This window comes from Capra hircus, chromosome 3 (assembly GCF_001704415.2).
Source record: "Capra hircus breed San Clemente chromosome 3, ASM170441v1, whole genome shotgun sequence".
Taxonomy (NCBI): Eukaryota; Metazoa; Chordata; class Mammalia; order Artiodactyla; family Bovidae; genus Capra; species Capra hircus.
The window spans coordinates 21,952,565-22,022,821 of NC_030810.1; the positions used below are offsets into that span (position 1 = coordinate 21,952,565).

General features: G+C 50.8%; 3 protein-coding genes and 1 long non-coding RNA gene across 4 annotated transcripts; 2 read left to right on the forward strand and 2 right to left on the reverse strand.

Annotated features, from left to right (window-relative positions):
- On the reverse strand, window positions 14,843-38,011 carry LOC102172959. Its single transcript, XR_001295527.2, has 4 exons — window positions 37,624-38,011; window positions 24,055-24,272; window positions 22,092-22,255; window positions 14,843-15,911 (listed from the first exon to the last, which is right to left on the reverse strand). It is a non-coding gene; the product is annotated as an uncharacterized LOC102172959 (long non-coding RNA).
- On the forward strand, window positions 19,822-23,445 carry FOXE3 (forkhead box E3). The gene has a single exon (XM_018043918.1). It carries the CDS (start codon window positions 20,605-20,607, stop codon window positions 21,550-21,552), a length of 948 nt encoding a protein of 315 aa, XP_017899407.1. The 5' UTR covers window positions 19,822-20,604; the 3' UTR covers window positions 21,553-23,445.
- On the reverse strand, window positions 30,436-37,633 carry LOC108634342. The gene is made up of 2 exons (XM_018043909.1): window positions 32,963-37,633; window positions 30,436-30,959 (listed from the first exon to the last, which is right to left on the reverse strand). Exon 1 carries the CDS (start codon window positions 34,482-34,484, stop codon window positions 33,408-33,410), a length of 1,077 nt encoding a protein of 358 aa, XP_017899398.1. The 5' UTR covers window positions 34,485-37,633; the 3' UTR covers window positions 30,436-30,959; window positions 32,963-33,407.
- FOXD2 (forkhead box D2) lies at window positions 38,448-40,987 on the forward strand. The gene has a single exon (XM_018043928.1). The coding sequence runs from the start codon at window positions 38,471-38,473 to the stop codon at window positions 39,929-39,931; it is 1,461 nt and encodes a 486-aa protein (XP_017899417.1). The 5' UTR covers window positions 38,448-38,470; the 3' UTR covers window positions 39,932-40,987.

Here is a 70,257-nt window from a genome sequence, read left to right on the forward strand (position 1 = left end):
CATTGGTTGGGACCTAATGCTGGGGGACGTCCCTAGCAGTCCAGTGGTTAGGGTTTCATGCTTGTGCTGCGAGGGGCAACGGGTTCAATTCCTGGTTGGGGAACTAAAATCCTACGTGCCTTGTGGTGTGGCCAGAAAAAGAAAAAAAGGCAAGGACATGGTGGGATCTCAGTTCTAGGACTTAGCTTAGGGAAGCTGTATCTCAGGCATAAGTGTGTATCTTCCATGCTTTGAGGTGCTAAAATGATCCCACTGGTGATAATAGCACAGATGTATCTCTCCCGGAGAACTGAGGGCTTCCCACCATTGGTAAAGAATCTGCCTGTCGATGCAGGCGACATAAGAGATGTGGTTCGATCGTAAGTCGGGAAGATCCTCTGGAGGAAGAAATGACAACCCACTCTAGTGTTCTTGCCTGGGGAATCCCACTGACAGAAAAATGCGGTGGGCTACAGTCCATTGGTTTGCAAAGTCGGACGCGCCTGAGTGCATGTGTGCGCATGCGCACACAGAGGACTGAGACCAGCCAACTATGGCTGGAGAACGGCTGCTACTTCTCTGCAGTATACCCCCTGCCCCCAGGCCTGGATGCACAGCCTGTGATGGCCGAGGGGCTGTTGTTGTCCCTGGCTTAGAGACTGTAAAGCCAGGTTGCCCCGGAAGTGGCTTTGCATCTCAGGCCTCCCCAAGGAGGACTCCCTAAGTCCTGGTGTGCTCCAGCCGGAGGACCCCCTGCAGAAGGAGCTGACCAGCCAGCCTGGTTTGCACTGTACTGGGTGGCTCTCCAGATGATTTTCAGTGCTAAGACAGGAAGGACATGCACAAACTGGAACAAATTGGTCACCACACCTGCAGAGGACGGCTCCCTGTCCCAACTTGGGCCGGTTTCCATAGAGGAAGGCCTCACCAACTACTCTAAAGCTGATTGCCCAGGGTCCCACCCAGGCCCCTCCCATCAGCTCCTCTTCCTCCTTACTGAGCTCTAAGGGGCAGTCCCTCTTCTCCCAAGGCAGAAGCCCTTCTGCAGCCTCCCTCACAGGGCCCCTCAGCTCTGCCTGTGCCCCCAAAGGTGGAAGATGGGCACTCCCAGAGGCAGCTATGTCCCTCACAAAGTGCTTTCCTGACGCGTCCCCTCAATAGCCTCAGCAATGATGTCAGGAACCACACATAGCAAGCTGGGTTTCTCTTCCTCATCTCAATAACATGATAAAATAACGATGATAAATAACACTTACAGACCACTTACTATGTGTCGGGTCTCATACTAAGCTCTTACTAGGTATCATCTCATTTAATTCTCAGAATGAACTTAGAGCCAAGTTTTATCATTCCTAGTTTACAAATGAGGGAATTGAAACTCACAGAGGCTAACTTACTCAAAATCACATGAAAAGTGAAAGTGAAGTCGCTCAGTTGTATCCTGACTCTTTGTGACCCCATGGACTGTAGCCTACCAGGCTCCTCTGTCCATGGGATTCTCCAGGCAATAGTACTGGAGTGGATTGCCATTTCCTTCTCCAGGGGATCTTCCCAACCCAGGGATTGAACCCAGGTCTCCCGCACTGTAGACAGATGCTTCACCATCTGAGCCACCAGGGAAGTCCCTGAATCACACAGATAGTAGTAAATCCAGAACCTGAACTCAGACCTAGGAGTATCTGGTACCAAAGTCTAAGAGTTTGAAATGATTTTGAAATGTCCAGTTTAAGCCCCGCCTTCTCCAGAAAGTCTTTCCTGATCATGTTTGCTTCTTGCTTTGGACTTTGACAGAAAATCCAACTTACTATGGCTTAAGCCTTTAGAACATTATTTATTTACTTAAGTCTAGAGACTGTGAGGTAGCTCATAGGTAACAAGGACCATGCTTCTTTCCCTCTTCCATATAATCATCCTCAGGGTGTGGGTATGGCAGATTACATTTTCCAAAGATGGAAGCAGTAATATCTTCCATGCCCCTTGCTCTTCTGCATGTGACCCTGCCATGCGTTCATCAAGAGCTGAAAATGGAATATTACTCAGCCATAAAAAGGACATAATGCCATCTGCAGCAACATGAATGGACCTAGAAATGATCATACTAAGCAAAGTAAGTCAGAAAGAAAAGACAAATATATGATATCACTTCTTTGTGGAATCTAAAATGCACCACAAATGAACATATTTATGAAACAGAAACAGACTGACAGACGCAGAGAACAGACTTCTGGTTGCCAAGGGGGAGTGGGGTGAGGAGAGGGAAGAACTGAAACCATGAGATTAGCAGGTGTAATATATATAGGACCTGGCTCCTATATAGACTATTATATATAGGATGGATAAATAGCAAGGTCCTACTGTTTAGTTCCCTACAGGAAACTATATTCAATATCCTGTGATAAACCATAATAGAAAAGAATATATATATATATATATTACAGTCACTTTGCTGTACAGCAAATTTAATAACACAATGTTGTGTATCAACTACACTTCAATAAAGTTTAAATGAAGAGATGGAGTCTAATTCTCTTCCACTTGAATCTGTGCTGGCCTTAGTGACTAGCTTAACCCATAGAATGTAGTGGAAATGACATTTTGAACTTAGAAGTTTAGGTCATAATCCTTGCGGCATCTGTCTGGGCCTCTTAAAATGCTTAGCTAGTGCTTGAAACGCTCGCGGACATCCACACTGGGAACCACCCAGGCCCCATGAAGAGGCCCTGTGCAGGTGTCCTGGTCAGGAGTCCTGTCTGAGCTCTCACTGGACATCCAGCAGCAACCGCCAGCTATGTGGGGGAGCCATCCAGGACATCTGGCCCAGGTGAGCCTGTAGATGCCTCCTGGCCTAGCCTCTGCCAGAAGAGACCTCAAGTGAGAACCATCTATTTGAGCCCAGCCAGTCTACCAAATGGCGGGGGATAATATGAAACTGTTGTTTTAACGCTCTGAATTTGGGGAGGTAATTTATTACATAGCAGAACAGTTGGCTTCCCTCCTCCAGCCTGTTGCCTCAAGTTATAAGGTGGCTGCCTCAGCTATGAGCATCATTGCAAACAACCACATCTAAATGCAGACATGACAGAGTGAGAATGGAGCAAAGCCTTTCTCCTTGAGTGGCTTTGACTTTTATCTACCCAGAAGCCCCCCAGCAGAATCCCCCATATTCTCAGTTGGCCAGAACTGGATCACACAGCCTCTCCTAACCACAAGACAGGCTGGGTATAGCCTCTTTAGCAGGAGGCCAGCAAAAGAATAGGAGGCTGGGAATCACTATTGTGTGGGCAGCCAACAGTGTCCACTCTACTTGTTGATGTGATGGTTGTTCTAGGAGAAAGAAGAATCAGGTGGGGAGATGACCCTATGCTAAAGAAGGAGCCCTCACTGTTCCTTCCAGAAGTTGCCTCAGTGGATACAAGCTCATCGAAAAATCCTTCTTTAGATGGAAGCATGGTGCACTGCCTGGAGACCTACTCTGGGAGGCAGGACCAGGCTCTAGAGCTTGCTAGTGGTGCAGTATTAGTGGGCGAGTTCCCCATCCTGTGCTTCAGTTTCCTCATCTGCACAATGAGAGGATTCCTTCCAATTCCTTCACGCCAGGAGAAGCCAGGGCAAAAGGGAAGTGCTGGACGCTTACTGTGTGTGGAGGCCGTACGCTGCCCAAGTCAAGTTCAGCAGAGCCTGCCTCTAGCCACAGATGTTGGGATTTGCCAAACAAACCCTAATCATTTAATGAGAAATGAAAATGGTGCCTGGTTCCTCCACTTAATTGCCCCTTTGAAAACAACACACGGGAGATTTACAGTAATCACCATAATCGCCTCGTAAAAACCCAAGAATTTGAGGACTGACACGCCTCATTTCTGGGAGGAATTAGAGGCAAAAAATTAAGGCAAGGAATTCTTGGCCTGCCTTGGCCTTGGCTCCCTGGAATCCAGGATCGTGCCCACAGAGAGCCTGCCACCCTCAGCAGCCTCCTGGCCCAACCGAATATCACTCCTAGTGCCTGACCACAGTGCTTCCTTGAAAGCCTGCTCCCGCGCCTCCTTGTCACTGGTACTGCCTGAGGAAGGCAGGCCAAGTGCCAGAGGGCCCAACATCCCCGAGGCTCAGCTGGAGGACCTCAAGGAGGAGAGAGGAATCTTGCTGCGCCCACTGGCAACATCTGAGCTAGAGGACGGGAGGGGAGGGGAGGGGAGACGCCAAGGGGGGAACACAGGTGGGCCCTAGCTCATGGAAAGCCACCTCTAGACCCGCTAAAGGCAACAGGACTCCTTGACCAGTGGGCAGCCATCAGCAAACTGGGTTCAAGTCCCCGCTCTGTCTCTTCGCGGCCACTCACCTTGGGGCAGGTCACTTCAGGGCCAGAGCACTATTTTCTGTTGAGTGAATGAATAATGGGGAGACCGCAGCAAAAAAGATAATGGCCCCTCCCCTCATGGGACTCAGAGTCTGGTGGCAGAGGCAGACATTAGGCAAAATGGTCACCTATAGGATGGGCTTCTCAGGTGGCTCAGTGGTAAAGAATTTTCCTGCCAGTGCAGGAGATACAGGAGATGTGGGTTTGATCCCTGAGGTGGGAACATCCTCTGGATGAAAAAATCGCCAACTCACTCCAGTATTGTTGCCTGGAAAATCCCATGGGCAGAGGAGCCTGGTGGGCTACTGTCCGTGGTGTTGCCAAGAGTTGGACATGACTGAGCACGCAGGCACACACCTGTAGGGCCAAGTGACACAACTGCAGTAAATGCTGGTGAGCACATGGCAGGTAGAATGGGGGTGACTTGACAGAGGGCCAGGCAGGCCGATTGGCAGAAAGCTGGCATAAAAATTCTGCTTGTGAGAGTATTGGACGTGTAGCGTCATGAGGATTTGGGGCATGAAGCTTTGGGAAGAAAAGGTGCTGGAGAAGCTTGGGGTGCCACTTCTAGACCCTCTAAAGACGACAGGATTCCATGACAAGAGGGCGGCCATCGACAAACTGGGTTCAGGTCCCCGCTCTGCCTCTTCACAGCCACTCACCCTGGGGCAAGCCACCTCAGGGCCAGAGCACCAGGATCCATGTCTACGTGCTGGAGAAGGGACAGCTAGGCCTCTTGGGAGGAAGGGAAGAAGTGCTGGTCAGAGCTGGAATCTGTAGGTGCTCAGAGAGGCCAGCTCATCTCTGGCCCCTTTCCTCTTTGTCCAAACTTTCAGCATCCAGTCTCTTTTCATGCGGCTGCTCCACTGCCTCTCTGGGCCACTCACAAGCCTTGGGGAGCAGTGTGAGGAAGGGAAGCATCTAATTAATCTGATTGTCAACTGCAGGTTAACAAAGATGAACAGGATCTTTGGGGGCATCATGTGACAGAAGATTAGGTTGATTTCTGCTGAGCCCCAGCCCCTCCTGGGCTCTGAGCCCAGTGGGGTTGGCTCTGAAGCTATTGACTACGTCTTCCATCAGCCTCCAGGCCTGATGCCTGCTAGCCCAACAGAAGACCCTGTGACTAGAATGAAGCTTGGGGCCAGGGGTGGCCACCATAGCTAGCAACGCAGCTACTGCTGCCAACTGCCCCCGCTTTGGGGGGAGCCCTCCTTGACTGACAACCTAGAGAGAGCTCCCAGCAGAGACCCGTGCACACATACACATGTGCACACACACGCCCGCACACATAGCCCCACACAGCTCCCAACTCCACAGCCCTCCATGGGAGGACGAACTCCCTGCTCCCTCACATCTTGCTCTCTCTCTTGATTGGTAAGTGGGGGCGGGAGGTTAAGGAGGCAGCAAACCACTTCTTCCCATGGTTAGTGTGGACGATAGCTACTCTCGGGCATGTAGCAAACTTTCCCGTACTGGGGGCCAACTCCACTTGTGGGCAATAGATAAGCAATGAGTCAGATCTGAATCCTGGCCTCAGGGCTCACATTCTAGTGGGGGCAACAGATACTTACACAGATAATTACTATGTAAACTGCACAGTAGAGGGTCCAAGTGGGAACCACGTAAAGAAAGCCTGGATTACACTTTGGGGGTTGGGTGGTGGCAGGAAAGGCTTTGGGTTAAGGTGGCTTTGAGCTGGGCTGAGATTGGATGGAAGGGCTCCTAGGCTGGTGTGTGTGCGTGTGTGTACTCAGTTGCTCAGTCATGTCAGACTCTTTTGCGACCCCATGTAGCCTACCAGGCTCCCCTGTGCATGGGATTTTCCTGGCGAGAATACTGGAGTGGGTTGCCATTTCCTCTTCCAGGGCATCTTCCAACCCAGGGATCGAACATATGTCTCTAATGTCTCCTGGGTTGGCAGGCGGAGTCTTTGCCACTGAGTCGCCTGGCTGGTAGACCTGCACAAAGTCACAGAGGTTGGAGAGTGAGGGGCTGGATTTTTTCCAAGTGCAGCTCTTTCGTCTCTGTTTGTAGAACTGTGAGAGACTGGGGCTTGCCAACAGCCAGGTCTCAACCTTGTGTGATGCTGACATAGAGAGGATATTTGAATACTTGGTCCTGACATCCCTAAATCCAGTTTCATCCTTGCCATGATTAATGAGCCAGTACACCAGCCTTGTTTTTCTTAAGTTAGTTTGACTTGGTATTCTGTCGTTTGCAACCAGTGGCTCCTGATCATATCTTCTCCCTTCCCTTTCTAAGCCTCACTATCTTATCTGTAAAATGATGGGGCTGATGCCCCCTTGATCTCTGGTGCTCCATTACTATGTTCATGGATTTATTCTTTCTATCAATTAATCAGTCAGTATCACTTGTGCATCTATCCTGTCCCTGGTCCCATGTTCGACACAGACTCTTGGTAAAGGAATAATTCCCATCGCCTCTTCTCAAGACTCACAGAGTTAGGCAGGGGAGGGAGTTAGGCAAGCATTTTAGTACTGAGTGAGGTAATGGCTTTGGGAAAGGGAAGCACAAACACTGTGGGGAAGTCAGAGAAGGAGACGTATTCCCATTTAGAAGGCTTCCTGGGGGAGGTGTCATGAGCTGAGTTTTTCAGAGAGGGGTGGATGTGGAGAGAGGAGGAAGGGCCCTCCAGGCAGAAGAACCTGGCTTGTGAAGGGCCCAAAGGAGAATGAGAGAAAGTGGCTGCCTAGGGCCAGAGGGGAGGGAGCATAGGAGTTGATCTTTTATTTGTATTTTCCACCCATTTAACTTCTGGGAGAACAAGAAAAAACTCTTTTTTTTTTTTTTTTAAAGCTTGTAAAATCCCCAGGGTAAAGTCTTTGAACACGGATGAAAAGAAGTGACGTTAGACCACAGTAAAGCACTGGAATGAAGGATGCTTCCCCTAGTAAGCTGCTCTACTGATCCTTGGTACCACATGAAAGCCATGCTCACAGCTGCATTCAGCGGCTGGTCCCAGTGCTGCTGGATCCATCTAAAAATAGGAAGGCCTGGAACCTATGGCCAAGCAGATGACAGAAGAGCAGTCCAGGCAGGCCTAGGAGGAGTGTAAACATCCCCACCTCGTAGGAAACATACTCATTACATTCTGAGCAACAGTGGTTCACAACGCACCCTGGAGAAAATATGCAGTTATTGTCTTAAACATGCCAAAGCCGTACTAATGACTGCGCGCTTGCTCCAAAGCAGAAACTCTTCCAGATGCTGCTTCTTGCTTCTTGCCTCTAGGAGAGCTCTTCCTTCTTCCCGCCCACGCTTCTGGACTCCTCCTTGGATTCTAGTCCTTAGGGAGACATAGGGTAGCCTGGGGTGGGCAAAGTGATTGCCCTTCTGGGTCTCATAAAAGCAGCCTAGGGGAATTTCCACAGACTGCTGTGGACATGGCCGCTGCCCAGCGGGGGTAGGGTCGGGGGAGAAGGGTGCCAGGTGGGATGCTGGGAGCCAACACTCTAGGTGACAGTGGGGTGATGGTGTGTATGCTCGGTCACTCAGTCACGTCTGATTCTATGCGGCCCTATGGACTGTGGCTTGCCAGACTCCTCTGTCCACGGGATTCTCCAGGCAAGAATGATGAAGTGGGTTGCCATTTTCTCCTCCAGGGGATCTTCCCAACTCAGGGATCAAACCCACATCTCTTGCGTCTCCTGTTTTATCAGGTGGGTTCTTCACCACGGCACCACCTGAGAAGCAGTGGGGTGAGGGAGGTGGACGCTAAGCTTAAGTATTTTCAGCTTCTGCATCTATAATGAGTAATGACCCTATAGGGAGGCAGTAATTTGTAAACTCAAAGCCCCAGACCCACCCAGCGACAGCTGCCCCTGGGGCCCTGGGCTTGGAACTGTCTCCTGGCTGGGTGACTCTGGGCAGTACCCCAACCTCTGCCAGTCTTCACTCCTTCATCTGTAAACGGAATGGTTTTGGAAATTAATATTTTTCCTCTTGTTAATGAACTCACACATGCTTATTATCTGTTTTCTTTTGAAATTTAATCAATCCATCTTCAAATAGGTGATACACTCATATGATCTAAGTTCAAAGGATGCAAATGGAAAAGGGATAAAGTCTCCCTCTCTCACTCTTGCTTGATAACCACACTGTCTTCCTGCTGCCTGTGGCAACTGCTATTGGTTTCTGGTGTATCAAATATGTAGAAATTAAAAAAAAATTTTACTGAAGCATTAGCACATGTAAACACAGCAAAATGCGTATGTCTTAAGAGCACAACTTGGCAAATAATGTTTATAGTTTTAATTTCTAAAAAATTAGAAAAAAAGAAAAAAAATCACCCCAATCTATTTTCTAGAGATAAAGCTTTTGCTATTGTGGTGCCTTTTCTTCCCATTCTTTTTCCATGTATCTACACATACACAAACACTGGTATTGTACTATGTAACTTTTACATGCTGTTTTTTTATATTTAACATTATATCATAAATATTTCCTCATGTCCTTAAAAAGTCCTCAAAAATGTTCTTCTTTCACTTCTTGCCAAATGTTTTCAGGAATAGACCCAACCTACTGCAAGACAGTAGGTTCAGATTTTCCCCTATTATAAATAATACAGTGAATGACCATCCTTGAATAAACTTCATTTGTTGAGCACATCCTTCGTGGTGAATTTCTAGCAGGGGAATTACTAAATCAAATAGTATGAACTGAGTATTGGAACTCAGGATAGAATGATGGCGATGGTCAGGCCTGGTTCACAGACCTACTGTGTTAGGGATGTCCTGTAAGACTCTTGGCTTAGTGGTGGACATAGACACAGAGTTCCAGGAGTGTGAGATAACGGCTCCTAGAGAGACCACAGGTCAGTGCCTGATCCTCACCCCCTCCTAGGCCCTGCCCTCTAAGCCCTCCCTCCTGGAGCCCCCTGAGAGCCACAAAGAAGAGTCTCAGCCTTATCTGAGCTTTATTATTTTAATCACTGGAGCTTTGCCAATTGGTGGGCTGCTGAATGTTTAACAGCTGGATTTGGGGTATGGGGGGGCACAAAATAGAGGGGAGTGGGTTCTGATTTGTAGCGTTTGCCAATTTCTGGTGCAAAACCTCCCACTGTGGCCAATTTCAAACTACCATGTCACTGAGGGCAGTGCTGGGAGGAGATTCACTAACCTCACCAACTGGTCGACCAGCTCCAGCACTCCAGTTCTAGTCTTTGCACCTGCCGTCTCTCTCTGCTCCCTTTGGTTTAACCCCTCCTCACTCATCCCCCACCCACTGGCTCATCCATGGTGATAGAGATGGAAGACTGTGGGAGCTGAGTGTGGCTAAACAGCAAGAACATCCTCTCCCAGGTCTCTAAAGGAGAAACTGAGGCTCAGGGAGGCCAAGATGATGGCCCCAGCTCACCCAGCCAGGTGACGGGCCACAGGGTGATCTCCCCTGGTCCCTGCTTGGGGCCCTTCTCAGATGGGAGCCTGTGCTTCCTGCTATTGGAATACATTGGCTTTTATAACCACTCCTCTTCCTCTTTGGTGATTCCAGTGCCTAGATCCACAAGAGGTTGAATTCCAGGCCTTGCCTTCAAGGAGCTGAGAGCCTGGTGCATAAGCAGACATCTGTGAGTGTCTTGTATGATGCAATGAGGCGAGTGCTGTATGGAAACTGCTCTTTTCAGTGGACTCGAGGCTGGGCTTCCAGCCTTCTTGCTTCTCTTTATATCTGTCTTTGTCCTTCCCTCCTTCCTAAGGGAATCTGTTTGTTTTCAGTATCCACTTTCTTCCCCACAGCAACCCTGTTCATAGGAAAGTGATTCATTCCCAGTTCTGGGGGTGGGTAGGTTCCGATTGCATGCATGCATGCTAAGTAGCCTCAGTCAAATCCGACTCTTTGTGACTCTATGGACTGTAGCCCACTGGGCTCCTCTGTCCATGGGATTCTCCAGGCAAGAATACTGGAGTGGGTTGCCATGCCCTCCTCCAGGGGATCTCCCCGATTCAGGGATCAAACCCACGTCTCTTATATCCTTTACGTTGGCAGGCGGCTTCTTTACCACTAGCACCACCTAGGTACTGATTAGTCCTAGTCAAACCTAGCATTCCTCTCTCCCAGTGATTGTTTTAGGAGTAGGGAGGTGATCCAGTTCTGGTAAATGAGAGCTGAGGAGACACTGGGGTATGGGGAGGGGAACTTTCCTCTCCTAAGAAAGGCATAGGATACTTGCAAATCACTGCTGTAGTTCTGGGTGCTGTAATTATCCAATCACCAGCCTGATAATGAAGCCAATCCATGAGGGACAGCAGAGCCAAGAGAATCACAGAGGAGAGCCAGAGCCCTAACAGCATCCTATCTCTGACCTTGTCAGGGAGAAAACATATTTCCCTACAGCATAGATCACTCTGAGTTGAGTTTTTCTGTACCTGTAGCCCAAAACATCCTAAATAATATCCTAAATGATAAAACCCTTCTGGTCTATCATACACATTGCAACTGCTAAGTCGCTTCAGTCATCTCCGACTCTGTGCGACCTCATAGATGGCAGCCCACCAGGCTCCCCTGTCCCTGGGATTCTCCAGGCAAGAACACTGGAGTGGGTTGCCATTTCCTTCTCCAATGCATGAAAGTGAAAAGTGAAATTGACATTGCTCAGTCGTCTCAAACCCTCAGCGACCCCATGGACTGCAGCCTTCCAGGCTCCTCCGTCCATGGGATTTTCCAGGCAAGAGTACTGGAGTGGGTTGCCATTGCCTTAGACAACAGGAATCTTATCACATCACTTCCTGATTCCAGTCCTCCCAGGCTCCTTTGAGGAGTTAGGATAAAGTCTTTGTTCAATGTCACCTCTCCCTGACAGAATGTCAGTGCCTGAGGCTAGGATGGTGGGTCTCCATCACTGGCTCCCTGGTGCCCAGGGTAGAGTCCTGCACAGGCAGGTGCTAATAAATACCGTTGAATAAATGCAGAGAAGGAGGAGTTGGGGGTCAGAGACCTAGGCTCCATTTCTGGCTTTGCACTGACTTGCTTTGAGACTTTAGGCAAGCCTCTTTCCTCCCTGGACCTCAATATACAAAACTGTGAAGAAGGCCTATTGGACTAAAGTGGTAGTTTGAGAATGGGGATTAACAAATACCTCTCTGCTGCCCCATATGATAGCAGTGGTTCTTTTAATATTCACTGATGGATTAAAGAGTACATCATGAGAAACGCTGGGCTGGAAGAAGCAGAAGCTGGAATCAAGATTGCCGGAAGAAATATCAATAACCTCAGATATGCAGATGACACCACCCTTATGGCAGAAAGTGAAGAGGAACTAAAAAGCCTCTTGATGAAAGTGAAAGAGGAGAGCGAAAAAGTTGGCTTAAAGCTCAACATTCAGAAAACAAAGATCATGGCATCCGGTCCCATCACTTCATGGGAAATAGATGGGGACACAGTGGAAACAGTGTCAGACTTTATTTTGGGGGGCTCCAAAATGACTGCAGATGGTGATTGCAGCCATGAAATTAAAAGACGCTTACTCCTTGGAAGAAAAGTTATGACTAACACAGACAGCATATTGAAAAGCAGAGACATTACTTTGCCGACTAAGGTCTGTCTAGTCAAGGCGATGGTTTTTCCTGTGGTCATGTATGGATGTGAGAATTGGACTGTGAAGAAAGCTGAGCGCTGAAGAATTGATGCTTTTTAACTGTGGTGTTGGAGAAGACTCTTGCGAGTCCCTTGGACTGCAAGGAGATCCAGCCAGTCCATTCTGAAGGAGATCAGCCCTGGGTGTTCTTTGGAAGGAATGATGCTAAAGCTTTGGAAGGAATGATGCTAAAGCTGAAACTCCAATACTTTGGCCACTGCATGTGAAGAGTTGACTCATTGGAAAAGACTCTGATGCTGGGAAGGATTGGGGGCAGGATGAAAAGGGGATGACAGAGGATGAGATGGCTGGATGGCATCACCGACTTGATGGATGTGAGTTTGAGTGAACTCTGGGAGATGGTGATGGACAGGGAGGCCTGGCGTGCTGTGAGTCGGACACGACTGAGCGACTGAACTGAACTGAACTGAAGTGATGGATTAAAAATTAAAACGACTACAAAGCTTTGCCCTGTGGGTTTTTCTCAGTCACAGCAGCTTCCACATCCATTTGCAAAACATTCATACTTGTGTGTGAGACACATTGTGCATCCTCTTTACAGACAGCACAGGGTGCCACGTGGTCTCCAGATGCCTTGTTTTGGCTAAAGGGCCTCTAGGTTGGGAATCATTGGCCCAGATCCTCTTCAGGCCCTGGGGGTTTATGTGTCTAACATGGGCCACAGGAGTTGTGCAACTTGCTCAGGCTCACATAGCAAATGAGCAGTGGAGTCTAACTTGCTCTTTTCCAGCCCAGGCTCCCTTGGCTCATCAGCTGGCCTGGCTGACAGCACTGCTCCCCATCAGCTACCCTGGAAATGAGAAGCAGGGAGGCATGAGAGCCCTGAAACTGCCTAGGTTGAGGGTGAGGAGGATGGCAGAACACTGACAGCCCCAAATGATATGGAACATACTTCAGATGCCGGGTGTGTGGTTTAGTAGTGGCTGGAATTGCACCCTCAGGGCTGAGCCTGAATCAAGTCTGGACCCAGTCGAGGCAAGGATCGTGTTGGGGTGTCTCAGCCCAGAGTCACGAAGCTGAGCAGAGAGGCAGCAAGGTCTGGAGGCAGGTTCCCAGCTGGAAATCAGGTGCCCGGATCTGTTGCCATTCCAGACATTTGTGGTGGTTTGTTCATTCATTCAGTGAAGTAGTCAGTCAGTCACTCAGCAAAGCTCCCTGAGCTGGGCAGCTCTGTGGCCTGGCACAGGGTCCAAGGATGAATTGGGCACAGAGGAACACAGATGCAGAGCAAGTCTGAAGGATCAGTTGGGCCAGGGGTGCTGGCAGAAGGAGAAAGGAAGGAGAAACTGGGGAAGGTTTTCCAGAGGATAAAATGGTTATCTTCTGTGTGCTAGTGCTTAATCGCTCAGTCATGTCTGACTCTTTGCGACCCCATGGACTGTAGCCTGCCAGGCTCCTCTCGGCATGGGGATTCTCCAGGGAAGAATACTGGAGTGGGTTGCCATGCCCTACTCCTGGGGATCTTTCCAACCCAAGCACTGAACCCAGGTCTCCAGCATTGTAGGTGAATTCTTCACCAACTGAACCACCAGGAAAGCCCCCAAGAACACTAGAGGGGATAGCCTATCCCTTCTCCAGGAGAACTTCCTGACCCAGGAATCGAACCAAGGTCTCCTGCATTGCAGGCAGATTCTTTACCAGCTGAGCTACCAGGGAAGCCCTATCTTCTGTGAATTGTTCTCAGAGGACAAGGAGGGGTCCACTGGGCAGGCTGGGTGGAATCTTTCAGAGAGAAAGATGGACTTTCCTGTTAGTTAGGATCTTAGGAGATCAAGGGGCTAACTGGAGAAGTAAATGAGACTGCCTTTGTAGCCAAGCTGGCAAAGCGGTTTGCTCAATTTGGCCAACAAAGGCTCAGAGTGGGAAAGGACCTGGCACTCTACTGACAGTGGGTCTGTGAAAAACATGTGTGTGCTCAGGGGGAAGCAGAGCGCAGGGAGACAGCGGAGAAATAGGCAGTGGGGCCTCGGGGGAGTCAGGTGATGTGGCCGCCGCCAGCCGGGTTAGGGACTCGGTCTGATTCTTGAGCTGGTGGGGAGACACCTACCATGCTCAACCGATGAGGCCCTTCTCTAGCTGCTGAGGATAGAAGGGATCTGAGTGGGAGGCAGGGAGCCCAGCCAGGAGGCCACTGCAGTCGGCAGTGTGGGAGCTGATGCTGGTCTTAATGAGGACTGAGACAGAGGGACAGGTGAAGAGAGTGCTTGAGACAAACCTCAGAGAGCTAATGGATCTTAGTGAGTGGAGGTGGTCAGAGAGGGAGAGAAAGGCGTGGAGGGGGATGGCCCTCCTGGATGTGTGACAAAGCTGGCGTTAAGGCACTCTCTGAGATGGACACTGGAGGCCCCCTCTGCCCTGGTGAGGAGTAAATGGGTATGAAGAGTCTGCTGCTTCCCCAGAACTGGAGCCTCGATTCACACAGCATCATATGCTAAGCCTTAGCTGCCTGGTCTCTTAGCCACATGCCCCTTCCCTCTTCAGTCCATCTGCTGTCACACTGATCTAAACAATGGATCTGACCTTGTCACTCCCCTGCTGAAAAATATTCCAAGCCTTCCTGTTGTCTCTAGAAAGATGTAATCTCTGAAGCCTGGCAAATAAAGTCATCTATAATCTGACTCCACCAACCTTCTCTGTCTCAGTACCCCGATGCTCTACGTTAGCCACAATAAACAATAATAGTAACAACAAAAAACAGTTCATAATGTTTTTAGATAACAAACGTTTACTAAAAGACCAAGTGATTTTTTTCATCACATTGTTGATCTGCTTATTTTGATATGATTTACAATATTTATTATTATTTGGTTCATAACTTTTTTCTTTTTCACAAAATTTTGTCAGAAAAATATATATTCTTCATCTTAGAAAAACTGTTATAGCCATAGGCACCACTTACCAAGACCTATATTCTATTAACAAATGTATTCAAAACAACAAAAGCTCAATGTTTTCACTAAAATAAGCAAATAAAGCTTTATTGAAATAATAATTTAAAAATGTTAAAATAGCTAACAAGCAGTATTGATGTGTCAGGCAGTGTCCTAAGAATTTTACAGGTATTCAGCTCATCTAATTTTTTTAACTTTTTATTTTATATTGGAGCACACAGTTGATTAACAATATTGTGTTAGTTTCAGGTATACAACAAAGTGATTCAGTTATACATATACATGTATCTATTCTTTTGCAAATTCTTTGCCCAATTAGGTTGTCATGGATATTGGGCTCATCTCATTTTTAGTAGAAAAATACTGAAAGTCTTGCACTTCCCAGAATGGACTATATGCTCTCGTCTTTGCATCCGCGATTTTCTTGTCCCAGTACTTAGCCATCCTTCTGACCATTTGATTCACATTTATCCCCTATCAGCTTGTACCAGGCACTATACTAAGTGCCAGGGATTCAAATATGAGTGAGACACGGTACCCGTAATGCGGGAGATAGATGCATGGAAATTCAGTAAGTGCAGTGATGAGATGAGGTGGGTGCACAGAGAATGAGCCCTCATCCAGCCTGGGCCTGCCCCCCTGCAGCTGGACTTCTACCCTTTCCAGGAGGCCTTCTGGTTTTGCCAGGCTGGGTGGGCTCCCTTTTCTGTGCCCCTACCATCCCTTCTCTGCCCGTATCACACACTGACCACCCTGTATGGGCAGTGGCTGTATGGCTGCCCTCTCCTGGGCAGAGTGAAGCCAGAGGACAGTCTGACTCATCACTGACCCAGCACCTAGGACAGTCTAGACACAGGTGCTTGGGATTTGCTGAATGAGACTGCTTGAAGAATGAAGACGCATGACGAGGGGCAGCCTCCTCCTGGGTTCTTCTCTGATGCTCTCTCTCCAGAGTCAGGCCTGCTGCCCCTGTTCCATTTTCCCGAGGCTGGTGCAGGCCACTCAGCCCAGAGGGTGTTGCAGACTTCAGGCTCTGTGGGTAAGGCTGGGGCTGCTCCTTTCATCCCTGGTTCAGGAGCAGCCTGGTTAGAAAAGGCCATCCCAGACTGGGCACCCAACATGTCCCCTCGCCAGGCTACAACTCTCTGCCCCTGACTTCTGAGGAAGGAGCAGTATCTTGGGCAGCTCTGGTCTTAGAGGTAAGAGGGAGGAGGCCCTGAAGCAGCCCTTGGGATCCCTGGGTGTCAGGGCTGGGGTGGGGGTGTCTCCAAGAATTCCTTGAGTTCCTAAGCCCCTTTTCAGCCTCTGGGCTACGGGTTCTGTGGTAGCTGTGATGGAGGGCTCTAGGAATAAATGACTAGAGTGGTCTCAAACTAGGGTGCTGCTGCTGTTGCTAAGTCGCTTCAGTCGTGTCCAACTCTGTGCGAACCCAAAGACGGCAGCCCATCAGGCTCCCCCGTCCCTGGGAGTCTCCAGGCAAGAACACTGGAGTGGGTTGCCATTTCCTTCTCCAATGCAGGAAAGTGAAAAGTGAAAGTGAAGTCACTCAGTCGTGTCTGACTCTTAGAGACCCCATGGACCACAGCCTACCAGGCTCTTCCGTCCATGGGATTTGCCAGGCAAGAGTACTGGAGTGGGTTGCCAGTAACTTCTCCGTCAAACTAGGGTATTTGAAGAATATTCTAGGAAGCTTTTCAGGGCCTAGTGACAGCTCAGGCTGGTCCTTTGGACCCTCACTGGGTTAACATAGCTCTTTTTCTCCAGAGCTCTGGAGAGGCAGTTGGAGGCCCTCTTAGGGTGGCTGTGAATCTTGGAGCAAGGACCCAAGATAACTTTCAGTCTCAGCCCTCTCTCCCAGGCAGAGTGGCTGGAAAGCTCTGGCCCCCACCCTCTGCTCCTTGCCTCGAAGCCCCTCTTGGCTCATGGTGCCTCTGCAGAGGTGGGGCTGGGGGCAGGGAGCCTTGGGGGCTGATGCTAACAGCTTTGGACAGGGTGGGAATTTCCACTCCTATCTAGGGAGCCATCAACACTGTGTGCCCTGACCTGGGCCTTTGGCCTCTAAAGGGCAGTGGGAAGGCCGGCCCCAGGGCCAATCCCTGGCCATTAATCCCTCCTGCCAGCCTGAATATCCACCCAGCATGGTCAGACAAAGGCCTGCCCAGCCCAGCCACTGTGTTCCTCCCGCCCCAGGGGCTCCACTCAGACGCTGGGCCGCCTGGAATCCAGGCCCATGAGAAAGGGGCCGCCTTCACTGGCCATCTTATGCCCGGATGCTCAGCCGCATCCCGTCCGGCCCAGGGCCTGTGAAAAGAGGGCCCAGCCACGCTGAAAACAAGGATTAGCCCTTGGGCCACCCCCTGACACCGGCCTGCTTGGCTCCGGGAAGCAGGCCCAAAGGAGGGGGCCAGGCAGACACAGAGAACTGGAAAAGTCTGGGTTCTCACCCCTTTGGCCCAGCTCCCTGCCCCCACTCTCCCCAAGAGTAGCACAGCCAACCACACATTCAGTATCACTTACTGAACACACACTGTGTGTCCCAGACTTGACACATGGACTGGAAAATTGATAGTACAAGAAAATTTCAGTCTGCCAAGGGAAGTAGTAAGAGTCATTCTCCTACAACCTACTCCCGACCCCCGGAGGCTATGGTAGGGGTCTCTGGAGGGGGGCTTCAGCCCTAAGGGAAGGGGAGACAGTGGCCCTGGTTTCCTGCCTGAGAAGAGCTGCAGCATTCTGCTGCACCTGGCTGAATATACGCAGGTGCTGAAACCATTTCTGTGGCTCTGCCTCTCTCCTCTTCCTGGTTTAATACCAGAAATGCCAGGTGTGTAGTAGAAAATAAATCTCTTATTTAAAAAGTCTGGTGCCAGGGTGGGCCAGACACTGTCATACATGATCTCATTTGAATCTTATAACAACACCGAGAGGGTCCATCATTGTCCCTCTTTGGCAGGTGAGGAAACAGGCTCAAACGAGCAATTGGCCCTGGACACTCGGCTCTTGGAGCCAGGCGCCCTGCTGCTGCAGCTGCTTGTCTTGCCTTCCTCTTTGGTGAGCTGTTCACTGTGGCTGCACCATCTTATGCTCCCAAGGCCTGTGCCAGGCAGTAGGATGCAAGGTGGAGAGGGGGCTGAGGTGGGGTCTCTCCATGTGTAAACCAGGCTGATTCTTCACTTGCGGCGGGAGGGTGCTTGTCTCTAGATCTCTCTAGAGTGTCGTCTTCTCCTTCCACTCTGCTTTTCGGTCCTCTCTGCCTGTCTCTCTCAAAGTGGTTGGTAGTTGTCTGGGTGTCCATCTCTTCACTCTGCCTCCCCTGAGCACTGGCAAAGGATATGGCACAGAAGTGCTCGATCAATGATGTGGGTGAAACAGGCCAGGAGAACTGAAGGAAGGACGGATTTGGATCCATGTGGAATTGACACGACTTGCCGATTGCTCAGATGTGGGGAGTGATGGGGGAGGGAGGAGCCTGAGATGATGCCCAATATTTCTGATCTGGGTGGTAAGGGGCAAGGGGTCCATTGGCTGAGATTTGGACTGCAGGATGGGGAGGAAGATGGAGTTGGGGGTGCACTGGGTTGAGGGTCATGTTAAATGGGCACTTGGATATGCTGACTTGGAGGTCAGGAGAGAGAGGCTAGGCACCAATTTTGCAGATGAAGTTGTGAGAGCTGGAAGGACTCTAGAGTAAATTATTTCAATAGTCTCAGTTTTAAAATATCATGGTATGATGGTGTGCTGGTGCACTGAGCTCTGGGTTTAATCTCACCTGCCACTTACTAGCTATGTGAAGTCAGGCAAGTCTTTTAACCTCTCAAAGCCTTAGTTTCCTTATCTGCAAAACAGGGATAATAATAGTATGACCTCACAAGGTATTCACATTTAAGTGAGCTAATGTATGTGTTTACCACATACACAATGTTCAGTAATGGTGGCTGTTATATTACCTGCTGAGATTGGAGCTGGGAGAGTGGGCTGTTGAGCTTTGAGTTTGGAATTTGAAGCCCTAGGCCCTCTGGCTGCTGTAGCTACCTTTGATCATCTGTACCCAGGGGCACTCCACAGCAGCCAGAACTGGGGTGAGACACCTAGGGCTCCAAATTTAAGGAGGCACTGGCTCTCAAATGCTGACCCTGCACTTGCATCACCCTGAGAGTGAGCACTCCCTTAAATTCGGGCCACTTCAGTAGTCTTACCTAGTCTCATCCCTGCTCCCTTGAACTTGCTTATCTCCAGGACAGACAAGCCTCTTTAAGACAAGGCTCTTTTATCCCTTAGTTCCTTCCAAGCCAAGTCTGGCTTTCCTGTCACTCTGGGAAAGTTTCCTGAAATAGGCTCAGGGTTGCATCTCTTTTGAACAGTGTGGTGGGTGGTGGTATTTCCTAGAGATAGATTTTAATAAAGAATAAGGAAGCTCCTCATCACCACCTTCCCCAATGAGCTGTGAGTCTGGCATTTCTGGAGCTTTCCAGATGGCACTAGTGGTAAAGAACCCACCTGCCAATGCAGGGGACACAAGAGACCTGGGTTCAATCCCTGGGTCCAGAAGATCCTCTGGAGAAGCGCACGACAACCTACTCCAGAATTCTTGCCTGGAGAATCCTATGGACAGAGGAGCCTCGTGGGCTACAATCCAAGGGTCCCAAAGGGTAGGACACAACTGAAGAAACAGCATGCACGCACCCCGCCAGAACATTCCCCAGTGAGATGTGAGTCTGGCATTTCTGAGCCAGTAAGCAGCTCTCTCAGATTTCCTCTGTGGAAGCCCTTGGGGGGTCTCTCTTTGAACCAGTAACTGCTTCTTGGAACTCTGGGCTGTGCCTCTGTGTTTTGTACATCTTCCCAGGGTGCATGACGTGAGGGTGTGAAAAAGGGAGCCTTTTTTCTAGAACAGAAGATGCATGGAGAAGAGGCAGCCGGAAGGCAATTCCAAATTACAGACTTTCCAGGGGGCTCTTGATTTAAAGTAATCAGTTCTCCGGTTCCCAAATCTGCTGGCTGGATTGCTTTTCACAATTTTGTTTTTTCAAAGGTTACTGGCCTGGATGGGACAAGGTTGTAGGGGAGATAGCAGAGGGAGGAGATGCTAACCCCAGAGCCAGGAAATATCCTCCCCTGACAAAGCCTGCCTCCTGCTCTTCCCTTCCCCCCAGCCTACCTTTCTCCATTGTCTAATGTCCTGGAGTGGGTTTGACACCTCTTTGACCAGCACAGCATTAGGATGCTGAGGGTTGGCAAGATGGCTCTGGACGGCTCTCATCTCTGCCCCAGCTGGGATTGGAAGGACGCGAAGGGGTACTAGGAGAGACCGACAGAGGCTACAGGACTTAGCTGAGAGACGTAGGATGGGGAGGGGGCCCAGAGAGTGCTCTGAATGGATGGATTTGTGATTGGCATTGACCCAAAGGGGTGGAGGTTGAGGGAAGAGAGGAAAGGGAAGGGGGCTGACTGAGTCTGGTGTGATGGGGTTTGGACCAGGGGCTGACCCAATGGAGATGGAGAAGGGATGAGGCTGGGTCTGGGAAAGACTGACCCAAAGGGACAGAGCCAAGGGAGGGGTGAAAGGCTGGGGATGGGGGAGAGAACTGTCAACCTTGTAAGAGGATTGGGAAGGCAAATTAGAGGGGGAGGCGCTGGCCAGCGGAGAAGGTCCGAGCCCTCGCCCCTGGCTGGGGGCACAGAGGGAGGGGGCCGTGTCCATATAAGGCAGGCCAGCGGCCCGGGTCTCTCCGAGAACGCGGGCAGCCCGCCGCATTCCCATGACTGGGCGCAGCGACATGGAGCCGCCCGCAGCTTTCTCGGGCTTTCCGGCCCCGCCCTCGGTCGCGCCGTCGGGGCCGCCGCCGTCGCCGCTCGCCGGAGCCGAGCCCGGGCCGGAGCCCGCGGAGGCAGCGGCGGGCCGCGGGGAGCCGGAGCCCGCGCCGGCGCCCGGGCCGGGCCGGCGGCGGCGGCGGCCCCTGCAGCGCGGGAAGCCTCCCTACTCGTACATCGCGCTCATCGCCATGGCGCTGGCGCACGCCCCCGGCCGCCGCCTCACGCTGGCCGCCATCTACCGCTTCATCACCGAGCGCTTCGCCTTCTACCGCGACAGCCCGCGCAAGTGGCAGAACAGCATCCGCCACAACCTCACGCTCAACGACTGCTTCGTCAAGGTGCCCCGCGAGCCGGGCAACCCGGGCAAGGGCAACTACTGGACGCTCGACCCGGCGGCCGCCGACATGTTCGACAACGGCAGCTTCCTGCGGCGCCGCAAGCGCTTCAAGCGCGCCGAGCTGCCGGTGCTCCCGGCCCCGCCGCCGGCCGCCGGCCCGCCGCCCTTCCCCTACGCGCCCTACGCGCCCGGCCCGGGGCCCGCGCTGCTCGCGCCGCCGCCCCCCGCCGCCCCCGGCTCCGCGCCGCCCGCGCGCCTCTTCAGCGTCGACAGCCTGGTGAGCCTGCCGCCCGAGCTGGCGGGGCTGGGCGCCCCCGAGCCGCCCTGCTGCGCGGCCCCCGACGCCGCCTTCTCGCCCTGCACCGCCTCCCCGCCGCTCTACTCACCGCCGCCCGACCGCCTGGGGCTGCCCGCGACGCGCCCCGGCCCCGGCCCGCTGCCAGCCGAGCCGCTGCTGGCCTTGGCAGGGCCGGGAACCGCGCTCGGCCCGCTCGGCCCGGGGGAGGCCTACCTGCGGCCGCCGGGCTACGCGCCTGGGTTGGAGCGCTACCTGTGAGCCCCCTTCCCATCGGCGGGGGGCGGCCCGGGCTCCTCTTCCCCAGGAAGGGGCACTGCCTGGGAGCCCCAGTCTCTGTACCCGTGCCTTAGAGCGCACCTCGGAGCTCCCCAGCTCTGCCTCGTGGACTGAGCACAGCTGTTTCACCCGCCGCTGTCCCTCATCCCTGGGGAACCTCGCACCATCTCTCCACTGGACTTAACCCCCCATCCCCCATCCCGAATTGTAAGGCCCGCATTTCTTCTCCCTCCACTGTGAGCCCTCATCTGTGCACGCCCCCGACCCCTGCACTATTTTGGGTCCCATGTCTGGGGATCCTGGAGAACCACCTGTGAGCCCCCACCTCGAATTTCTGGTGAATTTCAAGCCTTTGGAAGTCAGACCTTCGATCTCAAACCGCCTCCCAACTGGTCTTTAACGTCCCCTGGGTGTTTTGTTTGTTTTTTAATAACACATTAGAGGCCAGACTCCTAGGTCTGTGACTCCCTGGCCGTTGTCCCTTCATTCCCCCCACAAGCTTGTCCCCGACTTCCACTTACCTGTCCGTTCCGTTTCCTACTGAGAGAGCACTCCCCTTTGACACAGACTGGAACCTGGCTGGGCTCCTCCAGACCCCAGGACAGCTCTTCATTTCTGAGACAAGCAACACCAAGGGCTCCTTGACTTCAGGAGGAGTTAGTAGGCTGCCCCATCATCTGAAAAACTTGAGACTTACTAGATTATTATTATTTTTAATTAAAACTAGTTTAATTAAAAAGAAGAAACTTTCCTCTGGGCTTGGTGTGCTGGCTGGTGACTTGGGGAAGTGGTCTGGGGAGACAGTAGGGGAGTTCTGTTCAGGATCTTGGGTTGCCACATGGGGTGAGCCCCTTGTGAGTTACCAGGCAAAGGTTCATGAAGTAGGATTAGGATGTGATTCAGCCATAGCTGTGCTCATAGTAGGCCTGATGAAATGCCATCCATCACCTGCTGCAGAAGCTGGTAGAGATGGGGCATGCAGGTGAGTGTATTTGGCCAGCGGGTTTGTCTGCTGTGTGGGATTATTCCCAGCTCCCATAGATAAGGGAGCAATGGCTACTCCAAAAAGCACTCACTGAATGTGCCAAGCATTGGGAATATAATCACTAAACAAATGGGCAAGATCCATGCTTTGAGCTTATGGGTCAGTGAGGAAGAGACATTATCAATCACTTCTCAGAGAAATGAAACAAGTGCCCTACAGCCTTCCACTCAAACTGTGGTCCAGGTACCTGGGAGCTTGGTAGAAATGCAGAATCTTAACTCAGACCCACTGAATCATCGGTTTCCACAGTTTAACAAAATTCCAGGGTGATTAGCATACACAGTATTCTGGACTAAAGGCACCGTGCCAAGGCTAGGGCTGAGTTTAAAAGGCTACTTCTACTTTAAGGAGTAGGACCAGGCTGCAGAACCATACATGCCCTGCTGAACTTCTGGAGCTGGATTCTGCACCCTGTCTTAACTCCCCTGCTGAAATGGGAGCTGGGCAGCAGGGACTTGAGCTGATTCATCTCTGTCCCCAGCACCAAGGACAGGGCAGCACTGAGCATTCAGAAGTTGCAGGAGAGGGAGGGAGTTGGCCTTTGACCCTGTCCTGCTTTTTGGTGCTGATCCAAACGCTAAGCGTCAGGCTTTTCCCAGCTCCTTTGCCCCAGGGCTCTCAGTCTACTAGGGTCTGCATTAGGTGTGGGGAAGGGCGGGGGAGGGGATCAGTGTGTCTGAGCCCAGGGTGAACGTGATTTGCATGTTGGACGTTCCTGATCCAAGAGTTTAAAGCTCTGGGGGCAGCGATGGAGGGCGACCACAGAGAGTAAGCAGCTCATAGAGGAGAAAGTGAAAGTGAAGTCGCTCAGTCGTGTCCGACTCTTTGCGACCCCACGGACTGTAGCCTACCAGGCTCCTCCCTCCATGGGATTCTCCAGGCAAGAGTACTGGAGTGGGTTGCCATTTCCTTCTCCAGGGGGATCTTTCCGACCCAGAGATCAAACGCGGGTCTCCTGCATTTCAGGCAGACGCTTTAACCTCTGAGCCACCAGGGAAGGTTCAGGAAATCCGAGAAGGCAGGGAAGGCCCTCTTTGGAGGTAGGGCAGTAGGTATGCAGAGTCTGGTATGAAATGCTCTGGATAGACCCTGCTCTCTCAGCTATTAACCCCTTTGGGCAAGTCAGATTTAATTTGCCTGATGCATAACAGCCCTTCACTTAATATTTGATGACTGACTGAATGAATGAATCCCTAGTGTCTAATATTGTGCCTGACTTACTGAATAATGATTGGGCTGACAGTACTTTGGCACCTTCTTACTCATTCTCACTTGCCGCCCTCGCACTGATCTGCAGTAGAGCTGAAAGACGTGGAGGTGGAGACTAAGCCCCCATTGGTCCAATGAGAAAATGGCCCCTCCCTGCAGCCAAGCAGGTAGGGAAGATCCCGCCCTCAGTTCTCTAAGGAATGGAGCCCCGCGGAGATCAAACTGCATACTTGCTTCTGCTCCAAATGGTGTTACAGTCCTCCTGCCCCACAGAACTTCATGATAAATTCCTTCCAAATCCAAGAAATTTCCACAGACAGGAAGAAGAGGATCCTTCTTACTTGGCTGAAGTCGGGAAGTGCTTCTTGAACTCTGAATTCAAATCTTGTTTGCCATACAAGTCTCTGTCCCTGGGATCTTGAAATAGTGGGGACTAGATGAGACATGTCTGCATGGAAATACCAGAAAGGTAAATACTGAACTAGAAAGTCAGAACGATTTTATTTATAAAATGCTTCTTCAGTTTTCCTTTATTCAACATCAGGGAGGGCTGACTGTGCCAGACCTTGCGCTGGACTCTGAGACCAATAGGGATACAAACATGAGAGTGTTTATGGCCTTACAGAGTTCATTGTATGGAAAGCTACATGTCATAGAGCATCCTAAGAATTTTGACACTTTGGGAGGTGTTGAAAAAACAAAGCAATGGCTCTAATTCAATTCTGTCTTTAAAGCACCAAACACTTTTTTTTCTAGAAGTGAGATTTCAATATTATTTCCTCTACCCTCTTTTTGGAGGAAATAATTTGAATAGTCTTTAGAAATGTTAAGCAAATACCCCTTCATTCTTATAGAAAACTTGATATCATCTTTACTCTGAAGATACATTTTTTAACACGAGTTTTGTTTTTATTACATTGAAACAATCATATAACCTAGCAAATCAAATAGCAATCAAAGACCTTAGGACCTGTGCTTGGTTTCTTAGAAGCATCTATTTTCAGTTCATATTTGTCTCTTTTGGATCTCCTTTCCTATTTCCATGCTTATACTATTCTGTCTTAAAACAGAAATGATTAACTTCTTCTAAATCTCTCTCTCTTCCCAACTCCATCTGAAATTACCAACGTTTGGTTAAATTAGTTTCTAGGATTTACATTACTTCTTCCTGTTTAGTTACTAAGTTGTGTCTGACTTTTTGTGATCCCATGGACTATAGCCCATCAGGTTCCACTGTCCATGGGATTCTCCAGGCAAGAATACTGGAGTGGGTTGCCGTTTCCTTCTCCAGGGTATCTTCCCAACCCAGGGACTAAACCTGCATCTCCTGCATTAGCAGGCAAATCCTTTACCCGAGTCAACAAGGAAGCCCTTTTACATGGCTATTGCCATATAAATTTTGTTCTCCAATAAGTTGCTAGTGTACCATGACTACTCTTCCTTTTTTTTCTTTTGGTGCAACTTTGAATTTTCCTGGAGTTATTGACTTGTTTTTGTTTTCATTTGCTTAGCTTTACACCGGTGGCTAAATCTTCTTCCCATATCTTCCAATAGCATAGTTTTTCACGAAGTCAAACTTATCAGGAACCCTGTCATCGCTTTTGGTCATGGTTTTCCTTTCCCGGGGGCATCTCTCCCAGAGCCTTCTGTCCTCCAGCTTCAGACTGGGCTGATTGTGCTCCATGTCTGCTGCCCAGATGTGGCCCTGAAACTTCCCTTTACTGTTTTCCTTGGAATTCCCTCCATCTCTATCCTTTGTTGGATCCTGTGCTCCTGGGATTCCAATCTTCCCTTTTGGTTTTTTGTTTCAGTCAAGGTCAATTTGGGGGAAATTTTTGCATTATCTGAAATTAAGATGATTATTTTAGCATGAGAAGCTAAGTGTGTGCTTTTTACAATTAAATGATTGTGTCAAAGCTGTGTTCTGTAGACTTTATTTAGAGGTGGTTGAGAACGAGGGGAATGGGAGATTGTTTCCTGGGTTCAGTACACACTTCCCGCCTACCCTACCTACCTACTGGGAAACTTGGAAGGAGGGTCGGTGTTACAGAAATGAGGGATGCTTGTTTGGGTAGGAGAGTTAAGCTAGGGGAATGGTTCTGAGTTCCTTATAGGAATAAGGAATTACTCATAGGTGAGCTGAGAGGGGTTGCTTCCTGACTTAGGGGGATTTGGAACCCCCAGAAAGAATTACTTTGGGCCCGCGATGGTGCTGAGCTGCTGAGAGGGCCTGTGGGATTCAGCTCAAGAAAGTGGCCACTGTCACCCTGGCAGATAGAAAATTGAGTACCTAGGAAAGTGACATCCTTGGCAAGGACACAGGTCAGCAGGTAATCTTCAGAGTTGTGCTTCACCTGGGAAGGCAGAAGAAAAAACGGGCCACATGGAGAACCCTCTACTGCTAGGGACTGGCTTGGCTGGTTTAAGCCCATGGGAAATACCTAGAAGTATGAGGTAGGGGGAGGATTTTGCAGGATACAGGAGGCTAAAGTGGTCTCCTCCTAAAGGAATAAAGCTCTGTGGGCCTTCAGAATTGATTTTAATTTTTTATTATAATGTCATTTAATACAAGCAGGTGTAAATTCCTCAGACTTGTATCTCTTATATAACTGTAAAACAAAGTATTTTAATAAATGAAATTCAAACAGAGCTACAAAAGAAAAATTCAAATTCATTACATTAATCAAATGTAAAAAAAAGACATTGTTTTGCTGAAACGAAACACTTGTACCGTGAATGTGACTGTGATGGCCCCACTGTAGGTCTTTGGGTTTGGTGTGCCTTGAGCCGTGTGATGGCTAAATCCATCCATTATTTTTTTTTCTTCTGAATGAAGTGCAAGCATTCCTTCATGTAGCAGGCCATGTCACCAACAGGCCCAAACACTGCACTTATTTATCAAGGCTACATCATTTTTTACCTTATCTCAAGATTAAAGAACTCCTTGATAATAAATGCAAGTGAAGACCCTAAATACCAACTTTCTGATACTTATGATATCAGGAGGTCATTTAAGTGACCCACAATATACTTAAATGAATGTGCTTAAGATTACTGTTGAAACAAAAACGTAACATTAAAAAGTGTTCATAAATTTGTGATTGTATAAGAATACGTTCTTGGACCAGATTTTGAAACAAGCACTTGAAGATTTAAGTCGTTTATCTAAGTAACTCTACAATTAGAGGAAAATTATAGTTACAGACTATAAAATCATAAAGGTGAGAATAGTACATATTAAAATCCATACAATGCAGTTAAAGGAAAAGTCTGAAAGGAAATTTCATAGCCCCAAATATGCTGTTAGAGGGGAACTGCGGTGGGGTGGGGAGACCAATTAAAAGGCTACTGCAGTATCCAGGCAGGAAAGGATGGTGGCTTGGTAGCAGTAATGATGGTAGTAGAGAAAAGTAGTACAAAGGTATAGAGACAAGCAGCCATTGGTTAGAACCATCCTATTCCATGGAGGTTACACACTTTCCCATTTAATCACAGCCTCGTGCCCATTCCCAGATAGCTCAGTTGGTAAAGAATCTGCCTGCCCCCATAGGGGACCCCCGTTCAATTCCTGGGTTGGGAAGATCCCCTGGAGAAGGGAAAGGCTACCCACTCCAGTGTTCTGGCCTGGAGAATTCCATGGGCTGTATAGTCCATGGGGTCGCAGAGTCAGACACGACTGAGTGACTTTCACTTCACACGCCCACTCTGAAACTTTGAGGGGCACAGGCATTTGACTTACATTTGGCATTTGACAATCTGGTTTCATTTGACTAATTTAAGGAGTAACTAATCTTAATAGGGGCTTCCCTGGTGGCTCTGTGGTTCAGAAAAATCCACCTGCCTAGCAGGAGATGTGGGTTTGACCTGTGGGTTGGGATGATCTCCTGAAGAAGGAAATAGCAACCTACTCCAGTATTCTTGCCTGGGAAATTGTATGGACAAGGGAGCCTGGTGGGCTACAGTCCATGGGGTCTGAAAAAAAGTTGGACACGACTTAGTGACTAAACAAACGACAGACATGTTAGTACAGTAGAACGCAGAAAACATTGACAGAGACCATTCCCCCACTGCTCCCACCAGAAAACACTCAGGCCAGCCAGCGCTGCCAGTGAGTTCTTCCAAATCATTAAGGAACCTATTTTTCTAGTTATATAAATTGTTCCAGAATGCAATAAGAATGGACGTCATCCCAATTCTATCTACTTAATGATGTTATCAAAAACTGATAAGCAGTGAACGTGCAAAGTATAGCTATTCTCACATATGAAAGCAGCAGAGCTCCTTAGTGAAATACCACCAAATTAAAGCCAGCAGTGCATTACAAAAACGCACGATCAAGCAAATCCAGTTTATTCCGGGAATGCAGGGTGGCATTATTAGAATTCTTTACCATCTGAGCCACCAGGGAAGCCTGTTAGAATTCTTAGCTCCACCTAATAGATGATGAAATTGAGGCTCATAAAGGTTAAGTGACTTACCCAGGTCAAGCTGCAAAGTAACAGACTCAGAACTGGACTCCAGGTCCCCCTGACACCAAAGTCATTCTCTTCCTCTGAGAGAGGCCCGTGGAGATGGAAACTTGGATGGAAAGCCCCAGACACCAATACAGTCCCCTCAACTCACACCCACAGTCCTGATACTGAAAGCTACTTTCCCAAGCCAAGTGACAGGTTCTGGTTTCCTTTTTCTTTCAGTTTTCCCCTTCCTCTCTCTTGGACGCTTCCTTCTCTCCCCTGGTCGCGCTCATTAATTTTGTGGAGACAAAAGCGCCACCTATTGGCCACCTTGTATGCACCTATTTGAGCGGCAAATCTATAGAAGAAAGCTAGGATCCATTTGGATGCCAGTTGGGGCTGAGGGTGGCTTCAGGTCTCTGAAAGGCACTTGCTCACGAGGAGCGCCGAGATTTGTTTTAGAAGAGAAAAACGGGCTGCAGTTTCCACCTCCCCCAGGAAGCCCTCCCAGATCTTCCATTCTCCCCTATTCTTGGCAGCTGCCCTCTTTTATTTAACAAAAGGACTCTTAGTGACTGTGGTCAGAATTTCACCTACTCAAACCTCACTGCCCTCCTCCCCGGTGGCCTTCCCAAAGATGTTCTGTCTCTAGATTTGGGAAGGCTGGGCACTTGCCACCTCCACCCTTGGTGGGTCTGTGTCCTGGGCATCAATCTGTATAGGGTGATCGCGCCTTCTCCCTACCAACCCCCAAACCCTGGGCATCACTGGCAGGTGTAGGGACCTCCAGGCCTCCTGCCAGACACTGCCATCTGCCCTTCTGGCCCTCCCCATTCAGACCCCAAACATGACTCCCTTCTTCTGATCATAGAATCACGTTCTAAGATCTGCTCCTCTCTGGCCTTTGATTTCTCATTTCCTGCCTCTAATCATACAAATCTGAGTAGTCTCAGCCTTGTGGGAGGAAGTGGACCAGGGAAGATCAAGCAGAGCCCTTTGTGAGAGGCAAGCATGTGATGATGAGAGCCAAACTCCGGGCTGAAACCAAGTCCCTCCACAGCCAGGGAACCTCAGGTCATCCCAGACTCATGACATCAGCTCACGCGGCAGATGGCACCATGCCAGGCTGACCTGGGCTGGGAAGAGCAAGAACCTGGGTAAGGTCAGGCTCTACAGAAACATGATAATTATTATTGCTGTGAATGTCAATTGCTCACATTTGGAGTTACAGATAGGGCACAGTACTGTAGTTATAAGAGCCCTGATTCTGGATCCAGACTGCCCAGAAGAGAAGATGCGCTTCTCACATGTCAGATAAGGAAACTGAGGTTGGGAGAAGTTCAGAGGTGTATCTGAGGTGACACAGGAAGGGAGGGGAAGGTCTGGGAGTAGATCCCAGGCCTCAGGTGCAACTGCTCCTCTCCAGTCTCATGAACAAACCAGGGGAGGTACATTCTCTTGGCAGGTTGGAGCAGGCATGCTCAAAATGTCAAGGTTGAAGAGGAGAGCAAGGAGCCTCACCAAGGCCTCTTGACTCCTAGTTGGCTCCAACTGGAGTACTAGGTTCCATAAATCCCTGAGAGGTAGTGCCAGGACATCTCCTTGGTCTCTGTCTCCAACCTAGCTACCTGGATACTTTACAAATGAGAAAAATGAGGCTTAGAGAGATTATCTGTCTGAGACCAGTAAGTGGTGAGAGCATAATTAAAACTCAGCTCTAAGACCTGTACTCTTTCTGCTGTACCTGGATGGCTTTAAGATTCCTGCCCAGTGATTATCCAGCCTCTACTTAGCATTTCCAGTGATGGGGAGCTCACTACCATCAAAGTAGCAGATCGAATCTGAAGGACAGCCATGATGGAATTTCTCCCTTCCACGGAGTCACAGAAATTGAGTCTCTTTATAACCTTCAGATCCCCTTTTGCCTTGGTCTTTGTGCTCCAGGTCAGCCCTGCAGAAATCTGGAGATGGCGGCTATGTCAACCCCGAGTCTTTTATTCTCCAGGCTAACACCTCCCAAACCAGGTCTCATGTCTTTGAGACATTCCCCCATCCCTCCCTGTATTAATTAAGGTTAAGCTCAACTGTGAGCAACTGATTCCCTCCTCCCCAACTTTACATACCAAAGAAAATTCCACAACAGTGGCTTAACCAAGATTCAAGTTTATTTCTCTTTCACATAAACATCTGTGCAGGCAGTTCAGAATGGCATGGCACCTCAATGGTCTCAGGAACCCAGGATCTTTCTCTGCTGTGGTGCTGCTGTTTGTGAAAAATTTGACTCAACGTACTAAGCAGAATGGGGAATATCTTTAGAATACCTATGAAGTCTAAGGGTTCTAGTTTCAGGCAGAGGAGGAGGACTCAACATTGTCAGTAAGCTCTGGCTCCTTAGGGTGTTTTCATCTGTGGATGGACTTTGATGTCAAACAGCACTTTCCACATGACAGGAAGGATGGCTGCTGGCAGCTAGACCTGCGTGCTCATCTTCTGATCCAAAAGGAGAACCTCCAAGAGTTCCGTGTCCATGTATCCCAAGCCCCAGAGTCCTTATATCGTGGCATCTCAGAGTTCATATATTGAATCTTGTAGGAGTGATTGGCTTGACTTAGGTCCCACTGAGGCCTATCACCTTGGTCTTGCAATGCTATGTTTGATCCAACCAGGTTGCCTGTCTGCTCCTGGAGGCAAATGTGAGGAGGAAAGAGACTGAACAGCCCCATCAAGAGGACCACATGGAATACAGGAGTTCTTACCCAACAGAGAGGTAGGACACCTCAAAACTGAACATATTCAGCTCACCATGCTAAGGAGATTGAGTTTTGTCTCATAGGCAGTGGAGAGTCCCTAGGAGATTCTGGCAAAGTGTGGCTGGTTTGATTGATCAGAACCATTTTAAAGGAAAGAAACTGAGGTAGACAGCATGAGAGAGAAATCCAATGGGTTCAGGGACCAGGGAAAAATTCCCCCTGATGGGGATACACATTCTCCTTCCTTCAGGGAAGGGGACTGATGGGGGAGAAACGGAGTCATAAGAGAACACATATCTCTAGTGATGATGTAAGCCAGATACAGCCTTGTCTAGAGTCCCAGAGTGAGAAGTGTGTCATGTGATTCACTCATTTACTCATTCATGTATCCACATATCTAACATTATCTGAGTATCTGTGTTGGCTTTTGTGCCTTGCAGGAGGTAGTGTTTAATAATCACGATGATAGTGATAAGAAATAGTTGTTGAGCTTCTCTGAAAGTTTCAGGCACTGGGCTAAATGCCTTATTTCATTTAATTCCCACAACTATTCAATTAGGTAGGTACAATTATTATCCCTATTTTGTAGAGGAAAGATGAGGATGAAGACAATGTAATTTCTGTTCTCAAGGAGTATACAGTCTAGCGAGGGCAACAGACTAGAAAACAAATTGTGACAAGAGAGGGAATTAGCATTTTGGAAACAGAGGCAGGAGCTCTGCACAGCCTGGCCAGTGTGGGGTGTTATGGGGAGGGGAAGCAACTCAGAAATCTTGACATTTGAAATGGATGGATTAGGAGGAGTGAGCTGCGTGCAAGGTGAAGACGTGAGAAAGAGCAAATCAGTGCCGAGGCTGGAGATGAGGCTGGACAAGCAGGCAGGGACCAGGCTGCCTGGTAGCCTTTGCAGACAAGCACATGATGCCCAGAAGGAGAGCATCCCTGAGGAGGCCTCAGGCTGCCAGGCAGGTATCACAGGAGCCTCCTGCAAATTACATGCCAGTCACCCTCCCAGCTTCTCCCTTAACCTTCTAACCGCAAGCACCAGAAGGCCTTCTCTGGCTGACCTTAGATCTCAGCAGCACCCTTTGGGTTTTTATTACCAGCCCCTCTCTCCCTTTTTAGGTTAGAGAAGAGGGTAGTATTTGCCTGAATTGAAGTTGTTTTCAGCCTCCAACAGACCTGCCTGCTGATGTAAGGACGCTTCGCCAACCCCTGAAATTTGGAGCCCTTCAAAGTAGCTTGATCTGGGTTGGAGTCAGGGGAAAGAAGAATTTGATCTTCCAGGGCAACTTTGCCCTCCCTGCCCTCCGTACTGCCCCATCCTGGAACAGGAACTACACCCCCCCCACCCCCCACTCCCACCAATGCCCGCCTCTACACAGGAACACACAAGTTCCTTCTGGCATTTCCCCTTCCTATTCTGGTGAAATGGAGAGGGCTCTGGGCTGGGACATGGGATCTAGTTCCACCTTTGCTGTGTGACCTGGGGCAAGTCAGCCCTCTCTCTGACTTGAAAATGGGTCTCAATTTCCCCATCTAAGAAACGAACTTTGAAAATCGACAGTCCAATTTTGGGATACATGATTTCATTTTTTATTTACTGGTGGTGAAGGGGGGAGGAAGCACATTCAGCATGGAATGCAAAGGGTGGGTGGAGCGGATGGACTAATGACCCTTTCTTTGGAGGAAGATCATTGCCTAGTGCGGTAGAGCGCTAGAGTTGAGGGTTCAGGCTTTAGGTTCTTAGGAGCTCAGAGCAGGAAGAGGGAAAGATGAATTGGGCTCTCAAGAAGGCAGGATTTGAGCCAGGATTTGAAGCTTGGGTACAAGCTGGGAAAGGAAACAAGCATGCGCAAAGAGGAGTCCAGAGGTTATAAGCTTCTGAATGATTTTGCCAAGAAGGGTGGGGAAGGGGCGCTTTGATCCCAGACCTGGTCGTCCAGTCCCTGCCTCATTGCGTGTCTGCGCGGCTCCTCCAGAGGTCGCTGTTTCCCTGGAATCCGTCCCCAGCTCCCGCGCGGCAGAGCTGGGACTCTGGCTGGTCCCCTATAGCTTGGCTTCCGCGGCTCCACAGCAGCTGCAAAGGACTCAGGTCCAGCAATATTTACTCGCCCCTGCTAGGACTTACGGCATCATCATTGACCCTGCCTGGGGCTCTGAAAGGCTAAACGTGACGGCGCGTGTGCGCGTTCGTGCGTATAGGGTAGGGAATCTCATCCGGACGGCTCCGCACCCGCCCCTCCCTCCCCACCCGTTTGGGGCTGTGGAAAGCCGTCCGGTTCCCGCGGCCACGGCAGTCCTCCTGGCTCTCCGCGCGAGGCCCCTGTCCCCTCCTCTCCTCGCCACGGTGCAATCCCCCTGCCCAGGCTCGCACCCTCACATACTCTTTCCCTGGAGGGTCATGCCGCGGCCCGGAGTGGGTCTGCAGCTCGCGACCAGGTCGCACACCTTCGGGCCCCGAGGTGGAGCTGTGGGCCTGGCTGGCGATCGTTCCAGGGCTGTCCCCGGCCCAGATGTGCGGTCGGGAAGGGGAGAACTCGGCACTGGCGCCGGCCTCTCAGAGACGTACTTGAGCACACAAAGCCACCGTTGCCCTTCGCCCAGAGGGGCAGACACACACACGCGGACCCAGGACGCACGCCACAAGGCACTCTGACCTGATGCCCAGGCCTCCACACGCCTGGAAGCGTCTCCAACTCCCCAGGCCCTGCGGCATATCTCCCAAGCGTGTGCGGTCGGTCCTTTCCAGTCGCTGCGAAGCCGGCTTTCCTGGTCGGGCGGGTGGTCTGGGACCCGCGCTGTTTTTTTCACCCTCTCCGGAGCCCACAACCCTCTTCCCGCGAACGAACCGGAGTGCACAGGCTCCGCGGCGCCCAGGGCTGGGGCCGGAGGGTGCTCCCGCGAGCCCCCATCACGCAGCCGGGGGACAGTGGCCGTGCACAATGGAAGGAGCGAAAGTCGCTTCCTCCAAGAGGCGGAGAATTCCTGAGGTGTGGGGGACCGCAGAGGCACCGACCCCTGAGCCGGTGCAGAGCTAGCTAGCCTGGGAGTAAAAGAGCTCACGCCGCCCAAGGCCCAGCCATTTCTGGGCTCCCAGAGAGGCCGGCCTCTCCCTGAACTCTGTGTGTGGAGTCCCACCGCCTGCAGCTCGCCCCTGCAGGTCACACGATCTGGAGTCTCCCGCCTCCCACTCAGGGCCAAAACAGCCGACCGCCTTTGAGCAGGCGATGATCTGGAGGAGAAAGGGGAGATGGACCCGCTGCAGCCCAACCGCCGTCTTGCTCCAGGGCTGCGGCCCCGGGGAGGGACCAAAAGAGCGTGTGGCTGCGCGGTAGCTTGGCTAGGTTTGTGAGTAAAATCAGAGAAGCGTGGAAGCGTGGGGTCCCCTGCCTGGCTCAGGCGGCGCTTTGCAGCGGGTCTGCACCGAGGGGCGGACCTCCGCGCTCTCCGCATGCGAACCGTGGGAAGGCCGCGGGAGAGCTCTGCGCCGGCGCCGCTCGTGGCCGGTTTCGTGATGACAATTATATTCTCACAATCATCCGAGATCTCTCCTTTCCCCCCAGCCGAGAAGAGCACGTCTACAGGGGCCAGAAGAAGGGCAGGGAGGAGCCATAAGGGGAAGGACGCTATTGACAGCGGCACAGAGCAACAAACAAACAACAACCTCTGGTCGGTGCTCCGAACATTTCCGAGTGGAAAATTCCCTGGATCAGCGCCCGCCACCCCCGCCCCCGACGCTTTCTCTCAATCCTTTCTGGGCTGCTCGAGAAAGGTGGCTAAATAGTGAGACGGAGAAAAGAAGACGCTGAGAACTACCAGTGACACTGTAACCAAGACCCGCACAATCTGTCGCCTCCTGCTTCTTGGAGGCTGCAGGCATGGGTGCTGAAAGCCTGGACTTCTGTCAGCACCCAGGCTTTCGCGGCGGGGAGTGACAGACACACCCAAGGACTCACACACGACCCAGAGACGTCGTCGAAGAAGCAGAGCCTGCAGGCAGGAAAGGCTGGAGCCACGACAGAAGGGCAGAAAACTAAACGAATCCCGAATATTGGGTCACAATTCTCCCAGCCCCAGGGCACCTATTCCTGGCATTGTTCAAAACAAATTTGGCCAGAGCTTTGGGAGGAGTGAGAAGCTCCCAGAAACACCTCCCCAGGCAAGCGTTGAGCTTGGGTCAGGTGTTAAGCAGGCGTTATTTGAATAAATAGAAGAGTTCTAGTCTGGGAGCCTGGACACCTGGGCCCAACCCAACCGAAGGGCCCTTCAAAAAGCCTAGCAAGTCACGTGATCTCCTTGGACTGTTTCCACTGTTACAACTGTGTGTTCTGAAGAATCTGGAGGATTTTTAAAGAATCACCTTGCAGAACAGGGTTGAGGGGGCCACGTCTTTCCTTGACCTGAGTCTCAGCAGAATGGAGGGTGAAGCAGGGTCAGGCAGAGGTGCGGGCTGGTGGCTGCAGCTGCTCTGTAGAAGGTGGAGTCTTGACTGCAGCAAGAATCAGGATATTTGGGCAGCAAACGCCTCAGTTAGTTTTACCCTGAACTTGGGCAGGGGGCTGGAGTGAGGGGAACCAGGAGAGAGTGCTGGCAAAGAAAGAAGCTACTGGTTCATATTTGCCATTTTAGAAATCAAGGACATTTAGAAAGTGAGATGGAGAAGGATGATGCCAGTGTTGTTTTTCTCTCTCCAGTTACTTAGACATTACCAGAGCTCAGCTTGGTTGGAGCTGCTGTGTATGTAGTGGATGGTATGGGGTGTCTGTGAGTGTCAGTGAGAGGTCCCTGTAGTCATGAGCAAGCTTGGAGATTGCATAGGTTTGCCAGATAAAATACATCTGGTAAATCTAGCAACCCTGGGTATGTGAGTTCATCTGGACTCATGCAAATACCTGTCCCCAAGGCCTTCATTTGCTTCCTGGGGGCCCCAACACCTATGAAATTCTGATTCCAGGGCCACTAGTCTCTGTCCAATTTCTTGATTATGGTTTGAGGACTGGAGCACTTCTCTTTTCCCAAGGACAGTCTTTGTTGCGGACCCAGCACACTAGGTGGATCCCCTTGGTCTGAAGCCCCAGATGGGGCTGCCCAGCAGACTTGCTCTCACAGGATATGAGCAGCCAGATCTGCCTTCCACTCTCTTCTGCTCTTAGCTGAATCACTGGGGAAGATGGAGAACTCTTATTATGAGGATTCCATGACAAGGGTTGCACCCAGCCGTGCTTTTTCATGTCTGGAGACTAGTCCCCCTGCCCCCTGGGCATCTGTTGTCCCACCTGTGGAATACACTAGATCGGAGACTGCTGTTGGGTGAAAGATTTCATCCACTCTCACATGACCCTGCTGAGATATAGCCTGCAGGGCGGATAAATCCCGTCTACTCTGCCCCCAGTACTATCTACAGAAAGCCTAGTTCAGCAGGGTTACTGGAGAGGACTATTAATAGACAGCAGCCATGTAACCCAGCCCAGGGCTAGAAGGGGGTATGAGATCCAGATGGGAGACTACACTGCTCCGAACCCCCTTCTCCCCAGGAGTCTGCAAAGTGCCTTCAATATCCTCCTTTGTTGTGGCTACTTTTACATATTAATCAGGGGGTGGATGTTTTTAATCTCATTTTTACAGAGGAAGAAACACAAAATACAAAGAGCAGGTAAGGACTGAAGCCAGCACTGGGATCCCAGCAGGCTGGCTCCAGGGTCTTTGCTCTTAACTACTGTTCAGAGCAGCAAACTGAGGCGGCGGGTAGGGGTGGAGAAGGACTAGCTGACAGCCCTACAGCCTGCGACAGCTGAGCGCAGCTGGGCTCGCGGCCCGCATGCCTGAGCTTTGACCACTGTGGGGCGCTGTCGGGGCAGCAGCCGGTCCATCGGCTCTGTAGTTGATTACGTCCAGTGCCCATCTCCCCTGTCATCCCCAGAGGTTGAGACGGCCCCAGTCTCCATTGGGAGTTACTGGTTGCTGGAGGGAGGCCAGGAGAGAAGTCCTAACGGTATGGCCAGGAACCCAGCGGATGAAAAAAAAGCACGGAACCAACATTGTGTGCACAGGATTGTGAAAGCTGAAGGCAACACTGGCTTGCGGTTGAGGTCAGGGTTCATTGACAGAGGTCTCGGTGCTGCCTGTCGGTAGAGCCTGCAAGTCCGGCGAGAGAAGGGGGAAGGGAGAAGGAACGTAGGTGGCTCTGTAGTGAGACTGGGGGTGGGAGAAACAGGGAAATTGAGAAAGAGATTCTCAGACCGACGAATAGAAATCCAGATAAATGCAGGGTTTCCACAGAAAACAGAGGCAGAGATTCACCGAGAGCTAGAGAAACACAGTCACAGAGCTTGAGTGCGACAAACGGGTACCAAGACAGAAAAAGATCGGATACAGGCAACCTAAGCGATGGGCCGGTCCGCGCACTCGAAAGACGACCGAAGCGCCCCAGAAAAGCTTTCGGAAAGCGGGCAACGGGCACGCGACGCGCTCCCTGGGTCCGCGCGCACAGTCTCCCATCTGGAGTCCCGCGGTGTGGCAAGGGGATGGGGTCCCCTTGAGGCGGGGTCCAGGCCTTGGAGGGAAAGACAGGGGCGCAGCCAGAATCGCTCACCTCTCCGAGGCCCGAGGCTGAGAACGCCAACTTTGTTCCTTGCGATCACTTAAGCGCGTCTCGCCTTGGGCCGGAAGCCGCTCGGGTTCCTTCGGGCCCCGCTCCGGCGGCGTTGGTCCCGGTGTCTCAGGCTCCGCTGGTGCGGCTCCAACCGCGCTTCGGCCTCGGTGGCCCGGGCGCTGCCTTGGGGAGATGACGGGTGGGGGACTATCGCTGCTGCTCCCAGCTCCAGCTGGCACCCGCGTGAACCCTTACCATCCAGGGCTGAGCGCAGTGAAGGCAGCGGCTCCAGGGAGCGAGGGTTTGCGGGATGGGCTAGAGGAGGATCTGCCTCCGGCCACCCGAGCAGCGCTCCCGCGGCGGCGGCTGTTTGTTCCCGCCGGGCCCCTCCGCCGAGGCGCTCTGCCCGCCCCCGCCAGCCCCACCCCGCTCGGGGAGCTCCGCCCCGGACTCGCGCTCTTCCGCCTTAAGCTGCCGCCAAGCGGGAGGGACTAATCCCGAGACCTCTCCTCCCCGGGGCGGGGGAGGGGGGGCTGGGGGCCAAGACCGGCAGAGTAAGGGGGGGCGCCTCAGCTTCTTCCGCCCGCGCCCTGGGCGCTGCCCCCGGCTCGGGCTCCCGGGGCAGCGGAGAGAGCCGTCGCCAGTAGGGTACTCACTGAGAGATGAGAGCGGCAGAGTGAACCACGAGGGGGCGCTGCAGAGCTGGGGGACACCCCTCCCCGCCAGTCCTCAGTCCCCCGCCCCCTCCCCGCCCGCGCGCAAAACACACTCGCCCCAGAGGCAGCGCGGCGGAGCCCGAGCCGCGGCCGGAGCGGAGCCGGAGAGCGGCGGTGGCGGCGGCGGCACCATGACCCTGGGCAGCTGCTGCTGCGAGATCATGTCCTCCGAGAGCTCCCCGGCCGCACTGTCCGAGGCCGACGCAGATATAGACGTGGTGGGCGGCGGCGGCGGCAGCAGCGGTGGGGGGGAGCTCCCTGCCCGCTCTGGGCCCCGCGCCCCCCGGGACGTGCTCCCCCACGGCCCCGAGCTTCCCCCGGAGGAAGCCGCGGGGGAAGCCGTGGAGGACGAGGAGGAGTCCGGTGGCTGCTCGGACGGCGAGCCCCGCGCTCTAGCGCCCCGAGGGGCGGCGGCCGCAGCGGGAAGCCCCGGGCCAGTCTCGGCGGCGGCCCGGGGCGCGGCGGGGCCCGGGCCAGGACCGCCGTCGGGGGGCGCGGCAACTCGGAGCCCCCTGGTGAAGCCGCCCTACTCGTACATCGCGCTCATCACCATGGCCATCCTGCAGAGCCCCAAGAAGCGCCTGACGCTGAGCGAGATCTGCGAGTTCATCAGCGGCCGCTTCCCCTACTACCGGGAGAAGTTCCCCGCCTGGCAGAACAGCATCCGCCACAATCTCTCGCTCAACGACTGCTTCGTCAAGATCCCCCGCGAGCCGGGCAACCCGGGCAAAGGCAACTACTGGACGCTCGACCCGGAGTCGGCCGACATGTTCGACAACGGCAGCTTCCTGCGGCGCCGCAAGCGCTTCAAGCGGCAGCCGCTGCCGCCGCCGCATCCACACACGCACCCGCACCCCGAGCTGCTGTTGCGCGGCGGGGCTGCAGCGGCGGGGGACCCCGGCGCCTTCCTGCCGGGCTTCGCGGCTTACGGAGCCTATGGCTACGGCTACGGGCTGGCGCTCCCGGCCTACGGCGCACCCCCGCCGGGCCCAGCCCCGCACCCGCATCCACACCCGCACGCCTTTGCTTTCGCCGCCGCCGCCGCCCCTTGCCAGCTGTCGGTACCCCCGGGCCGTGCCGCGGCGCCTCCACCCGGACCTCCGACGGCCTCGGTGTTCGCGAGCGCAGCCTCGGCTCCGGCCCCTGCGCCTGCTCCGAGCGCAGGGTCGGGCCCGGGCCCCTCGGGCCTGCCAGCCTTCCTGGGCGCGGAGCTTGGCTGCGCCAAAGCCTTCTACCCCGCGTCCCTGAGCCCTCCCGCAGCGGGCACCGCACTCCTGCGCCCCGGCCTCAAGACGGACGCGGGTGGAGGGGGCGCCGGGGCCGGGCAGAGGCCTTCCTTCTCTATAGACCACATTATGGGCCACGGTGGCGGCGGGGCAGCACCCCCGGGCGCCGGCGAGGGCTCCCCAGGGTCGCCGTTCTCGGCGGCGGCGGGTCCTGGGGGTCAGGCCCAGGTCTTGGCCATGCTGACTGCCCCGGCCCTGGCTCCAGTGGCCGGCCACGTTCGCCTCTCGCACCACGGGGACGCTCTCCTGTCTTCAGGGCCCCCGTTTGCCGGCAAAGTCGCAGGCCTCAGTGGCTGCCACTTCTGACCGTGTCGGGATCCGGGCCACTTTGAGCCCGCACTCCTCAGTCTCTCCTGGAGCTCCTGCGGTCCCAGCGGAACTCAGGGAGTCTATTTATGAAGAGTCTCCAGACCTTGGGCCGGCGCCCGTGGTTCCACGCTCGGAATCTCTCCGACAGTTGGGACGAAGCGGGCTTCATCGCTCAGGAAGAGGCCCGGGTCTACGCGACGAGGTCGCTAGCCGTGATCCCATTTCACTTTGAGCAGTAAAAGGGGGAGGGGATGTCTTCGCTTTTTCCCAGTCTCTGCGCCTCTTGGCAGCCCCGGAAGAATGTTTTCCCGGAGAGGTGCCTACCCAGGCCCGGGCAGATCCGGCCAGAAACACCAACTGCGCAGAGAGGTCTCCCCTTCTGCTTCTCCCTCACTCCTTCCCCAGCTTTGAGGCCCTGATTGTTCAATATTATAATTTAAAGACATCTATTATCTACTTTGTGCTTAAAAGGAAAATGCAACTTTTCTTTCCCCCCCCTCGCTCTTCTCCAAAGCAGTTCATTCTCTCTCGGAAGCCTACTGCAGTGTCTACACAGGCGGAGGTGAACGGAGAGGTGAAGCGAGGGTCTTCACAATGCCTGGGCAATCCCGAGATCCCACTCCATTGAGGAAAATCCTCCCTCTTTTGCGTCGGGGGCGCTTTGGAAGGAACTTTACCCCTTTCCCGTGGCCGGCTGGGTCCAGCCATCCAGGGCCAGCAGCCCTCTCCGCGGTCTGCTCTGTCCCAGGCCCTGGGATATTTATTGTAGCTAAAGGCAATGAGGTTGGGGTGGGAGAGGAGGGTCTGGGTCAGGGACCGGAGAGGTGGGGGTGGGCTGGGCCAGGGCACATCCTGTGGCAGGGGTCCTGTAACCATGTGTAAATATCTGTATCGCAGGCTGCTATCTGCGTTCTCTGTCCACTGGGTGTGCATTGATTTAGACTTCTGCAGTTGGGGAGACTCTGTGAAATCGTCTGATGGTCTGTGTGGAAGAAAAGAAAACCTGTCTCCCCCCACTCCCCATCAGTGTCAATTGAATAAATGTACGTGAACTCCAGCAGTCACCAGCTCTGTCTGCTTGCCTGCATTCCCCATTCCCGGTCCCGGGTCTCACAGACTCCTAGGCAGAGTGAGCAGGCCAGGCAGGCAGAGGAGGGCTTGGGTTTGTCAGATACAGGGGATACTGTGGCCTTGGCCTTCGGCTGTTAATAAGGCCAGGATTCTGGGATGCCTGTGACCCCTCCAGCACTTTCATTTTTGCTCTGATCCTCAAATGTTTCTGCCTGGGGTGTCTGCAGAGAGGTTTTATTTCAAATGTACCTGGGGGATTCTCATCTCTTTCCAGTTCAGACTTAGCATGGCCTGGGCAGATCTGGGTGCCTCAGGCTCATGGACACTATACCCTTTAAGTACAATGTGAGTGAAAGCGTTTACTGATGCATATTCTGTAAGCCTTTCTGTGCTTCTGGACATGGGGGCTTTTATGGAGCTTGTGTTCCTGTTTGTCTGGGTGGACATATGGCCTTGTTTTTGTCCTTTATTGGGGGGGGTGTCAGTTGTATTTCAGGATATCTGTGTTTTTATTTCTGTGTGTATCTGTGACCATGTCTCTCTGTTTTCGATTCTCTGTCACCGTCTCTTTCTGTGTCCCTAAGAGGAGAGAGGTCTCTCTCTGGCCATTGTAGGGCATTCTTTGCGTCCCCCCAGACCCCCCCCCCCCCCGCCACACACACACACAAACATGGAATGATTGGAGTGAAAGGCCTGAATTGAAAACTGTGAAACCCCTCTCTCCTCCAGCCAGAGAAACTTGGTGGTGAGGGCAGTATGAACTAAAGGAGAGGATTGGTGAGGCCTTGTTCTAGTAAGGTAAACTTCCCGAATCCTTGAGCCTTGCTCAGAACCTATTGCCTGAGTGCAAAGCCATTGGGCTGGCTGGAGTCTTCCATAAGCCCTGAGTCTGGAACTCCCAGAGGCCAGACTTGCAAGTGTGTTGGGTGAGAGGTGATGCTTGGGTGAAACAAAGATGGTTACTTAGCTCTTTTCTCTGAACATTCAACTAAGGTCATAGGAGAAAAAGAGAAATATGGAGGTGCAGTAAGAAGCAGTTCAGCCTTCAGAGAAAATAGACGCATGCTGGGGTCGACAAGTCTGTTGGGAGACAAGTGACAGGAGGAAGAAGGAAAGGTCAGAGAATCAAATGTAGTGAGCTTGAGACAGGCAGACAAGGAGAAGCCTTACAGGCTGCTTTAGGCAAATCTCAGACGTTAGGAGCAGTAGGAAAGGAGGAAGAAGTAGAGGAGAGAGTACCCTGTATGAAGAGGGTCAGAATCAGGATCTGGGTGAGAACACACCAGGGTCCAGGAAGAGTGGTTGGGACTCCTAAGTCTCTTAACACCTTCCTCAGGTAAGGAGAGAAGAGGTTCCAGGCATAGATGTTAAATGCAACCCCTCTGCCAGAGGTGAGGCATCCTCTCCTCCATCTTGTTGAGGGTCTGCGGGAGTGGAGTGAGACTGAAGCACGGAGCTCGCTTCCAGTGATTTTATCAAATAGTCCAGGAGAAGGAAGGTTAGATTCAGGGGTAGATAGAGGGAAATGTCTGCTGATTCTGGGATAATGGTCTCTTGCTGGCTGCTTCGTTGACTTCTGTTACTGAATTTGATTTCATTTCTTTTCACTTGAGGAAGGTTGAGCGTTTGAACAAGATGGTGTGTTTGCTCTCAGTAAAACACTTTGTAGCTTAGATGATCTTATTTACCATGACTATGCCACCCCCAGATATTAGGTTGGAGCGTTAAGTAAAAGATACCAATTTGTTTCTCCTCTAGAGAAAATTAAGTCAGCCAGAATTCATATCTGATGGTGTAGATAGATATTTCCACAACTGCTACTTCCAGGAGAAGCAGTGGGTCTTTCCGGATTGTTCAGTGTGTCTTTGTGAAGAGTGTGTGCGTGCATGAATTTATCTATGCATATTGCTTGGTGTATATGCGTCAGAGGGTCTGTATGAGGAAAAGGTAGAAATAAAGAGGATTGGAGAAGAGTGAGATGCATCCTTCCAGGGGATTCTAGGGAGCTTGGCGTCTCAGACCAATTCAGACCCCAGTTTTGCCCTGGGTCAAGAAGGCCAGATCTGGGCCAGATATAATTACTGGCCTTGAAAAATACCAGACAAGAACTGTTGAGATATGTGCACCGTTTAAGTCAGGGGAGAAGGGAGGATATTTTGAATTCAGGACTCCTTCAGGTTGCGTGGGCTGGGAACCTGTTAATTAAGAGCTGGCAAGGACCCACCTGGGACCTGGATTGTAGGGAGGGGCAAGAAGGCTGAATTAATCCCACGTTTGTAAGGCAGAGGCCTGGGACTTCTTTTTCCCCTTCCCCCTGACAAGAGAGGTTCTGTAAGTGGTCCCCTTTCACCCTCTGGGTGCATAAGGGTGGTGGTTCAGCATAAGTCCGCTTACCTAGGAGGGAAGCCAGCCTTCTGGGAGGAGAAAAGGCCATTCCATCTGGAGCCCCTCCTGTGGGTTCCCTGGCCGTCTGGGTGGATACAGCTGAGTCTCTGACCCCGCAAGCTCCAACGATCGGTGACAATAATAAGAAAATATCCAGGGCATACCTTCATCTCTCGAGGTGAGAAAAAAAATGTCGAAAAATCGGCTTGGGGTTCAGAAAGTGCTGCTGAGAGCGGGCAGTTTAAAGGAGAAGAAAATTGGCGAATTTCACTGGTCAATTTCACTTCATTTCGTTCAATTTCGTTCAATTTCATTCCTTTTCATCCGGCGCCGGGAGGCCCGAGGCCACGAAGAGGGGGAGGGGGTCTTTCCGGGCAGAATTTCCCCATCTTGCAGATTTACTCTCTACGGCTGAGAACAGCCTTGATTCTCAAACTGTGACATACGTCTTTCAGCCAAGGCTAAAGTCAGACATTTTATTTCATTTTTATTTTATTTTACTTTACTGAAGGGTGTTTGGTTTCGGTGATCGGGGCACATCGGTGAGCCTCTCCCCATTTCTCTCTTGAAGCCCAATTAAATTGGTTAATTCTTTTCACCGCCGATTCCTCCCCATCTTTCTTTCTCCTGGGGCTCCCCGGACCACCCAGGAGCGGGAGTTGAGGTGGGGGCGGACACTTCCCCCTCCATATCCAATTTGTTCTCGCCACAGCGGGCGCGTCTTCGTGGTTACAAAGCGCTTTTCCCCTGATGACTTTTTTCCCCTTTTCAAAAACACTTCTCCCTCTCCCGTTCAACTAGCAACCCACCCCTCCTCCCTCTCCGCTCCGGTTTATTTAAACTTCGCCTCCTCCAGCGCCGCCGTAGCGCACACTTAATGAAGTTGAAGGCTCGGTGAGCCCGGGTGAAGAGGGTTTGGAGTCTGTTGAAAGGGGCGTTTTGTGACACTGATTGGGGCGGGGGTGGGGCCGACCGCGGACCAGACAATGACGGATCAGGCGGGTTTTCCTCCGCTTAGGGTCAGGCGAATAAAGGCGCCGACGCCGTTTAAACGAGGGACCCGGCAAGAAAAAAGGGGGGAGAGATTTTAGTGTGGAGCGTGCCTCTGAAGATTTCAACCTTAGCGGGGCGGTGTGAGGAGGCGGGTCGCCTAGGGTCTTTATGGATCGGAATCGGAATTTAACTGAAACGCTGCGCATCCCGCCAAAGAGAAGCGAGGCGAGTTTGGGTTTGCTCCCAAATTATTCCGATACGTGGTTCTAAAGGTTGTCAGGGCTCGGGCCTGGCGAGGTATCCAAGAGGACCCACCCGCACGCTGAGACCTAGCTCACAGTTGACCTTGCGGCTGGCGTTCTGAAGTTTCCGGAGAAGCGGTGAAAGAGAACTAGAGGTGGCAGAGGTCGCACAGGATAATTCAGCCTCTAAGCTTTTCGTCTAGGCATTTGAGAGCAAAACATATGTTAGAGTTTTGGAGTGGAATTATTCTGTTCCTTAAGGTCGGCATAGACGCGTACCAACACAGAAATCTGTAGGGAGGACAGAGATTCCCAGCTCTGGTTTAGGGAACGAATCTTTCCGCGAGCTGGTGGGCGCGGCGCGGGGCGGAGCGGGCACCGCCTCCTTTCGTAGCGGAGAGGCAGTGCGGCCCGAGGCTCTGGCGCTCCGGAGCCCCAGAGGCTTCGGACTGTTGGTGAAGAAAAGCGTTCTCCTCCGGTGCCTGCGCCCCAGGGCTGGACTGGGCGCGGAAACACCCTCGGGGTTGTTTCCGACCCTCGCACAGCTCCCGGCTCTGAGTCCTGGGTGTCTGCAGGGCTCTGTCTTTTCGCTCCACACGGACTCAGCGGAAGACGCTCGTCGTCCGCGCGTTTGCTTTTCTCCGCGCGGCAGGGGTCTGCGCCTGGTGTCCTCCCCCGGGCCATGCCAGCCTCCGGGCCGCAATCTCGTCCTCCTGAAGGGGGTCGACAGGGTCCCGGTCCTCAGCCCGTACCCGCCTCCTTCCCGCCCAGCTATTCGGGAATGCGCGGCTCGCACGGGCTACGCATCAGCGCCCGCACGCTCCGGCGGTTGGGAAGATGCTCACAGCAGCCGCCACAGGGAGTCCTGAGCGTTTCGTCCCGGGAAGCCGGGGTCTTGGAGGTCTGTTTTCATTTCCCCCGATGTTGGAAAAACGTCTTAGGATAGTCTTACCTTCGGGGCATTTCTGTCTACGCAGGCAGAATTATCCTTGGAATTGCGGTTGCATGGATCTTAGGACTGGAAAGGAAGAATTAATAGCAGAACAAGATACTTAAATCAGTCCCTACGTTTCCAAAGAATCGCCACAGCTCTGAAAAGCGTATTTCAAATTATGTGTGGACACTGCAAAACGGTGTGTGTGTGTATGGCGGGGTAGGGGTAGATGTGGGTGCAGGAGTGCGGCTTATTGTCCACATTAACTCATCGCCCCTTCCAGAGGGCCCTCGCTTTGTGTCCCCCTCCCCAGCAGGTGTCGGTGTTGTTTGGACTCCTAGGCTAGCGGCCCATTCCTTTCAGATGCAGACGTGCGGGGCCGGTCACAGTGTAGGGAGACCACCACCCCCACACACACGCTCTAGTCCTCGCAGTCCCTCCCATCTGCGCCTTCAGGGCCCAGGGGGCTCGAGTCAGAACTGCGAGTTCCATGCAAATGTCCAATCTTCGGGGGCTAGTTCTCCCTTCCCCTCGTGTCACTCCACTCCAGAAAGCGCAGCTGGTGAGGTAGTCACTTAAACTAGCCTTGGACCCAGATGGCAGTAGCCTAGAGGGTTCTGAGGACAGTATGGCTCCACTTTCTGCTTTGGAATGGAAGAGACCAGATTACACAGCGGAACAGTTGTGGATCGGGCCAGTGGATCCAAGAACTTGGGCTCCCAGTATGAGGAGTGGAGGAGTCACATCGCATGGCTGGAGACCCTGGTGGGCTGGCCTTGCATTGGTACCACCCGACAGCCCCAGGCAGCCACTCTTTATGGAGCCCCAGGCAGACTGCAGGTTCGGAGGACTGTTGTGAGGATCTTTTTGCAAAGCTATGAGTCTTTGATATAGCATTAAGAGGGCAGATGGACTTCGAGGCAGCTTCCGGGTTCTGATGGGCCCCAGGCAGCAGGTCTGGCCTCTGATCTGTTTACCCCCTCCCTCCTCCCTCTGTTGACCATCTGAAGAGTGTGAGGACAGTGTCAGGGCTCAGTTTGTGTGAACAGTTTTCCTGTTCGAGGAGGTAACTGTAAGGATCAAACGCTGGCGAGTTAATTTGCCTTAGGCCCTGGACATCTCTTAACTCGTTGGCTCCTTCTTTCCACAAATATTTATTGAACATCTACTGTGTGCTGGGCATTGTACTAGAGGTACAAGCAGCAAGCATCTGCCTAGCATCATTAGATGCCGTCTGATTCTGATAGTGGAGAACAGAAGAGAAACAAAAGAAGTGATTATTACCATATTTGAGGTTTTAAAAAAAGTGGTATGTTAAGGGTTAAGGATGGTAGATTCCCACTTTATGATGATGGTTCCAGGTATCACAGTCTATGTGTATGTGATTTTTGAGTATTTGGGATCTGTGACTGTGTATATGTTTGTGTGTGAGAGGAAATATGTGTCTGTGTGGGTGATGGCTCAGGGCTGAACACTTGCGTGTGCTAGCATGTCTATTTGTGACTATATCACTGTGTGAGAGTGTGGTCCCCCCCTCAGAAGCTGGGGGGATGTGGTGTGGAGGACTGGGGTGGAAGGGTTAGAAATAGGTTTCTTCAGGGGTGAGAAGTCCTGAGTTCTGAGCCTCATCCCTTGTTCTTCTAGCAAAGACAGACCTGTCCACCTTTTTCCTACCTCCTTCCCCACTGCAAGCAAAGCTGGGATTTGGGGGCAGCCAGTGAAGGTACTGAGGGGCACAGCAACCAACCCATAGTGGAGCAGATTAGCCTTCCCCTCAAAGCCTCCACTTCCTCCCTATCCCACTGGTGTCCAGTACCTTTAGCCTGCCTTAGATGGGTGGCTCCAGGCTCTTCCAGAGCAGCGAAGAGGCTCCACAGTCTGGCCTCTGACCTGCTCTTCTGCCTAGTGCCATGAGACCCCACGCCTTGCCCCCACTCTTCCAGCCCACACTTGGTCAGCGGGCCTGAGAGCTTTGGAGTCTTCATTCCTAGGAAACTAATCTCACAGCAAGAGGACGGTGCCGTTTGTTGAGCTGGTAACACTGGAGCCTGCAAGGTTTCCAAGGCTAACATTGAATGAATGGAGAAACAGGTCTAGAGGAGAGGTGAGGATGGGTTCGCTCAAAGTTGCTCAGCAGGATGCCAGATGTAATGCTGGAATCTACAGGCTCTGTGAACCTACATCAATAGTTAAAGTATTTGCTTAGGCATTTTGAGGGAAATAAAAACCCAACATCTCCCCTGGTACTCTAGGGAAATCTTGAGTGTAGTCTGGGTTATGGATGCTTCTGAATCCTTGCTTCCCAGAGGAAGGACTGGAGAAATGTTGAGATCCAGGTGTGAGAAAGCAGACTATGATTCAGATAAGTTAGGGTATGAGATTGGTTGCCCTTAGGTGAATGAGGTACAGTCAGGAGGAATGTGAGTGAGCAAGAACCTCTAGCGCTCCACTCTATGCCAGGTTCCTGGGCTGGGGCAGACAGCCGACTCCTTCTGTGAGTCCCAGACCTGGAGAATTTGGGGCAGCAGCTTGGCAGTGAGGAAGGAGAGGTGACGGGAGAATAGTCAGAGTTTGCCAATAAATTGTCTCTTTTCCTTCAGTATTCCTAGGGAGTAGCATTCCTCCTTCCCGGTTTCTATGAGTCTGTTGGCCAGTCTGTCAGTCCACCCACCTGGCTACACCAAGTCTTGCTTCCCATGCCCCATCAGACTTTAGATCTTTCATGCAGTGGGGGATAAATTAAGAAAATCTGAATCAGGTAGGCCTGAGGTTCCCCTGGCTGGAGCCATTCCTTCCTGAACCAGGATGGATGGAATGGCCCAGTTTTAAGGCCTTGAGGAATGTGGGTGGGTGGTAGGCCAGTGTATGTGTGTGCCTGTGTGTGTGACCCCACCTGTGTGCATGCACAGGGGTGCATAGAAATTCTGAGTTACACTGACTCCCGAATGGGGGGTGCCTCTTTCCCTTCCTTCGCAGTTTTCATTTTAGCACCTTCCTGAAGATGATTAATACTAGGGGCAGAGAAGGGGAGGAGGAAAGAGGATTGCTGACTCTGTGACCTGGGGCCAGTCTGTCCCACCCTCACTGACCCTCAGTTTCTCTGTCTGAGAAGTGAGCTGGGTTGCGTTAGCCTGGACTCACCTTCCAGGTCTGGGGTCAGTGACTTTGCCCAGCTCCTCCCTCTAGTCCGCCAAGGAGTTCTCGCTCCTCCCTCTGCTCTCCTGCCAGGGTGCAGGAAGGGACAGAGCTGGCCTGCTGCAGGTTGTGCTGGGACTCCAGAGACGAAGCCCAGGTGGCCACCTCAGAGTGTCCATTGTGTGGAGGGGCAGGAGAGTGGGGGCTTGACTCCTTTCTGGATGCAGGAGACTTCTAGCCTAGACTGTGTGATCTCTCCTCCCCTGGCAGAGCTGAGGGGCTGAGTCTCCAAGGACTTCTTGGTTCCCTGATTCTGCATAAACCTGCCTCCTTTGTGGATAATGGGGAATACATGCTACTGTGAAGGTGAGTCACCACCTGGCAGCCTGCTGAATTCCCTGCCCTTTGTGGCACTGGGATAGGTGGCGGGGAGTGGGAGGCTGGTCCCCAAAGTGACCGGGAGCCTCTTCCCCAGCTCCCTTTACTCCTGCCTCTGTTCATCCAGAGACACCGCACCCCCTTTCTGGGAAGCGCTGTGGGGAGTGTTCGCGTGTTGGGGCGGAGGGAGAGGGGCTGGACAGACTGGAACCAGGGTAGGTGGCCCGAGGCGTGGGAAGGACAGTTCCAAAGCCCGGCTGGGGAGCGGGCTGTGTTCTGCTTCTTCCCTCGGTGTCCCGTCTGAGGGCAAACTTGAGAACTTCAGATTGCGCAGGGTTGTATCGGCAAGTACACTGAGCCTGGGGGTAAGGGGTGGACCGCGCTCTCAGCTCTCAGAGACAAATCCGCAGCAAGCCAGTCCTCAGACCGAGACCCAAGGCAGAGGGGAGAGGCGGGAGGGGGAGGGCCAGGCTCCGTGGTCGCTCCTCCTGGAGTGGAAACTGGAATTTCCGATGACTCGTCTGCTCTCCGCCTGCATCTAGGATTCTCGCTCTCAGATGCGCTCACGCACCCGGTTACATGCTGTGAGCAGAAAGAGCCCCAAAGATACGTGTAAAGACTATTGGGAAGCAAAACACTTCCTGCAGAGCGAGGCCCGGGACCTGGGTCCACCAGGATCCCCACCTGAAAGTGAGAGGAAGGAAGTTCCTGAAACCCTCCCAGACCCGGATCCGAGCGCCGACGGGGCCCTGCCACCTGGCGGCGCCGCTGGCCCCGAAGTACCCAGAGCTTTCCCGCCGCTACCGAGGAGGTGACCCTGCCCCGCCCTCTCTGACCCTCTGTTAGAGGCTGATCTGCAAACAGGGAAGCTCTTGCTTTAAAGCGAGCCGACCTAGCGCTACAAGGGATGACCCAACTCTGAGCGCGCCTGACCCTGCGCTAACAGGCGTGACCCCGCACTGACCCGGGCCGATCCACGCTAACATGCTAAGGGGATGTGCTTGGGCTAACCCGGCTGGCTCTGTGTTCTCGCTCGCAAGGCTTTCCCGCACAGATTAAGTCCAGTCCTTGTCGTAGGTCCCCAAGTTCTGGCACCGAAACTGGACCCCTCATCCTCACCCCCACCTTCACACCGGTCGCTGCTCCATCCTTTCTCCCTCTGGCACATCATTTGAAGAGAAGGCTGGGCTTGCCATAAAGGTCGTGGAGTGTTGGAAGGAGAACTTCCTTAAGAAACTGATTCTGTAGAGGCTGGGGGATCTTGGGGGCCAGGGCTCTGTGTGCCTTCCTGTATCTATGCTCCCACCCTGCCCCCACCTCTCTGTCTACACTGGTAGCTCTAGCTTGTGGCAACTCCCTCCTCTGTGGGCCCAGTGTTGCTCTCTGTGAGATGAAACGAGCTTACCACCAGGCCATCCCTCATCTGCTGAAATGTCCTTCCATATCCACTCATCAGTCTCAATTCATTTCAGCAAGTCTCTTATTACCTGCTTTGTGCTTGAGGATACAGTGGCGAACAAAACAGATGCTGTTCCTGTCCTTAAGGTGATGATGATCTAGGGAGGAGAGGAAGAAGCAGACACCTGCATATCTAATTAAAACTGTAACATGGGCTCTGAAGGCAGGAGACAGGGGCCTTTGAGGGAGACTAGCTGGAGGATATAATTTAGGAGGTGAATCACTTCCCCACTCTGGCAGGCCACAATCTGTTGGGGAGACTGACCACCACCCAAAACTCCATCCTGTTTGACTCTGATGCCTATCAACAGAGCTCTGACCATTGGGTTACCAGTCACTGCATGAGCAGGGAGCCAGGGTCCCCTTCTGCTGTGCCATTGTCCATCCCAGAGAATTCCTTTCACTCCACCAAGAGGGATTCACCCTTCTTTCTTATATTCAGGGAATCTTCAAACTCGTTTTCCTCTCCCCTGGTCCTTGAAGTTGGAAGAGGTAGTCTACCCTTCAAGAACGCTATGGAAGCCAGGCCAACTTTGAGATACAAGATCCCTTTGATTCTGCGATCTTTTTACCCATCATGGTCATCTGGCACAATACATTGTTGTTCATTAGAAGAATGATTCTAGATGTCTATGATTCTACCCTTTGGTAAGTCCAAGAGTCAGTGATTCTAAGGTTCATGCATTTGATTGTCTCTTCTCCCTCTTTCTAGTAATACCTGGTTCACTCTTAGCTCAGGTGTCACTTCTTCCAGGAAGCCTTCCACCCCTATCCCCCAAGGCTGGTGTTAGATCCTGTCCCCAGTACTTCTGCAGCTCCTGGTGCTTTTAACTAACTTATTGTAGAGTGTTTTCTACTCATTGTTCTACCTCCCTTACCAGACTGGGAGCTCCCTGAGGGCAGGAGCTGAGTCCAGTGCATCACTGTGTTCTCAGCGCCTGACACAGGCCTGGCACCTGAGTGAATGAATCAACCACCTGCGTGTGGAAGTGCCCCCAAAGTGCATCACATTGCTCAAACTCAAGTGGACTTAATGTTACTCAGAAGTTTGATCCTTAATAGAGCAGTGATGGTGTTTGGTGCCCTGTGTGGCGGAGGAGAGGAAGTGGGCACAGCAGTATCCAGAGCAGGGCCTGGGGGCCCGTGAGCCCCACAGTAGCAAGATAACCCAAAGAGAGAAAGGCGGCAGGGACTTCAGCTCAGCTCAGCTCCATTCTCTTCTCCCTTCTGAAAGGAGCTTGAGCTGGCAGGAACCCTCTGAAAAAGGGGACCAGTGACCTCTCCACTATTTCCACGCTCCCATGGTGCGGCAGCTGTCAGGGGGCAGCTCTGAGCTTCCAGAGCTACACAGAGAAGAGAAGTGCTCCCAGTCCAAGGGCAGAGGCTTCACTTGCCTGGTGTGAGGGAGGGTGAGGGAGGGGTGGGAAAGAGGGGAGTGGGCAGAGGGAGTGGCTTTCAAGGGTATGGGACAAAGAGGCTAACTCAGCTGGGACCCGCAGAAGGCATCTTGCATCGGACTCATCTTGTTTTGAACTCCTTCTAGTCTCATCTGGCTACCCATATGACAGAGACCTAGAGGACAAACGTATTGATTGGAAATCCAGACTGAACAGAAATAATCTCAAGAGAAGGGAACTTGAGGCCCCAGTGTGGGAACCCACTAGTCCCTCACCCTCGTCCGCTCCATTTTCCCTAAGTGTGCACACACGGTGTGGACCGGGACCAGGTTATAAGGGAGTAGAGCTGAATCAAACAGACAGTTCCCTGGCCATGCACCTACCTCCCATGCAGCAAACACTTACTAGTCCTACCATGGCTGATCATTCCTGAAGTGGGCCCACTCTAGGGGTGGGTGTAGGCTGGGGGACAGAAGGGAATTTATCCAATATCCTACCCCTGAGGAAGCTCACAGTCTAATGTTGGTATCACCTGGTGCTTCAATTCAAGGGCAAGGGGGTTCTGGGATGGGGAGGAGACCTAGGAAGACTTCCTGTAAGAGGTGGCATTTGAGCTGGGACTTGAAGGTTAGGGAGCATTTGGTTAGCAGAAGTTTGAGGGGAGGGCATTGGGGCATTCCATCCTTCATGAGCAAGGGCATTTAGGAGAACTAAGACTGAGTCTAGTGTTAACTCAAGCCAAGAGGGCCACCCTGTGCTCTTCCTGGATCTACAAAGACTACTCCCTGTATATAAAAGGTCTTCAAAGTCTTAGTAGTTTAACAAATGAATATTGTTTTTATTCATCTCATAATCCAAATGTTGGATCAGTGGTCGTGGTAGTAGGGCAGGGGACGTCATCCAGAGGCCCAGGGCCTTCCCTCTGGGGCTCTATTACTCTCTAGAGGAGGTGTTCTTATTTTTGTGTGTATCATGGATCCTGTTGGCAGGCTGATTAAGCCAATGGACCGCTAAGAATAAAAATGTTCAATACATAAAATCCAATTCATGGGACTATAAAATAAATCAATTATATTGAAATTCAAGTATCAAAGTATTAAGAGTTTTTATGTAATAGGATGGAATATAACAAGTTAAACAGAAGACAGCAAAAGGATTAATAGTACAATTTCAACGTGTTTTCAGTGTAAATGATCTTTTGATATTTTGGCAGCCACTTGACATGATATAGAAAAATATATGGGTGGCCTAGTTACAGGTATGGGGGATACCACTGGGATTTGTTGCCTTTCTTTGCAGTTGAATAGAATATTGAATCTCAGTTTGGAGGTTCTGTAAAAGTAAAGATAAGAATTTTCTCATCCAAATATATGAAGCTCCCACATAGCAAATTCTATCATCAACCCTCTGGGGATTATGTACCCCAGTTCTAGTGGCTTGGCATCCTCCACTGGATCGTCTAAACTCATCAGAGGAGGAAAGAGAGCTGAGGATTTGGGGTGGGGGTGGGGTGGGGGCGTGTGTGAGTTTTTAAAAGGCCAGGTCTGCAGGCAGCAAATATCACTCTGACCACTTTCCTTGGCCAGAATCCAGTCACACGGCTCCAGCTGATTGCAAGATAGCTGGGAAATAGTGTCTGGTCTTGAGCACAGGGGTCTTTGTAGGTGGGAAAAGAATCCACTTGCCAGTTCAGTAAGTACAGGAGACCTGGGTTCGATCCCTGGGTCAGGAAGATCACCTGAAGAAGGAAATGGCAGCCCACTCCAGTTTTCTTGCCTGGGGAATCCTGTGGACAGAGGAGCCTGGCAGGCTACAGTCCATGGGGTCGCAAAAGAGTCAGACGTGCCCGAGCACATATGCTTGTGTGCAGGAGGAGAAGGAGAAGGGAGAGGAGTAGCCTGACCTTGCCACACTTCTATCAGGGGAAAGTCATCTGCAACCAAACATGGATGAAACTTGCGAAGGGAAGGTGAACTTGAATATCTGAAGACATGATCTTTGCCCTAGACATCTCCTGCCTTCTTCTTGCCTCCGTCTTTATTCCTCTGTCCACCCATCTGCCCTTCAGTCAGTCTGTCTGATTTTCCCCTCTTAGCCAACTCAAATCCTTTGTGGGATAAGGAGGGATGTAGAAGCACACATGAGTATTAAGAGTAAAATGTCCCTGTGGGCAGATAATTGCTCACTGTCATGTCTATGCTATCTCATGGCTTCTCCCCCGCTGGCAACCTCCATCAATGGAGAGGTGCACAGACCTCGCTAGAAAGTATTTCCATCCCCATTGTCTCATTTGGTCCACCTGGGGACCTGAGGTGAGCATCTGTGTTTTCCAGATGGGACTTGTAGATGTTAAGGGGCTCCTGCAAGGTTGCACCAGAAATAGCAGCATCAGGACCTGAACTCCGATCTGCCTCCAAGGGTCCCTTTGCTCCTTTGTCCCCACTGGAAGGTTTTCTTTTTCTTCCCTCCCGCCGGCTTCCTGCTCCTCCATGGGCCTCCAGGCAGGCTCTGAAGAGGGAGGGATGCTCACCCCTCCCTCTGGCCCCCTTACAGTGTGGTCCACGTCCCAGGACCTGAGGATTCTTGGACAGTTAGGGCAGGACCCACACTTTGTCAATGACTTGCTAAGGCTGCCAGAGAGACCCTGGTCCTAAGTCCTTTCATCCCTTCCTGCTGTGAGAGTTTCTGTCCTTTATTTCAGCACTGACCAAGGTCCCCTGTTGGCCTCAATCTTCTTATCCATCCTACTCAGACATTTCTTCTCTTCTCGCTGCCCTCTCTTCCTCTCCTCATTCATCTTTCTGCCATCTGTGCATCCAGTCTGAGTCTCCTTTGTCCGAAGGCCGCTCTGCAGGGCGTCTCCTCGGCTCGCGATCACTCTGGTGCCTTTGTTTCCTGGGGCCCTCTAGGCACCCTACCTTAGCAGCTCCAGGAAGGGAGCTGAGGCTGACCCCCATCCTCTCAGATCTGGTGACCTCAGAGGACCCCTGAGGGGCTGGAAACCCAAGTCCTCCTCAGAGCCTCAGTCAGGCAGTGTCCGCGGCTCTGGACCATCTCCTTGGTGATTACAGACCAGCGCGTTCCTGAATCTAGTCTCCTCGGGACCGGCAGGCCCCAGTTTCCTCCTCTGCCCGCCTTCAACGCCTGCCCCCCCCCTCTTTCAGAACACCCCTCCCCCTACTGCTGCATTGACGGGGGCTGCGAGGGGATCTGGTTTCTGATGTGTTTGCTCTTGGATAGTTATGCAGAGGGCAGCCCTACCCTGCAAAGACTCCCCGGGGAGAGGGGCGGCCACAGAGTCACAGTGCGGGGTCTGCTCTGTACAAACACACACACACACACACAGAGGCAGCCGTGCTGGAGTGTGAGCACATGCACACCTCTCACCTTACCTTACCCTGCAACACACAGAGGCGCCCACACACAGATGGGGAGTCAGGGCTCTAGGTGTACCCAGCAGGATGAACCTTTTCAAACACTGGCAGCAGCAGAGAGAACGGTAAAATGAATTCCTTACACACTCACCACTTAGATAAAACAATGATCAGATACAGGCACATCCAAGTGACAGCTGCGTTTAGCACGAGTAAGTGAAAAAGTCTATTTAGTGTTTTTCTGGTTACACTAATGCAGAGTTGAGTGTGTTCATTATTTTCCCATGAATAATTACATGGGGAGGGTGCATTTCATGGAAGTGGGTATGGGATGGGCATTACTAGCAGTCATGGAATATCCTCAGCCGTTATCCTTGTAGTGTCTTGTGTGTCAATGACAACAGGGGTGTGAACTGGGTGCGTTGGGTGCGTTGGGAATCTGTGACATGTGTCATGCATGGGTGATTGTGTCCTGAACAGTGAACTCAGATCATTTGGTGATGATAACTGTGCCTGTGAGGAAGTGTCTGTGTGTGATAGGGTATTTGGCGTGTGTGTGTGTGTGCGCGCGCGCGCGCGCGCGCATGCCTGGGGCCCGCACGAGAGGTGTGCAAGTGTCAGGAGAAGCTGAGAGGCAGCCAGCCTGGCTCTTGGGAGAGACACTCATTGTGAAGAGCTCAGCGCTCGAAAGCGGCTGTTTAACAGCTTGAGCATCAAATTATAGCCCACGTGGACAGAGGTGTCAGCGGTCGCTGGTTGCTGTAAATACTTCAGTGCAATTGACAACAGCTTGTGGAGGGCTAAGTGAGATGGGGAGTGGGGGGCCTCCTGCAGGGACCCTAGCCCTGCAGTCCTGTCGCTGCTGGATGGAGTGCCGGTGGGGAGAGGGTGCCTTGCACAGAGCAGTGGGTCTGCAACGGGGTAGGCTTCAGAGCTAGACTGGTTCCAATAATCCATCATTTATAGCTGGGTAATCTTGGGCAAATGATTTACCTACTCTGTGCCTCTGTTTTTCTATCTGGGAAAAAAAGAAAACAACCAACAGAGATCTTCGGGAGGAAGTATAAGAACTTTTTCATCTGAAAGCACTTGTAGTTATACAGACATTAGCTTTTATCGCCTTGTGTAGGAAATTGCATGGGAATTAACACAGAGCCTCTCCCATAGGAAGCTTTCAATAAATGTTAACCAGTGCAGTTAGCTTAGTGCTATTGTCTTCATAAGCCTGGATCCATAGCTGGAGGTACCATAGTGCTTCCAAATATGCATGGAAAAAAGGCTTCCCAGAGGGCAGCCAGTGGGTCTTTGTGGGTTTCCAGAGAAGATGTTTTTTAGTTTCCTGTCTTTCAGAGAACCCTGCTGGACAGGATCTGAGAGATTCTGCCCAGGGACTCTCTCTGTAGATCTTCTTGCCTTCATTAGTGCCTTGGCTGCTGCGTTCTTGAAAAGTCCTGTGTAAATGGGTTTCTGCAAACTCAATTCCGTTTAAAATGCACTAGCAGGGCTAGGAGCTTAAAGGGACCCTGGGGTGAATTCTTTTGTAAAGCATAGCATCTCCTGAATGTATCTATTTTATAAAGCACAAAGAATTATAAAGTAATAATAATCAGGGTTTCTTGAGTGCCTACTATGTGTGGAATATTTAACATCTATTATTTAATTATGGGCTCCCTTGATAGCTCAGTTGGTAAAGAATCTGCCTGCAATGCAGGAAACACCGGTTTGATTCCTGGGTTGGGAAGATCCCCTGGAGAAGGGATAGTCCACCCACTCCAGTATTCTTGGGCTTCCCTTGTGGCTCAGCTGGTAAAGAATTCGCCTGCATTGTGGGAGACATGGGTTCAATCCCTGGGTTGGGAAGATCCCCTGGAAAAGGGATAGGCTACCCACTCCAGTATTCTGGCTTGGAGAATTCCATGGACTGTATAGTCCGTGAGATCACAAAGAGTTGGACATGACTGAGCGACTTTCACTTTACATTTAATTATAGCCTCAGAACAAGCCTATGGAGGATAATATCCTAATCTTCAGAAAGAAGAAATAGATGCCCAGAGAATACCACAAACCTACCCACGGTCACACATGGGAAGGTATGATGGGAAATCGGTCCTGCTCCTGTGGAAACTCAGTTCTTTCAGCTGTGCCCTCCCCTGCTTCATCCTGCCCTTCCCATCCCTCCTTCCCTCTTCTTCCCTTTCCACAGCCTCTCTTCTTTCTTTTTTTTTTTTTTCTGCAATTAAACAAGAATCTTTATTTTGTATGTACTACAAAGAGGGTAGTTCTAAGAATCAACAGTCACCTGAACCACAAAGACTTCAACAGTGTTTAGGCAGTAGGACCAGTAGTTGTTACACGTCTGAGTTTTTGACAATTCTTGTTAAAAAAATTTTTTAATGCACATTTTCAGAGAGAAAAGTACAATGAACCTCCTATATACCCACCATTTAGATTCAACAATTATCAAGATTTTGTTTCCTCTGTCCTCTACTTCTTTGAGATCCTGTTTTAATTTTGAGACGGAGGAATTATTGCATCAGTTGTACTAGTTTCTGAGCATGCACTGAACTATATATACAGTTGGAGAGTTTTGTTTTCATTCAGAACAACTTGATGTAATTATCATATACCATAGGCAATAGTGGCTTTCCTGCATTTCTATGTTATCACAAGATCCTTTTAGATCTTGTGACTGGGTAGCTTTTATTGTTGGGTTTATCCTGCACCATGTTAGCTGTTTTCTAATGGAAACCCTCAAGGAAGGAGGTTCCAGTGTGATGGAAGGGACCAGGCTCTCCAGCAGCCCATTCTCCACGGCTCAAGGCAGTTGATGGTCACCATACTATTTGCTTTCTTTTGTAAAGATGCAATGAAGCTCTCTCCTTCACCTCCTCCTCAAGTTAATAACTGTGATAATAGTTAAAATAATAACCATAATTTTCTACAGCTTTCCATTTTCCAGGACTACTTTCTTTTTTAACTTTTTTCTTGGGGGGGAGGGTATGCTGTGTAGCTTTTGGGATCTTTTGTTCCCCCCGCCAGGAAGTGAACCCGGGCTCCGACAGTGAGAGCTCTGAGAAGGACCACTTTCTTAATGCCCTTGTGAGTGGTCCTGCTTCTCTTCCAGTTTACTGGCTTCTGTGCGTTGAATTCACCCATGAGAGGTCCTGTCTGTGGCGATGGGGTCTCGGGCAGGTGTTTGGCTGGAAGCAGCAGGAAAGAGCTCTTCCATCTTAGAGGAAGCCGTGGCTTCCCTGTGTGCTCTGCCCCTCCACAGCATCTGGACTTTCAGTCATAGGTCTGTTGGGTGAGTCTCGAACACTCTGTGCGTGTGGATGTGGATGTGGAGTGTTCCAAGGACGAGCTACTGAGGGATGCGAGTCCTCGGACCACGAGACCTGCCCTTCTGATGTGGGATGCGGGTTTGCCACCCGGGACGGTGGCTTCTAAAGCAGTCGGCCGAGTAGAGGAGATCGTCCCCAGCATGGCAGCTGGCTGCCCGTGCACAGCCGCCCCGCGGCTGCCTGGGTGGTCATCTTGTGAGATCACCATAGGAGAGTGTGGTGGGCTGGCAGCAACACTTACACCACTTCACTCAGCAGCCAGGCCTCCCTGCTTCCCACCAGCTCGCATTCCCATCCATCCTGTTTAACACAGGGCGGGGCGCTTATGACCCCTGAGGAGCCAACACCCTAGGAAAGTGGAACAGTTTCTCCAAGAGTTTTGAGACGTGACTGCATCTCACCGGGTTTTCATCACCTTTGTGAGATACTGTTCCCTCTTCACTGCTTGTCGTAATTACAGAATTTGATTTAGTTTTCATCTCCTTTTACCTGGCTATGAACACAGCCTTACCCTGATAAGGCCTCTTCCTCACTGAGTCTACCTTGTCCTACCAAATTATCTCTGGACAAGTCATTCATGAAAAATTTTCATTGTTCCAGTTCTGGAAAAATCTGGGGGACTGTCAATAGCAAGATGATTTTTGCTGGTTGGTGCTGTATCTGTTCATCATATGGTGTTTCGTCGGTCAAGAGCCCCCTTACAAACTACTGAAAAGATTTCAGAAAAATTACCCAAGTTGATAATTTTGAACAAAAATTATGAAGACCATTAAATGATCTGACTTTACCCATAAGAATGGCACTGCTCGACACAGACTTCAGTCTGGGCAGCCGGCAAGGAAACGTTGCAGGCTTGCACATTAGAGCATCAGACGGGCCTTATGGACCGCCTGGCTTCACTGGATCTTCCACACCTTGCCATGACATGGCACCCGGAGATTGTCCTAGTCTTTGTATGGCACACTGGTGTAAGTGGAAGGGGATTGTACTTGGTCAGAAGCCCCAGAGTGTATGGTTCAGAGGTACACTCACTGTGTAAATGCAGCTGTGAGATTCAACACAGGGCTGCCCACAGAGGGGGGTCCACTGAAACCAACAAGGGGGTATATTCTGAGGAGGAATGATTGCATCGACAGTGGGGTTTCCTGGAAGATTCCCTGGAGGCAGTGGGCTTTGGTCAAAGGCCTTAAAGATTTAAGAGAATCTTTGTTAATTGCAGGTGGTGGTGGAAGGAGAGACTGATGTTGTTTTTAAGGACTGCCAGGTGATGGTGGCAGCACCCGGGGTGGAGGGGATGTGAGCACAGGTGTAGCAGTGAAGGCTTTTTACCATTTGCAATTAAATTGTACAGTCACTTTTTAATAACTGTCTTGAGAGCAGGGACCCTTGATCCATTATTCATCTCTGTATCCCCAGCACAGCCTGGAAGGATGGTGGGTTTGGATGTAGGGCAGGGAGAAGGGAGGGCATTCCTGGAGGGGAAGTAGTGTGGGCAAAGGCACAGAGGTCGGAAAGCATGAAACATGGGTTGAGATCAATGAGGAGTCTGGATCATCTGGAAAAAAAAAAAAGAGTGTGTGCTGGGGAGTTGTGGGCGATGAGGTTGGAAGGTGGGCAGGAATGCTACATTTTCCAGGTTGGGTCTGAGGCCACAGCAGTGATTCCCTGTGGAAGAGCAAGGGAAAGGATTGGGCAGCAGCGGGGTTTGCTGTGTGGCCCATGGTGGGCTGGGGTGGGTGGCAAGAGGCTGCAACCGCCTCCTTGAGTTTCTGTCCAGCCCCTCGTCTCTTCCGGTGTTATGCAACTAGAAGTTGAGGGAAGGGCCAAAAATGTCATTTTTCCTCTGTGGGCAGACACACAGACACACACACATCAGTCCTGAGAATGATTTTTTTTTCCATTTGTCAAGAGCCAGAAAAAGGCTGAAGGTATAAAGTTCAGAACTGGCAGGGCTGGAGGGCCAACAGGAGGGCTGAGAATCTTCAAGCGTCATAAGCTGCAGCAACTGTTGGGAGCTGGGGAGAAGAAAGGGATTTCCAAGAAGCTTTGCGGGGGCCCGTGGGAGACTGTATGGAACGTCTGGAGAGGGCGTGCACTCTCTCCTGAGCCTGGGCTATGCTGGGGGTTCGCACCCATGCCCATCAAACACTTCTCTGGACGTAGAGGGTAAGTCCTTACAAGCCAGGGCTGGAAGCACCTGGACTCACTGCCAGAGCCATGCTGCCAGGATCCATATCCTGAGTCCCCAGCCTGCCAGCTCTGTGACCTTGAGGAAGTTACTCAACCTCTCAGTGCCTCCCTTTCTTTGTCTATAAAACAGACGCCACAGTATCCACCTTCTAGGGTCTGGACGATTATGTCAGCTCATATTTACTTAGAACGGTGTATGTGGTAAGTGCCCAATAAATGTTAGTTGTTGTTGTTGTTATTGAGAACATGGAGGTCAGAGAAGGGACATGATGAAGTTATTTATACTGGAGTCCCAGCTGGGATTAGAATGGCTACCTTTAGGCTTTAAGCAAGGTTACATTACTTTCTGTATATGCTGATTAAGAAGTCAGGGGAAGAGTACAGATTTTTAGAGAACAGTTTCTAGAAATGATTAAAATTAAAAAACAAAGTTGATGTTTAAATCTCTAGCTGTCTGAAAGCCCTGGTATCTGGAAAAATGCATTAATCAAAGGTTCTAGATAGCTGAATTTCACCGTATGTGTGTTTGTTTATTTTAATTCTATTTTTGTTTTCATATGTGAATTTAGATTTGTGGCAGCTAGACACAATTAAAAATTGAATATAAGCATTGCCAACATTGGGAAGAGGTCATGCAAAAATGTTTTGTTTTGTATTGTAAGGATCACTAGACATGGAGGCTAAAGATCTGGGTGTTGGCTCAGCCAGTAACTGGCTATGTGTCTGGGCAACTAGTCTGGCCTTCCTGAGAGAGGATAAAAATTCATTATTCATTCATTCATCAGTGATGATGATGGTAACAATAACTATTCCTATAAATGAGAACTGTCACAAAAAACAGCAAAACAGGAAATGTCCCTGTATAATTTCAAAATGCTAAACTTTCTTCCACTTCTAGGTAGAATTTATTTTTTTCAAACTTTAGTTTTCCCAAGTTATTAAATAAGTAATTTTTATTTACTGTAACAACATTAAAAACTACCATGAGCAAAGAGAAAAAAATTAAAAATCAGCTTAATATAATTACGTGTTTGGTTTCTACTGAAACACTGAAAACCTGTGTATCTTTAACAGATGTTCAGTAGGTGACCATTTGCATTTCATTCCATTCTCATAAGAGACCTGGGGGAGGCAGGCAAGGCTGGGAATTATTAATTTTGTTTTATAGGCAAAGAAATTGAGGCCCAGAGAGGTTCGTGATTGGATTAAAGTCACACAGCTAACCGTGTTTCTTCTGGATGGAGGAGACAGGAATCCTTTCCAACTAAGCCAGAAGGGCTGGGCAATGTGGGTAGCTGGGCTTATTGACAGGGAAAGAGAAAGAGGGGAAGGTGGCTGAGCTGCCCCAGACATGCAGGAAGACATGTGAGCAGGCAGCAACCATGGTGTGGGTGGAGATTATCCTCTCCAGCTGTGGGTTTGCTTTTCCAGGGCATCATTCCTGGTCACCCCCTTACCAGGCCATCCTTACCCTTGGAATGCTCCAAGGCTGGGAAGATTTTTAGGAGGATGGAGGACTTGGAAAAATGGAGACAGGGGTGGGCCTGTGAGGTGGTAAGATCGGTACAAGAGAAAGCATAGACAGAAAGACTTCAGGTCTCTAAGTGAATTTATAATTTCCCAACTTTGTGTCCCTTTCCCCATGCACTAAACTGCTCCTCTTCTGGTGCCCCCGTCCCAGCAGAAGCCACTATCTGTATCTTAGCTTAGGTGTTACCTCCTCCAGGAAGCCTCCCAGCTTGCTCTGCCCAGCTCCGGTCATGTCAGACTTACCTGGACTGTCAGCTCTGAGTGGCCTTGATCTAGGGTGTGTGTGTGCTCCCGTTTGCCCTTTCATGTACCCTCATCACTCACTACCCTCCTTCCTTCTACCACCTCCAGACCTAGAGGGTGCCTGTGGGTAGACCTTTGCTGTCACTGACCAGCTGTGAACTCAACCACACTGACAGCATCCACTACTCCCAGATTCCCCAGGATGATACCTATGTCATGCATTCCATTCGGTTGTCCCTCTGTTCCTTAGAGGCTGGAGTTGGCCAGGTGTGCTGAATTTCAGTTCAGAAAATTCTGTCTCTATGGTTGTACAATGTCACAAACCTCCGTCCATAGTTCTTCAGGCACTCTGTCTATCAGATCTATTCCCTTGCATCTATTTCTCACTTCCACTGTATAATCGTAAGGGATTTGATTTAGGTCATACCTGAATGGTCTAGTGGTTTTCCCTACTTTCTTCAATTTAAGTCTAAATTTGGCAATAACGAGCTCATGATCTGAGCCACAGTCAGTTCCCAGTCTTGTTTTTGCTGACTATATAGAGCTTCTCCATCTTTGGCTGCAAAGAATATAATCAATCCGATTTTGGTATTGACCATGGAGTCGTAAAGAGTTGGACAAGACTGAGCGACTGAACTGAACTGATGGTTGTACAACCTCAGCTGACGGAGTCCTAAGGTATCAAACCTGAGCTTCATAGCTTGGAAAATTTTCAGTGAGACAAAAATATGTAGGCATTCTTTTGCAAAATGAAGTATTGTCTTCAAAGGTAAACTTTCATAATCATTATTCAGCAGAGACATCACTTTGCCGACAAAGGTCCATATAGTCAAAGCTATGGTTTTTTTAGTAGTCATGTGTGGATGTGAGAGTTGAACCATAAAGAAGTCTGAGCACTGAAAAATCGATGATTTTGAACTGTTTTGCTGGAGAAGACTCTCGAGAGTCACTTGGACAGCAAGGAGATCAAGCCAGTCAATCCTAAAGGAAAGGAAACCAACCCTGAATATTCATTGGAAGAACTGATGCTGAAGCTCCAGTACTTTGGGCACCTGATGTGAAGAGCTGACTCATTGGGAAAGACCCTGATGCTGGGAGGGATTGGGGGCAGGAGGAGAAGGGGATGACAAAGGATGAGATGGCTGGAGGGCATCACTGACTCAATGGACATGAGTTTGAGCAAACTCCGGGAGATAGTGAAGGACAGGGGAGCCTGGAGTGCTGCAGTTCATGGGGTCTCAAAGAGTTGGATATGACTTATTGACTGAAAAAATTACTAATAAGGCCTCTATATATCTCTCAAGGGAGAAATTACCTTCTCTACCAATCTTCACTTTTCTCAGATCTCTCTATGTATACACATCTCACAGTTTTCTTTATCCATTTATCCATTCATTGATGAGCACTTAGATTGTTTCCATATCATGGTTATTATAAATGTTGCTACAATGAACATGGGGATGCAGATTAGTTAGTATTGTTGTTTTCTTTGGGTAAATACCCAGAAGTGAAATTGCAGGATCATATGGTAATTTTATGTTTAATTTTTTGAGGAACCTCCATACTGTTTTCCATTTACACCAATTTACATTCCCGCCAACAGTGTAGGAGGGTTCCCTTTTCTCCACATGCTCACCAACACTTGTTATTTTTAATCTTTTTGATAATGGGCATTCTGACAGGTATGGGGTGATAACTCGTTGTGATCCTGACCTGTGTTTTCTCAATGATGTAGGGCATCTTTTTATGTACCTGTTGGCCATCTGTCTTCTTTGGAAAAATATCTATTCAGATCTTCTGCCCAGTTTTTTTTTTCTGCCTAGTTTTTAGTTAGACTGGTTTTTTTTTTTGTTGTTGTTGTTTTGCTGCTGAGTTGTATGAGTCCTTTATATATCCAAAATAATCCCTTCTCAGATACATGCTTTGCAAATATTTTCTCCTGTTTTGTAGGGTAGGTTGCCTTTTCATTTTGTTGATAGCTTCCTTTACTATGCAGAAGCTTTTAGTTGGGTGTAGTCCCACTTGTTTATTTTGCTTTTGGTATCAGGTTAAAATAATCATCTGCAAGACCTCTTAATTCATCCACTGTTATAAAGACAGTATGGTAGATCATGAATTTAATTTTCTATCCATCCATCCATCCTTCACCATTTTACTTACGTATCTTGCTTCTCCTTCTCAACTCCCTCAGTTCTCTGAGCAGCCTCCCCAGTATCTCAGCCTTCCAATTTAGAAATATCCCTTTGAAATCATAGATACCCTCTACAGAGTATCCATAACCACTTTTTCCAGTTCAAAGGGATTTTTCTGGATTCTTCCTCTGTCCTTCCACCAGGGACCTCCTTGGCCTGGTTTGTTTTCCAGAATTTCAGCCTTATTGTCTCCTTGAATTCTCCTCCTTTGCCTGGCCTTTTTGGATTTTATCCAGACTCTCATGCCTCGTCTCTGATCGTTTCCTCTGCCTGGAACGCTCTTCCCTACATTGTCTCCTGTTGATGCCTTTCTACTTATCCTCCGGAACACTTAGTTCAAATGTCACTCTTTTGTGACAGTGTCTCTTTCACATCTTTCGACATTACCTTTTCCAGCTGAATTAACAGTCCCCTCCCCTGTGCTCCCTCAACAATTTGTACATCTCGCTAGCACAGCATTCACCACTCTGAATTTTAATTAATTGCTTGCTTCTCTGTCTCACCGCCTGGAGGGAGCATGCTTAACCCATCACTGCGCTTCTGGTACCTGGATCAGAGCTGGGCTAGTAGTAGCACCTGTCTGTCTATCTATCGATCTGTCATGGTCATCACCATCATCAACATCTATCCATCATTTATCGTCTATGTATCTACCACCTGTCAATCATTTATCATCAGTTGATCATTTACTTATTTTCTATCAATCATTTATCACCTAGGTATCATCTATAGAAGAAGTTAGATGTGTTAGTCACTTAGTTGTGTCTGATGCTTTGTGACCCAAGGGACTGGTCCGACTCCTCTGTCCATGGGATTCTCGAGGCATGAATACTGGAGTGGGTTACCATTCCCTTCTCCAGGGGATCTTCCTGACCCAGGGATCAAAACTGGGTTTCCCACATTGCAGTCACATTTTTTATCATCTGAGCCACCAGGGAAGCCCATATCTGCTCATCTATCATTTACCTATTTATCTACGTGTGGAATGAGTAACTCTGTGGATAAACGGGCTCTGTCCTTCACCACTGTGGTCTCCATTCACCTGGTCACGCACGCTCTACTCTTCCTTGAAAGCTTTGCTCATGTACTTGCTTCATGAAATCATCCTTGATTTCACTGCCCCAGTCAGAATTTCCACTCCCTATTCTGACTGTCCGAGCACTTTGCTGAAGGGGAGATGGAGTGGGGAGTGGGAAGAGGTATCCTGCAGAGACTGGTGGCACCTCTCCTCCTCCCCCGCGCCTCCTCTGTTTTAGCTATGTGTCATTATACAGGCCCCTGGCCAGCCTGGCATTCTTGATCCTTGAGACTCCAGCTTCCCCTCACCTCTACCCCATGTCCCAGGTGACTTAGGCAGGCTAAGAGAGGAGCCTTCAGAGGTGCTAAGACAAAGCTGGCCCTTTCCAGGATGGGAGGGACATGTTCACCAAAACTGTCTAAGAGGATGGGCCCTTGCTAGGGGACTTATGTAAATCAGAAGCAAATTGAATGCAAATATTATGCAAATATACATGTGGTTCTCCTGATTGCTTCTTTCAGTGGGAGGGGGTCCTTGGCAAGCCTCTTGCCTGGGTCACTGGGAACAGGATGAGCAGGGACCCTCCCCCCGTCCATTTGTTCTCCTTCCCTCCTCCCGCAAGGCCCATCATCTGTGACCACAGCTACAGGGTTTCCTATCACCCTCTCCTTAGGGGTGGGCTGGCTTGTGTCTCCCCTGTCAGACTGGGGAGTCCTGGAGGGAATGTGGTGGCAGAAATGCTGAGGTCGGCTTATCTCAAGCATGGCTAAATTCTGAGAGGATGAATATGGGAAAAGGTCCTTCTCCATGACTGTGTCAGCTTTACCTGAGTAATTCTGCCCCTCTGTCCCCACTGTCCCCACAGACTAGGGAAACCCAGCGGGGAGGCTGGAATGAGGCTTGAATTTCTTGGTTTGGAGTAAGGCAGAATCCTGTTTTGTTTACTCTACCAAAAAAAAAAAAAAAAAGGTTGTTTTTCCTGAGGGGAGAAAAGCTCTAGTCATTTCCATAAACAGGTCCACCTCCTCTCCTGAGCTAGAGAGTAGGTTTCTTAGCTGAGCCTGGCTCTTGGTCTGAGTGTGAATGAGTCAGTCCCCACAGGCTGCACCGTGATCCAGGGCATGTCTTTAATTAAGGGGACAATTGCTTGGCTCAAAGATGGAGGCTTCTAGCCAACAGCCCAATCCACTCCGTCCTGTGAATCTTCTCTCAGCCTGTCTCACAGAAGAGCCTCTTTTTTTCTTACTGAAGAGATGAGATGCGGGCAAATTGGAATGAGAGATGGGGGAGCAACCACCTTCTGTGATTATGTCTGGACTCTAGTGAGGGCTCCTCCAAGAATCTGGAGCTGGTAAGAGTCGGAGACATGCTGGACCAGAGCCCTTGACATCTGTATCCTTTGGTATAGGAGGGTGAGAGATCAATCCCTCATTTTACAGGGGCCCAGGGGTGGGAGACCTTTGTAAACGTTATATAAAAAGGCAGTGACAGAATTTGGATGCTAGAATCCTGAACTTGTGCTGAGTTTAATTCATTGACTTCTTTATCCAGTGGGTATTGATCTGAGCAAGAAGTGGTCAAATGAGATGATGGAGGCCTGAGCTGCTGGACTCAGCACTCAGTAGGCTATTTTCTCAGCAGTGATGTTTACACCTGCAGATTAGCTTTTCTTGTTTTTGTTTTTCCCTTCTTTTTTTCAAACTGCTCCTTTTGTGGACAGAGCCTCTGTCTGTTGTTTGATTGCTTCAATTAGTCAAGTTCCTGAAAGAGTCCTAGAAATTCTTTGTCATTTACCAAGGTTGCTAGTACTGGAGCTGCTGTGTTGGGGTTCCTGGGTGACCCCCTGAGCCTGGGAGGAGCCTGGGTCTTGGGATGCTGAGTTTGGAGGGGAATGCTCTGAGGTGTGGATGCTGGAAGGATGATGTGCTGCGCTTTCCCTGGGTCTGCTGGGTTCTCAGATTGTCCCTGGGAAAGAGGAACAGGGCCCAGACACTCAGGATCCATGGGGAAAGGTGCAGGCTAAGAGGTTTGGAGTGCTTCTCTTTCCTCAAAGACAGCTGAAATCTGGAGATGCGTGCAGGGAGAGTTGTAGCCCCTCACATCTGCTTCTCCAGCAACTCAGCCGGGACCGCCAAGTCCCCTCTAAAGGGTAACAGATGGACCACAGCTAGGGCTCCGGAAAGCAGTGCCAAGTCCTTATATCGGAGCCCAGTTGGAGGCCCATGGTATTTCACTAGTAGCGAGGCCTACAGGGAAGTGGGGCCCTGAGAGGATGGCTCCTTCCACAGTGGGCCTTGGGAACCTGGTCTTGGAACTGGGGCATGTACCTCTGCCCACATATTCTTTATTTTATTTTGTCCACATATTCTTATCTAGGGCATCCCCAATACAAGGAAGTGGGAGGGGGGTGGGGCCATAGGAGGTATAGTGGCCTGGATCACTGGGAATGCTGTTTGTGTGCGTGTATGTGTGTCTGTGTGCATATGTGTATATGGGAACATGTCTCACCTCCCAGAATCTCCAGTATTGTGTGCAGAGGTTAAGGTTAAGGGCATAAGGTCTGGAGCCAGGTTCAAATACTGACTCTTGTCACTTACCAGTTGTATGATCTTGGGCAAGTCACTGCACCTCTCTGTGCCTCAGTTTTCCCATCAAGAAAATGGGGATAACCTACCATGTAGGATTGCTGTGAGATTCACTTCATGAACACTAGCATCTAGTAAGAGTTATTTGTATTATTTTGCACAACACTTCCTGTCAGTCTCTCTTATGAGTCTTAGGACTAGGGTTGGAGGCAGCTTCACAGATGTTCACTGCTTTCTCTGTGTTTCAGAGGAGACCAGGGATTGGAGGGCAGCATGATTGATTAGAGCAAGTCCAGAGTTATACAGCCAGGTAGACCTGAGTTCAAAGCCGTTTACAAGGTGTGTGACCTTGGTTAGGAGACCTTGTGTTTTTGTACCTCAATTTTCCCATCTGTGAAATGGGGAAATCCTTATCTCCTAGAGAAACTGTGAGAATTAGATGAGAGGACATATGAAATCTCTTAGCTCACTGCCTGCCAAATAGTAGACTGTCAGTGATTAATGTGGTTTGTTCCTTTTTACCCTTTAGAATACCTACAACAGAACAGAACTTTTTTTTTTTAAACCAATAGCTTATTTTTGGAGAAGGCAATGGCACCTCACTCCAGTACTCTTGCCTGGAAAATCCCATGGGCAGAGGAGCCTGGTAGGCTGCAGTCCATGGGGTCGCTAAGAGTCGGACACGACTGAGCGACTTCACTTTCACTTTTCACTTTCCTGCACTGGAGAAGGAAATGGCAACCCATTCCAGTGTTCTTACCTGGAGAATCCCAGGGATGGGGGAGCCTCGTGGGCTGCCGTCTATGGGAACGTGCAGAGTCGGACACGACTGAAGCAACTTAGCAGTAGCAGTAGCATCTTTATTTTTCCTCCTTATACATTTAGGAAACCGGTCTGAGAAGAAGGTTCATATGATAGACCAGAGGACTGTAGACACTCAGGAATTCCAGATCAGCAAGACAAAATGCACGGACAGCACACTCTTCCCCAGCGCCCTGGGGCCTAGGACTGTCCCAGCCGAGGTGAGGCAAGCTCCTGGATGGCTTATGAGCTCAGCCAAGGAATCGTGCTGATCTTCAGGAGTTTGCTACTTGCATGCTTATTCCTGATGGCAGTGAACTTCGCCATGTTCTCGTTGATTCGCATGGCATCTTTGGCCAGGGGCTACATGACCTCCAGAACCTCACTCTGTGTAGCTGGTGTAATACTGCTGCTTTAACAAAACCGAACTTTTAAAAAGCGTTTATTTATTTCTTTGTTTTTGGCTATGCTGGGTCCTCATGGCTGCACAAGTTGTTCTTTAGGGAGAGGGGCGCTCCCTAGGGAGGCGTGTGGGAGCTACTCTCTAGGGGCGGTGCTTGGGCTTCTCGTTGCGGAGGCTTCTCTTGTGGAGCATGGGCTCCAGGGCCTGTGGGCTCCAGCGCTTGTGGCATGTGGACTCAGCAGTTGTGTCTCCCAGGCTCTGGAACATAGGCTCAGTAGTTGTGGTGCATGGGCCTGGCTGGTCCCCGACAGGTGGGTTCTCTCCAGATCAGGGATCGAACCCATTTCTCCCGCATTGGCAAGGGGATTCTTTACCACTGAGCCCCCTGGGAAGCCCAGAGCTGAACTTTTACTCTATGTGTTTCTCTTTAATTGCAACAATTATTTGAATGGCAGTGATAATAACATTCATAATAGTAAGAACTCCCCTCCTCCTATTTAGCTGTTTATTGATTTATACATCGTTCACGTATATCATCACAGGTAATCATAACAACAGCCCAGGGAAGCATGTGGTATCATTATCCCCACTTAAAGATGAGGAAACTGAGGCACCTTGAGAAGGCAAGTAGCTTCCAACAAGGCACTGGCCAG

What these genes read in the sequence shown, in the direction of transcription:
- FOXE3 (XM_018043918.1), top strand. Translation starts at nt 20,605, where the DNA reads ATGACTGGGCGCAGCGACATGGAGCCGCCCGCAGCTTTCTCGGGCTTT.
- LOC108634342 (XM_018043909.1), bottom strand. Translation starts at nt 34,484, where the DNA reads ATGCGGAGAGCGCGGAGGTCCGCCCCTCGGTGCAGACCCGCTGCAAAG.
- FOXD2 (XM_018043928.1), top strand. Translation starts at nt 38,471, where the DNA reads ATGACCCTGGGCAGCTGCTGCTGCGAGATCATGTCCTCCGAGAGCTCC.